The sequence below is a fragment of the Sipha flava genome, unplaced genomic scaffold, assembly GCF_003268045.1.
Source record: "Sipha flava isolate LNK unplaced genomic scaffold, YSA_version1 132_pilon_pilon, whole genome shotgun sequence".
Taxonomy (NCBI): domain Eukaryota; kingdom Metazoa; phylum Arthropoda; class Insecta; order Hemiptera; family Aphididae; genus Sipha; species Sipha flava.
The window spans coordinates 1469700-1541788 of NW_020271758.1; the positions used below are offsets into that span (position 1 = coordinate 1469700).

Below are 72089 nucleotides of genomic sequence, written 5' to 3' on the forward strand. Positions count from 1 at the left end.
CAATCGACAACAAATTTACTTTCTAGTCTTACTATCTCGGAAGTATATGTTTGTATTGGCTTTGTTCAAATCGAAACGTGTATTAATGCGTGTTACATTATTTTATAGTACCATATTGGGCATCCAAGAGCAATGGTTGCATGACAAGTATGATGGAAGGTATGACTGTGACATTTTTGCCGGAGAGTCCTGCCATTCAACTCACCAAAGAATGCAGTCCGGGAGTTTCCAAAAATGTGACTTGCAGAGGAAATATGGTTTGTTGTTGTAATATTTAATTTGAATAATGTAAAAAAAATACACACAGCCGTTTGTTTTAAAATCAAAACGGGCGCGAAAAAGTTTCTATGCATAAGAATTACGAGTATATGTTAAAACGATACAATTATTTAAATATTTATTACTAGTTCGACAAATTCTTTTCTCTGGCCGTTTTTTCTAAAATCTCAATCTAAACACATTATATTATTTTCGATTTATTTGTTATTTAAATTATTATTATTATTTATTTGTCACTGTTCATTAAATACTGTTTACGATAATTTCTAACAGCAAATTTACGTCGAATTTTTCCACAAACACTTTAAATACAATAATACATTTTTAGAGTAGTTTTTATAAAGGTAAGTAGTTCGTTGTACCTTTTTTGAAAAACGATGGTGACTCGTCACTTGAAGTAATATTTCCTGGTGTTTCCAAGTGGCGGATCTATTGCTGATTTAAAAAAGAAAATAGCAACAAAAAAAGTAATATATATTCACAAGTTATAATGAAAGCTTCATTTCAACATTATGGACAATGTATTTGATATCGATATAATTGTGATTTATTATTGTTAAACTAAACTGGGTTAGGTTAGGTTAATTTTAGGATTTTCATACTACATATTTAAACAATATCGAATTATTCATGTGGTACAAAATAATCAACCCATTCATAAACATACAATATATATATATATATACAAATTCGAGCGTGTGCATTTTAGTATTTATGTTATATATGTATAATATACATTGTATTACACATCCATTGTTATAGTTATAATCGAGTTAATTAATTTACTGTTTAAAACAATTCAATGATATATATCATATATTTACCTAATTATATCTTTGAAAGTGGAGCTTTGTAGTTAACACATGCCTAGTGTAATATGACATCCAGTAAATAATTTGATAATTCTATAAATTAATTTAAATCATAGACGTGCACAAACTTTTTTCGCAGGGTAATGGCTAATAAAATATGCCTCTACCTTGCAAAGATATAAATGCCCCTAAAATTAATGTACCTATTCTAGCCATAAGTTTTTTCTCTTATATAAATGTGTATATTTAATAAATAAAATAAAACAAATATAAAAATCTGATTTTATTTATTCTTTATTAACTAAGTAACTAAAAAAAAACCTTAATACTATTCAAAATGTCCACCATTTGCATTTATACACTTCTTCAAACGATCTGGCCACTTGTCTATGATAGCACGCACCACTTCCATCGGTATTGAGGTAGCTGATTTCACCAGATCGGCTTTGAAGGACTCGATATTTCTATGAGGCTTAGAGCAGGCCTTCTCCACTAAAATACTAAACAGTCTGTAATCCAAAGGATTGAGATCTAGACTTCCTGAGGGCCAATCTTGAGTGGCGATAAATTCTGGTGAATTGACCTCCAATCAGCGTTGTCATTTTTGCTTGATGTACAAGCGTTGAATCCTGATGAAAGGTCCAGTTTTTTCCTGCAAACAATGTATCATTTAAAGGCTTTACTACCTTTTTTAAAATATCACTTTGGTAGTTAACAGCACGTGTTTTGATTCCCTGCTCACAGAAATGCAGTTGAGTAACGCCCTCATATGATACTCCTCACCAAACTATAACTGAGGCTGGATGATGTCCTCCTTCTACTCTTTGAATTTTTTCAGTAGCTTCCCGAAAGTTGTGAGCATAAGCTCTATCATTTTGACGGTTAAATTTTTCTTCTACGGTAAAAATGTTTTCATCTGTAAACAGTATCTGTATGTGAGCATTTTTCGCGTACTGCTGAAGTAACTTCTTCGCTCGTGTCGCTCTAATTTTATGTAAAGCGTCAACCACTGACCGGTACATCTTTGATAAGCACCAAGGCCAAGGTCTTCTTTAATTATGCGTGACATGGTTCTTGGTGGAATTTTCATTTCTCTAGCCATGATTTTTTGTTTGCGGAGCGGATTTTTGCGAATTCTCTATACAACAGCTTTGATTGCTGCATTCGTTCTTGCTTCGCGTGGACGTCCACTTCTCGGCTTGTCATCTATAGTGTTCAACTCGTTAAACCGTTTAATGGTCCGGTAAACAAATTTTTTCGTTATTTTTAACAGTTTTAATAAGTTAAAAATCTCTGTTGGTGTTTTATTACACTTAAATAACGCAATGATAGCAATACGATTTTCTTTAATACCTCATTCCATGTTTAATTCATGACGTGAACTATTGTACTAACCAGAAATAGTAAATATGACACTTAATGAAAATTATATTCGTAAAGAAAGTCATTAGTGTTATTGTAAAATATTTATAGAATAACTGATAAAGAGGGACAGAACTTATGGTACGACTAGGTTAGGTATATTACATTAATGCATTAAAATCTTATGGTTATTTCTTATTAGAAAATAATAGGATATTCATTTTTTTTTTTTCACTGTTAAGTGAAAGCATTATTTAAAAAATATATAACTAATATATATATATATATATGCATTTATAAAAAATAATTTACAATAATATAATATATTTAATACAATTGCAAATGCAGTTGCAAAGTGCGATCGTCAATACCATGAACGGCCTATGGTTTGATTAGTTTTATCCACGCGACCGTGACCCTGAATTTCACATTTAACTAAACATTTCAATTTATAATAGCTTAAATTAAATAACAAAAACAAATTTATACTTAAAAGTTTTAACTGTAATACCATTAGAATTATTGAATTTATTATGTAATAGACCAGGGATGGCCAACCCGCGGCCGCGAGCCGCATGTAACCCACTTTGTAATGTTTGCGGGCCGCGAGGTTATCAAACGTTTACAAAAAAAAAACTATTTTTGTTCTAATAAAATATTCTGGAATGCCCGCACAACGCGCAAGCCGTATTATTAACAACATAATCGCAACAAATTGTTTAATTCATCAACAAAATCTTTGTTCCCAAGTATTATCGATGAACCATATTATTCTATTAGTCATAAAAACAGTGAATTACATTCGATCTTCTGCATCGACAGTTTAAAGGGCGAGTCCGTTTTCGCCAAAACCATACCCTTCCCTTTTCGACCAAATTTAAAATAGGCCGATTCACTTTCGACCAAAACAAAAATGTATATAATACATTAAGAATAATAAAATAATGATATACAATGTTTGATTATGATGAAAACTATTATAATAAATAATTGACGATTCAGGGTTTTACTCGCGCAGCGAGGTTTTAGGTTCACATACAGAACATAATCCCATTTGCAACAGTATCAAGATTTGTAAAAAACCTAGGTTAGCATTAAACTATAATTCCCCTTGGGGCTAAGCCCAACCCCCCCCCCCAAATAGTGTAACACAGTGGCACTCGAGTTTGTGAGTGGAACCGTCAGGCGTAACAAGCGAAGTCCTAAAATTTTTTAAATTAAAATTCCGATTTTCGAATTTTTGAATTTTCGAAAAAAAAAATGAAACAATTTTCATTACGATAAGAGATCAAAACTAAATACAAAATATCGTTCTCTTTTATATTAATATTTTAATAATTATTAACAACAATGTTCATCATTGTTTTAAATTTGTTATATAAATTTTTGTTTTGGTCGAAAAGTGAATTGGCTGAAAAGGAAAGGGTACGTTTTTGGTCATGCCCAATTTAAAGAGTTCTTAAAAGAATTAGATTCAAAATACGGTTATAAAAACAATAATAATTCATTCTGTTATTTCAAATAATTAATACACCAAAACTTATTTTATAATAATAATTAATCCTATGATATTTAAAATTTTTACTCCAATTTTTTCTTGTTTTGGAGCAAAACAAAAATACAATTTTATGTAGCCCTCGAGTTCGTAATGTATTTCCAAAGTGGCCCGCAATATCATTTGGGTTGGCCACCCCTGTTATAGACTATAGTTTATTAAGACCATTTTAGGTTATATAAATTCTTTAAATTTTTGAACATTATATATACAAGGCGTATACCTAAATGTTGATTTTTTTTAGAATCAATCTGAAATAATTGAACAGTTAAGTTGTCCAAATTCAAATAAATTATTGAAGACAATAATCAAACCAATTAAGCCAATTCTAACAGACGTCAAATTAAGAACAACAACCTCCAGCTCTGAATCAGGTAATGTACTACTTTGTTATAATACAAAAAATGTCGATATTTAAACTAACAAAATATTTTTTAGAACATTCTATGATAAGGTTACAATTAATAATACATTATTAATCACTTAAGTACATACTTTTTTAAGTAGTATAATGTTATCTTAATAACTTAGTTTTCGAGATACAATTATTTATCTATTTCGTAAATCGTAAATTCTCATTTTACATTTTGTAAAATATTTTTAATTTATTTTATGTGCAGGAATCTTTTTAACTTACATTATAGTAGCACTTAGTTAATACAATATAAAACTAATCCAGATTCCAATGGGTCAAGTACAGTAATAATATACATCCTACTTGTTGCATGATTTATGAACTATTCATAAGTGAGGTCACATAAAGTTGTAAATTGCAATAAAGAATTTTATTGCTCAACTTTTAGCTGACTTTAAATTAAGTTTAGTTTATTTTCTGCAATTTATGAAATAATATTTTAAGAACAATACTTTTGGTCAGTTTTATTAAATGACTGTTCGAATAAAACAAATAATTATGTTTATGTACATGCATATAAAAATGACCCATATTATTGTGTATACTAAAAGTATTTCATATAATGTAAAATAACAGCTTTCATTCATCGAAATGGATAAAATATGTGCTCAATTGCATGGACTTAAAAATGTGTCAATAGCAAATTATAGACAAATATACAATTACGTAAAAATCGATTAAATTTGACTAATTTACTCGTCAAAATGATAAAATGTTTATAATTAATAACTTTAGTAACTCTAATAAATTATACTATTATGATATTTATTTACTTATTATTCAAATATACAACTATAATTCATAAATTTTGTTTACTTTCAAGTATGCCAATAATTGAATGTTTAATTTTTCCATTATAATGTGCTGTTGTACAAATATGGTAAATGTATAAGTCATCTGAAAGCTTTTAAATATGCACATAAGTATAGTATAGATCTGTTCCAAATCGACGCTAATTGAAGGACAGCAAGTAAATATTTTAAAAATATACCGTAGTCAAGTGTGTTGTGATTTAATCGAAATGAAAATCAAACTTAGTAAAGATAATTTAAAAATAAAATGTTCTATACAAAACGCATAATACCTACCATTGTCAATTTCCAGAGACACAGAATATGTGATAATTAGTTTTGGCTGTTCAGTTTTAGTTATAGTTAATATAGTTATGCATTCACAAGTGAGAAGGAAACTCTTAATTTGTGTTTTGCCTATTTTATAACTAACAAAGTACTTTATAGTTATCACTCGTGTAACCTAACATGTTACAAATAACCCGAATAGTTCATAAATATTGCTCATAGATCTACGAATTTTAAGACTAATTTTTTTCACTCTATTTTTTTATGAAATGTCTTGACAGAATATGAAATTAATATGCACATACTTCTTATAGTATTCTCAAAAAGAACCGATGATTGGAAAAATGTTTAGAATCGTTTAAATAAATGATACCTACGGTTCTACGGGATATGATTAAGAACAAAAATAATGTATCTATTAACGACAGGCAGAGCCGGACGTAGGGAAGGGTTTTGGGGGTTCAAACCCCCTCCGAAATTAATGAAAGATTAATTTCAAACGTAGTTATCCTACCTTATGTACTTTAAAAAAAATGGATTGTTCAAAATACGGTTAAAATATGCTAGAAAAAAAATATTTTGTTAAGAAAAGTAAATTTGTAATAATTAGTAATTTTCCAAACGTTCTAAAAGGTATTGGTACTTAAAACTCAAATTTTTGAAATTCCATGATGGTAATACTTTGTAAAAATAATACGTGTTTGTAAGTTGCTTATTATCAGTAAATAAAAATAAATAAATATACGTAATCGATATATTATTTACAATATATTAAAATATATTATATACAAATATATTAAACATAACTACATTTTGTTTTACAATTGAAGGCCAATTAATTAGTATATTGATTCCTGCACTACTTTATTTAAATTCAGTTTTGAATTATTCATTCATTATTTTCGTTTGGGCTGTTGTTTTCATTTCAATAACGATTTCTGTTTTATGAAATTTAAAACAAATAATTTATTCACAAATATTCACATATGTATTTAAAAATATGATGCAAAAGATACAAAACAGAATTCTATATAATCAATAAAAAGGACCAATCAAATTTCGGGGAAATTTAAGGGTGGGGTACAGTCCATCCTTGGTGCTACCACTAGATGCCTTAAATATTTAAATCGTATTTTTTATTTGTGTGAGGTGACCAAATAGGCATAACATTAATAGTAATCATTTGATTTCAGACGTCGAAGATTACGCTATAGAGATGGCCACAATCGCTCAGTATAACGACGAAACGATCCAGTCGATATCGAAAGTGATGGGACGCGGTATCGACGGCCTGGTCAACTTGCCGCAAGAGATGTCCATAGCTCAGGAGCCGATAAAAGTTTCCGGCCGCGGCCTTTTCGACACCAACGGCATCGACTCCGCATTCATCGGTGGCACGGCTGAAATCACTGCCAGCACGACCACTCACCACGCTCCAGCCGTCACCACCACCACCACCACCACAACCACAACCACTACCACCACCAGTGTTCCAAGCACCACCACCACCGGTATCCCTAGCACCACCACCACTGGTATCCCCAGCACCACCACTACCACCGTTATCCCCAGTACCACCAGAAATCTCCCCAGTACCACTACTAACAAACCGAGCACCACCACCAACGTCCCCAGCACCATCACTACCAGCATCCCCAGAACTACCATCACCAGTATTTCCAGCAATACCACCGGCTATACCACTATTGGAAGCGTCACTACCGCAAGCACCACTACTGGTAGAACCACCACCGACTCAACGACCATCAGTACAGCCACTAGAACTGAGTCCAAGCAAACGGAATTAGACGTGGACGCCATCGATTCGGCGACAACCGCAAACCGAGTAGTGCCGCAGACTGTGGCCAACAACGTGAAGACGGCTGCTTCTACTAGCGCGACCATAACGAACACCGGAAAACTCACCACCGTCCACGCGACTACCGTAAGCCCTCCGACCACCTCGTCATCCACGGTCATCAGGATGTCGACCTCGACGGACCAACCGTCAGCGACGATCGCGCTGAACAGTCCTATCGCCACGGTCACAGTCAACACCAGCGCCACCACTACGACTGTCAGCAGTGGCGGCCACCATCATCATCACCACCATCATTCGAGCACCACGGCCAGGAGTCCGGTCACCACAAGACCTAACTTGACCACCGAGAAAGCGATACTCAGTACTACCGCGAGAAATCCGACCACCACGTCAACGGTAGCCGCGGTGACTCGGCGACCGGTCACGTCCACCGTCAAGATCCCTTACACGATGGCCGCCAAGGCGACGACTCAGGTGCCGCAGGTAATACGCGTGTACAAGAAGACCGAACTGCCACCGATGGCCACCGACAGCAGCCGCAGCAGCGACTTTGACGATTTCCCGTACAAGCCTGTCAACTACACGAACGCCGCCCGAAAGCCATTTGAGACAGCCACCAGCACTCCCATGACCCGATCCGTAATCATCACCAACACCCCGTCAACCGGTTCGGTCAAGACATCCACGACGGCTCGTGCAACCACGGTCGGTTCGACTTCCACATCCGCGGAACCGGCCGCGCCCAGCAACGACACTTCGGCCACGGCCACCGGCGCTTCTGGCACGTACGACGATAACAACTGGGACCCGACACCATCGTCGTCGCCACCTACCGTGGCCGCGGACACCACAACCGCCATCGTCAATCCGTACCCGCCGTCTCCGTCACCATCGATCGCCGCACCGCAGTCATCCACGTCCTCGAGCACCGCCAATCACCGGAAGGCCAACGGCTACGACGCGTACACCGACCACCCGAACCGCAGCCGTCACATCATTCGCCCCAAACAGCATCACCACTCGTACCCGTACATCTTGTACAGACTTCTGGGGTGAATCGGCCGACCCCAATAATCGCGGTTCGCTGTCGTCTTCACCGTTTCCGTTTCGTCCCTCTACTGTCGTGGTCGCGTCGTTTTCCCCGTCACCATCCACCCGTTCATACCGTGAGATAAAATATCTATAGTTTATCAAAGCCATCAAAAACCTTCTCGCACCACATCTCCAAATCCATCCGTCCCGACCGTCTCACCCGTTCGTCCGCACCTACAGCGCCTTCAACGTAAACGTTTTCTCTCGATATCTATAACAACCGTTAATACCTAACCGTTTCGCTTGAAAATCCTTTTATACGTTCATCGTACGCATTTAGTAGGCAAGTACACTCCGACGGCACATGCCACTCGCATTTTAAACGCAATCCGTCTGTAGCTGAAACGTCTGCAATTAACAATGTTAATGCGAGCCCACCTTTAAGACCGTCTTAATGCATTATCGATTCACACCCACAACGTGACAAACTCAACACGATAGCGTACGCCGATCGTACAACGATTTTTTATTCCCGTTTGATTTCACAACTGCAGCTCTAACGTCTTAACCACTCCAATGTTGTTTCATTCGTGTTTATTCTTTTTTTTTCGATTTTATTTCCAATCCCATACCTTAGATATTTAAATGAGTATTAAAATTGTATCCAATATTATCCATATAAACTAGTAACGAAATGTGTTGGACAATTCAATTGCTGAAACAAAACATCATCGTGTGCGGTAAAGAATATTATTGTATCGTAAAATAATTTCAAATGCATCGGTTTAAGTACGCTTTTCTAGTGATTTTCCTTTAAATTATTATACATAAATTAATATGGCTTCGATTTCAAAAATAAAAAATAAATGTAGGTACAAAAGTTTTTTCGTTTAGTTTGATTTCAATCATATCAAAATACGATAGCATACTTGTGTTTCCATAACATCAACAATATTTTAGTTCTCCACAAGTATCGATAAATTATATAATATAAAATATTATTGTTTTATTAGTATCAATAATAACACAAATGGCCCATGTTTTTTTCAAAAATATTACAAACATTATAAAACATTGGAAAAATTTTCATTTAATAGCTTGATTAACTAATATTTGTCTAACATACATAAAATGGTAACATTATTATTATTATTACTATCCATATAACTGTTCTAAATAATATAAAAATAATTATTTTAAATATATTTCTTTCCTAATAAATATTCTATTAATATATTTAAATTTTTCAGAGCTCTACACTTAAAATATAGGCAAAATCACTAATGAAATAATTATGTATGCAATTATTCTTTACCATTCAATCGTGAGCATTAACTATGATTTTTATAAATTCGATGACTTATTCCACAAACCTATTATACCTATTATGATGTGTTTCAAAACGCGCATGGCTCGCTTTTAATAAAATGTTCAATAAAATATATTAAATAATAAAAAAAAAATTAAATAATGGACGAATCGTGACCACTGATGCTACAATGTATCCCACAATACAACCACATTATTATAGATAAGTACTTGTACACATTTTAAAATTTTCCGACTAGAATCAAGTATTATTTACATAATTTTATTGTAAGCACATTCATTATTTAGTTCAGGTTTTAAACATTGTAAGTTTTTACAATGTGAACTTCCGAAGAAGTTTTAACTGTGAACAATTTTGTAGCGTTTGGTTATATTCATAACATTTACAATTTTATATTATTAAAATATAACATATTTAAATACACTTTTTTTTTTTTTTTATCTAGAAAATATAAAATTGTAATATTATAATCTTTATCTTTTAGATGTCTCACGAATTTGTTTATTCTAGAGTAATGAATCAATTTTGAACGATATGCTACAATTATGTAAAAGGAATTTTAAAATGGTCAGCGGATTTTACACGTAGTAACCGAAAATGTTTGCTTTTTATTTATGTAACTATTATATTATGATAATAATGAAAACAAATAATCGAATAATTACTATAAAGCTATTGAGGATTTTAGACCACGTGACTTAGGCGTTTAATTATAGTAAACCATTGTAGTTAGGAATTAAAATATACCTATTTAGTAGTTGGTGACTTATCGAAGGTATTGTTTTTAACATTTTATATAGTCATTTGTAGTATTTTGAAATATAATTATCTTTACTGTCTAATCATGTGTTTTATTTACCTACCAGTGTTCCATGTTCATATTTCGACTAATTCTAAATCTAATACTTATGTGCAAGTGATCTACCATCGGTATGTATCATGAAAAAATGGTTAATACCAATACTAAATTTGTAGGATAACGGATAATATTAATTAATGTTCACTGTTATCATTGTTATTTGCGGGATTACTAAGATCCTAGTTGAAACTTTAAAATAATTACCAAGTTTATAACGATTTATTTAGAAAAAAAAGTAATTATATAGGTAATAATAACTCAGTATTTTTCCAAAGTCCCAATATGTAAAATATTGTTAGCAAAAATCTACCGATTGAAAAAAAAATTACTAACTCTATATTATATCTTATCCGACATGTTTTATGATACTGAAGTACAGTATTTTTAATGATAAAATAATAGCTGTAAGTGCCAACGAGCTGCATCTAAATTCCTACTACGAAACTAGTGAGTGCTATTATATTTGGCTCTCAAAACTTTGTAAACCCGAGAGCCCTCCCTAGAACAAGGAGGAAGGTAATCAACTCACAATACAATATTCTTCCTCCCCCTTTATAAATCTTTTATTTTTACATTTGTATTTTTGGGTTATTACAAAAAGAAACTTATAGTGAAGAAACTCAAGAAATAGATGACTATAATACAATAATTGACACCGTAATTAACGTACTTACATCATATTTCAGTAATGAAATAAATTAAAATTTGAAATTTTCAAGTTGTAGTGACACTGAATCGATTATTTCATCTAGTCCATCAACGTTGCCTTCTAACCAAAACGAAATTATAAAAGTCCCTTTAGAGGGTTGTTCAGTAACAAATTTTACCGAATATTTTATGTAAAAAAAAAAATTAACTGTCACCTGTGCTGAAATAATTTTTTAACTATAAAAAATTTAAATGAAAAAAAATCAAATTATTTTAATAAATAAAGTTCTTTTGAAAATGATAATATCTGACTTAAAACACCCTCTTTTTATTTTAATAAAATAAGTAATCATATTTTAAATATTTTTGAAAAATACTGTATTGCTATAAAAAAAAAAAGTGGATGTTTTAATTAACCAGTGGTTTAATGATTATGATTGTAAAGAACATAAATTAATCATAATTGAAAAATTATTAAACTGAAAAATATTTAAAAACAACTTCCACTACATCACAACAAGCTTAAGTGTCAAAATTTAAAATTTTAAATCATATTTAATTTCATGATTCATTGCCTTCTTATATTTATTATTATCTAATGTTTGTACTATCAAAATTACATTTATTAATAATTTATTTGAATTAATAATATTGTTATTAAGATTGTGTTTTAGGATTTATTTATTTATTTGAATATTGTTCTTATATTTTTCCAATATTCTGGTAGGTGTTATATAAATAATTTTAACTAATGCGACTTGTTTTATTCAGAAATCTATTTTGGTATAAACGCCGATTACGAACACGACAGTCGGTTGTTGGTTGTTTGATAAAATTCGTAATACACCGACCGCTATACGTTGGGTTTCATTTGTATTTGTTCATTGATACAACGCTACCTATCAGCAGTCGGTATAACCATATTGTTAGTCCTCGAAAACCCCTATATAATGAGCCATCTGACTGGTTATATGTAAACTGAGGCAAAATTATTCTCTTTCTAAAATTCGATATTTAAACTGCAGCAAGAAAATACTTAACATAATACCATGAAGAATAAAGATAAAAGAGCTCACATTCGCTGATAAAATCAGACCAGTTTTCGTTCGTATAATAAAAGTTGCACGGAATCACTACGGGTTGCACGTCGTTCGATGGTTATACTAGAAATATTTGAACAATATGACAAATTGACAAATGCATTCAGACTACAGACCATGAGGCATGAAAAATAAAGTTTTTTATTCTCATTTACAGATAAATATTTATTTATAGGTATTATTGGGTGTAAAATATTTATTTATATGTCTATGTTTATTCTTCATGATATAGACATAGAGTAATTTTGGAAGTATTTGGCATTTATTTCCAAAATAAAGAATGCGATATAAATGATATAATATTGTAGATATAAAATAATTATTAACTGTAAACTGGTGTTTGATAATTATTAGTAGTAATATACATATTTTGTACAATAGGTAATAAACACAATTATCAATAAAATATTAATGATGTAATTTTTCTGACCTTTATACTTAATTGAAATATCTAGGTGTACAAAATAAGGACTTATTACATAAGAAATAAATTAATAAAATAGTAATAATAATAATAATATTATTAACATTTTCCAACGTTCTAATGTTTTGAGGTCTTCCTGAGTGCTCGTGTTTTATCTTTTGCATTGTTGTCAATAACATTATTTGATCTTTTACAAACCATATGCATCCTTGTTACAATATAAAAATGAAGTATTCATTGAGTAAATTCTCAACAATATTTAATGCAACTAATAAGTGGCAAGTTTTCAACATTTTCTAATATACTGGCATCATCAAAAAATGTATCTACATTAAATTTAATAATTTCAATTGTTTTAACAATAACTGATTCTAATATTGAAATTAAATCATAAAACCCATTACTAAAACCTCAAAAATAATCCTCCTCTGCTACGCACTTCTAACACTTCATTTCTGTTATGTTTTTCAAAGTTGTTTAACTTCAATCTATTTTGACAGTTCTGACAGATAGAAAAACGTATTGCTTTGCGTCTAATATATTCAGATATGTATGTTATTATAAAATAATTTGGATTATTAGGAGTTCTTTCAATTATTTCTGTAAGATCGTCGCATGTATCCCTTGGTCCAATATACGATCCATGCTATCCTCCCAAGAAATTTTACTTTTTTTGAAACATTTTCAGTAACACTTCTAAGGTCATCAGGGTTTCCAACATTTCACCTCCAGAAACATTGCTACCCTTTGGTGGCTTAACTAATGAATATATGGAAATTAGACAAAACATTTATATATAAAGAACTGAGTCTGGGTGAACATTTGACCCACAATCAGACCTCATCATTCCAAAAAACCTCTAAAAATACATATAAAATATAATTTAACTCATTTTTAGACAATTGTTAATTTTTATTTTACTTCAAGTGCATCTTGATTCAATCTAGATGTCATCACATAATAACTTTATGCATAATATATAGTGCCGGATTACCTATTAGGCGGAGTAGGCACCCGCCTTAGGGCCTCACTCATTAAAGGGGCCCTGTGAAAACGGAAAACTATATTTTTTTTATTTACGAATTTACAGGACAAAATTAATTATCAAATATAATATATATTTAGTTTTAGGTGTTATATGCAGTAATAATAATACAATTATTTTGATAAAAATAGAATAATGTAATAATTAATTAATTTTTCGTGCGAATAAAAAAATGTAATAAACACGATTTTATACATCGATAATAGTTGGTTATTATCAAAACTGTTTATTTTAATTATTGGACGGTAATGTTAAAGATGTATGTAAAAAAATAATTTGGTAGGGCCCAAAATTGTAATTGCCTAGGGACCCACAAATGTTTAATCCAGCACTGATTATACAATCTGCGACAAATCCAATAAGATACATTATACAAGTTGCAGCAATTAATTTTAAATACCTACGATATTATATACTAGGTACATAGTATGTAATGTGTACCTATGTATATACAGCCGTTCTGAGGGGGGGGAGTATTGGGGGGGAGTCTCATCCCCCCCCAACAAAAATACCAGTCAGCAATCGGACTTGTTTCATTATAGCCTAGAAGGATCTAATTTTACTTACGGAAAACAAACATTACATATTTCGTAATACAGTGTATACACGAATAAAATTTATATAACTTCTTATTATGCAATATAAAATATTATTATACACATACATGTATATAATATTACATATATATATATATATATATATATATATATATAAATTATGTATATATGTATAAATTGTCATAAAATAAGTATAATACAAGGACTATATTCCTTTTTTCATGGTAGTAAACAAATCAGTTACCTCATCTATTTGAATGTCTCTGTTCCTATGAATATTTAGTAAATTTTAATATGATTAATGGATTTTACACGGAGTACCCGGAAATGTTTGCTTTTTATATATGTAACTATTATATTATGATAATAATGAAAACAAATAATCGAATAATTGCTATGAAGCTATTGAGGATTTTACACCACGTGACTTAGGCTTTTAATTATAGTAAACCATTGTAGTTAGGAATTAAAATATACCTATTTAGCAGTTAGTGACTGCAGCAAACAAACCAGTCACCTCATATATTTGAATGTCCCTGTTCTATGAATATTAAGTAAAGTCAATCCAATTAATAATTAAAACTTCTGCAAAAGAGTAAAAAAATAAATCTTGAAGGGGCAAATGCTCCTATTGCTCCAACTCAAATGCACCTCTGTGTTGAATAACTAATAGGTACTTTACATTTATTTTACATTTGTTATATTTTAGAAATACGGGTATATTATTTTGATACCCTAACAGTAACTAAGAAAACCAATAAATCTTTATAAATCAAAATCTAAAAATTAAAAATACGTATTTTAATATTACAAAAAGTAATTTTCAATAGGTATAATTATATCGTAATAATATTATGTTGAATCTTCATATGACATATTTATTAATATTAATAAAATATTTCACAAAAAAAAATAAGGTCTTAAAAACCAAATTGCACAATTTAATATTACACGAAGAGTACAGGGCTAAACCACATGCGTGTGGTCACAGCACAGTGTATTAGTGTGTATGGTTCACATTTGGGACAGTGCTGTACAACTATGAGCTGATTTTTGGAAAAGCAATTTAAAGCTGGCTGCGTATGACGGACACTAAGTCGTCCGCCGCCCGGTCATGCTCTTAACGTGCGCCGAGTATTGGTATCTTATTGATTAACTAAATTGTTCGCATGTGACATGTCGGTAGACAACCGATCGAAGAAAAAAATGTACTAAGAGGACTTAAAGCCGCGTCCAGACCAAGAAACATTTGTCGCCGACTTTGTCTCCAATGTCGGTGACAAAATGTTTCTTGAAATGTCACCGATAAAATTTAAAAACAAGCGCGTCCGCATCAAAGCAACATATTTGATAAACATTTAATCTTGGACAAAATGTGGAACGAGAATGACGTGGTGATTGCCGCATATGCTTGTGTAATTTTTAGTTTATAAGCAAGAAAGGCTTCCGAAAAGAGATTGGGTTCGTCCTAGCTAGACATAGCAGAAATATAGTGGTAATGATTTAATGACTAATCTTAAACGTGGTGACATTGGTCTATCTGGAGAATTTAATATAATATAATATATAAGAGTAAAAATAATAATAAAATAAAATAAAAATATGCACTACGTATAGGCGGATGAGGCAAAACTGAACAAAAACCAAATAAATAAATAAAATATGATGCATTTACTAAATGTTTATCAACAGAATTTGACCGGTCTGGACGAGTCAATTCATTGTCAGAGAAAATGTTTATAAACTTTGTCAAATTTTTCCCACTTCGGATGGAACACAAAAATTTGTCGATAACAATATCGCCGACACAATTGTCAGAGACAAATTTTAGAAACAATTCTGATTTTTGTCGAAACATTGTCGATAACACATGTTTGCGACAAATGTTTCTTGGTCTGGACGCGGCTTTATACATCTAGTAATACGTTATCTACAAACTACCTCTCATATCTCGTTATAATTTTTGTGTAAGCATAAATAATACTATAAACCCGTATCGACCGTATAATCCGTTGGATATCGACCGGATGTCGATAAAAATAATAGTCGATATAGAATAATAGATTATTTGTTTAGTGTCCAGTTCAGTCGATTATTATCTGTCGTTTTTACGTCTCGCAACCACACTAAAATGAACCATACGTAAAACGTCGTACTTGTACATTTTGTAACATTGTGTAATGTCGAAAGTACAACAGTCTACGAGTAGCCGACTACAAAATTTTATTTCGGAGTTTAAAGATACATTTACATCCGATGGACACGTTTTATTTTGCGTACTATGTGGTCTTTTTTTATTAATGCATATAAATGCATGTTCTCATGCATATTTTAATGATTTTAGAAGCATATTTGCATGCATATTTGTGTATTTTTTTGAACTATAAGTCCCTTATTCCTTATCCCTTATCCCTAGTTATAAGAAATAACATTTTTCGGAGTTCTTTGAAGGAATAAAAAATGAAAAAAAATTTATTAAACGCTGCGAAAAACACTGCTAAATTACTTTATTTTATTATTTTTATATTATGTAATATTAAATAAAAATTTAAGGAAAATTATAACCACATTTTTTTTTTTTTTTTGTACTCTTGGGCCGATATTTTCAAAATTAAAACTCTAATCCCTATGCACAACACCTGCTGTTAATACGTGGTAAACTATCGATACTAGTGCTTTTGGTATCGATACCATTGTTTGATACTTTATTCATGTCTACGTAAAAGTACTATAAAATAGATTATCAAATTGATTTTTACCAATTATAATTATAATACCGGTTTAACTTCAAACGTACTCCTCCGTACGATACCTAGTGATATCAATACATTTGTTCCGAAACTGCACTGATATCAATTTTCGTATTCGATATGACACGTTTGTACGAATTGACGTTTCGATGAACTGACGCGTCGCCGCCGACTCCCTTCCCACCGCCGACCGAGAACTTTGAAAATGGCCGTTGCGCATGTACTACGGGTGCGCACGTGATACGAGTGTTCGCGCATGCCCGACAATCGACGTTCGCGTTTCATTTCTTCCGCGCCCCGTCCTGTCTTTTGATCTTGCGCTTCGTCGACGTCCGTCCGTCCGTTGCTGCAGCTCTTCTACAACAACCGTCCTCAAACATGTCACTGCCCATCGATGACGGCCAAGATGACCTGAACGTTGGCGGCAGCAACATGGATATACTACGCGAGTAAGTAACGGCCCGCCCGCGCTATCGTGTGCCGGACGAACGTAAAGTGTCGGTGTCGTACGAATTTCACTTTCCGTCCAGTTTCCCCGCGCACACTTGAATGCTTCCTTGCTTTTTTGCCACTACACTGTTGACGAATCACGATCGTATTTCTATTATTACCTTGTGATATACTCGTCGTGGTGTTAGAAAACGTCTTTACGATTGGACAGAAAAAAAACAAATTTTTAACTTTGTTAAATAAATAATATTGCATGTTGTTCAAAAGTTGTGTTTTAACTATGGTCATAATCAAAAGCCTTACATTATTTTTTGATTGTTATATACTTTCAATGTCTAGTGGATGATTCTGGTCGTTAAATGTACACACCTATCTCGAATTTAGAGAAATATGTCTAAAACATGGCCTGAACATCATTATTGGGATCTCTTCCAAACTTTATTTGATAACTTTCGATGTTAAATGATTTTATGAATAAACAATCATTTAATGTGGTTTTTACGGCTTGGCTTTGATTTAATTTTAATTTGTAATATAGCAGCTTGAGCTAGTTAAACTTGTTCACTTTTATGTTGGTTCCAACTAATTTTTCAACAATTTTGTTTCATTATTTTGAATAATGCTTGTGGCAATAAATTACAAAAGTTCAGCCAAATTTATAGTTTAGATAAAATACCTAATTCATAACTGTCATGATTGTATGGTTTTAAAGATCTATATTGTTACTTGTTAATAGAAAAACAATATTATTAATATACCTATAGTACTACATTATGTTTGGTGTCAAGCAAATATAATTTCAACATTACCGAACATTACTGACATTGAAGAAAAAAAATGCCTTTGTATTAAGTACTGTTTGTACATTTGTTCATGAATGCATATTATAACCATGTTACTATTTATGTCTCAACATTAATGTAATTTTATACTTAGTATCAATAAAAAATAATTAATAAGTTGCATTCTAAATAATGCCAAGTTAAACTAAATTAATAATCATTCAATATATTTTATATACAAACTTGGATTGTTGGTCATAGTTTGGTAAATTGTCTTCTATATTTCTGTAATATGATAACTGGCATTAATCAATTGCAATTAGCCTTATCTATTGACATTTAAGTACTAAGTACAATTGATAAAAAATTCAATTAATCAACTAAAGTTTTGTAAGACAATTTTTTCTGTAGACTATTAGTCCTTTTTATAAATTAAAAAGTATAGAAATATTTTCATTTACCTATACCTAGAAGATATATATATAATATACAGTTAAAATATAAAAAATATATAAAATAATATTATAATAATAATATTTATAATATATAAAATATATCTAAAATTTTTCTTTTTAATGTTTCCCGAACATGTCACAGGAATAAAAACTTTGTTTACTATATTTTTATTATCAATTATATATACCTGTGTCTTTCTTTACCACATTTTAATTAACAACAAAATAGTAAATATAATATATATATATAATATAATAATAAATATATCATTAGAGTTTTTGAGTGTAGATCTTTATGATAATGTCATTTATTTATGATAATCAATATATTGTTTATTATTTGTCATCTCTGATGTATATTAACAATTTAATTATATTTGTATAATAAATACTATTTATTTTATTATTTTATCTTAAATATTCCTTATTAGATCAATTCATAATTTATTGAAATAAGTTTATGATTAGAAGTTTGTTCAACTCTAATAGTATTTAAATAATAATAATTATAACTAATAAAAAAATAATTGAGATTTGAGAATTCTTTGTTCACGACCTATTTAATTTATCTATAAGAATACAGTAAAGTTATTATAATAATAACAATATTTATTTTATACCCAAAAACTAAAGCACAGCAAATTATATTATAATAATAATCTTAATAATTCCTTACTAATAATACTCGTATAAATTATGTAAAAATAAAACAATATTATAATTAGAGATTCTTCTCAGCTTACCAGTCCATTAAGGACCATTGCTGCTTTCAAGAGGTCTCGCCATCTATCTCTGTTGTATGTCAGCTCAAAAGTTACATTTTGACCTATCTCTTTCAGGTCTCTGGTTATCACATCTATCCACCGGATTTTTGGTCTTCCTAGGGCCCTTGTTTTGTTAATTTTTTCAACAAGTAATTTTTTTACAAATAGTCCATCTGCTCTCCAAGTGTGTCCAAATCACTCTACGTTTGTTTCTAATAAACGCTAAGATATTTAGTCTGTTGTACAGTTTTTGCAATTCATTGTTTTTTCTTCTTTGGTAGGTATTGGTTTCTTGGTTGAAACGTGGTCCATAGATGTTCCGGAGTCTTTTCTCTCAAATATTATTAATTTCCTTTCGTCGCCTTTTGTTAAGGACCATGTCTCGCAAGCATATTATACTTTTCTCTAGTTGATTTTTTCACCATATTCCATTTTGTAGAGAGCCTAAGATTAAACTATGCAAATAATAAGTAATGGTCTGAGTCAGCATCCGCTCCTCTAAAACTTCTTACCTTTCTGATACAACTGGTGTGTCTTTTATTTATCATTATATGATCTATTTGATTGTGAGCTCAACCATTTGAAGAGACCCAAGTGTATTTGTGAATATATTTTCTTGGAAAGTATGTGCTACTAATTATTAATCCTTGTGATTTAGCAAAGTGAATTAGTCTTGTACCATTGTCATCACTTATTTCATGCAGGCTATCTGGTCCTATTATGGGTCTGTATATGTTTTCTCTACTTATTTTAGCATTAAAATCACCCACTATCATTTTCAAACAGTGAGTAGGTAAGCTATTTATCACTGTCTCTAGTTCATCATAAAACTTTTCCTTTATATCATCGACTTTGTTCTCTGTAGGAGTGTAGCAGTTAATTAGAATTAGATCAAAATGTCGTCCAGATATTTTTTTTGTAGCAAATGATGTTATTTACAGATGTGAAACTCTTTAAGTTATAAAGAATTTTCTTATTAATCATGAAACCTACTCCATTTTGCCTTCCATTTTTAGTTTTGCTGTAAAATAGTTTTGTATTACCTGTTCTAATGTTTCCACTATCTGGCCATCGTACTTCTTGTAGTGCTAGGATGTCTAATTTATATGAGTCTTTAGCATCTAAGACATATTTAAATGCTCCCAGTTTGTTAAGTGTTCTAATATTCCAAGTTCCCAAATGAAGTCCAGTTTCTAAATCCAGTCGTTTACCATGATCAATATAATTCCAAGGCCCATTTGAAGGTTTCTTAATAGGTGCTTTTTCTGAGGTCAGATTGTTAACTCGACGCTCAACCCCCAACCTGGAGGACCAGTCCACACCAACTACTTAAAGTTAGTGTGGAGGCTATTGCAATATACTTTGTAGTATATTGGGCTGTGGGATCGCCACTTTCCTGACACCATACATAATTAGAGATTATAATCATACAGATATCTAAATATTTTTTTCTTAGTATTAAAGTCTATGCATAATTTGGAATTAAGTGAATTATTAAGAAGAAAAAAAATTGACTCTATAACTGTACCAGAGTTATAAATCCATGAGATGATAATGATTAATCTATAATTGTTTTCTAACATGACATTCATTTGTTGTTTTTACCTTAGAATAGACAAATTTCTTGAAGGTTATTCATCCGATGGCGAAGAGTTACCATTAGAGGATAAAAATAATGAATTGGATAAATGCGAACCACCAGTGGATCATAAAAAAAATGAATTAGGTGTCGGTAAAACATTAATGGGGATTAATAAATCTGATTTGGTAAGTACATGAATATCCATATTCATTATTATAGAATATAACTATTACCTATAAATTATAAATCGGTTTGAAGTACGTGAAGTGTCTAAACGGTTTAAAGTGTCGGTTGCAACGCGCACCATCACCGGTTTGGGTGGTACTTCTCTCTGAGTAGATAAACAGCTGTTTAGAGAGAGAGGCTGCTGTCCCCCAATTGGTTATGGCAGAAACCTACGGATGCCCATTCGAAACTCTGCCAATATGCAAACACTCACGTGTTAAAATCTATTCCAAAACGCTATAAAAAAAACCCCACAATAACCCTACTAACAGCTAATGGCCATAGTTGCTGGGATTAAGGATCAATTAAAAAATATATATAAATCAGTTTTTTCTTAAAATATTAAATACTTATTTATTTAACTTATATACTTATCTAAAAGTGTTTAGAAATTAATTAAAATTAAATTAAATTGAGATCATTGATTACCTTTATTGGTATTAACTTTTTTCAACAAAAAAAATGTTGATAATCAAGATGGTTACTAATTATCAAGTATACTTTTCATCAGATAGCCTAATAGTAAAGTAAGATATATTAAGTCCCTAACTCATAATTATATTTTTGAAAAATTATGATTTATAAGTAAAAAAATTAATTTAATTAGTATTAAATAATCAAGTTTCATACTTATTTTTTATGTGATTCTTAAGGTCAATGAGATCAGTACAAAATCAAACGATATTGAATATATTGGGTAATTATTTTTATATATTTTTACTGCATTTATTTATTATTTATTTTAACTCATTAAAAAAATTGACTCATTTTAGTAAAAATCCAGCCATTTTTGAACTTCTTGAAGACGATGAACATTATGCTGTGTATGATCATAATCCAAATGAAGCTAATTGGAATGTTTTCTATAAAACACTTCCTCCTGTAAGTGATTTTTCTTTTTTTCTTTATTATTTAAACAAATATAATCAATAAAGTATGGCTAAAAATAAGTTTTTTCATATAAAGATTTATTTAAATAATTATTCATTTATACCATAATTATTTTAATAGTTTTAATGTGCAAGAGTGTTATGGTTATGGTTATACCTATCAATGGTATCGAAAGCTGTTTTTATGTTTTTAAAGAGAATTTACTTATTTTAACACTTAATTACTTTCTTTCTTAGGAATCATTGTGTAATTTTTTTTTTAACTGGAATTTTAAATTTTAAAAATAAGTTATTTTATTTTAATTTTTTTTTGTTAGTTTTATTTTTAATAGTTATATGTTATGATGGAAATATAAAATATATTGATGTCCATGATATAATTAAGAATTTGGTCTTTGGGAAAGGGGTACTAATATTTAAACCTTTTGTGACTAGCATATATAATCTGAACACCACTACTCATGCTTAGATAAATTGACTCATGAAGTATATTTTATCACAAAAGTAATAATTTAGGAAAAATAAATGTATAATGATACATAATTAATAATAATAATAAATAAATTTACCTGGAATTTAAAAAAATATATATTTTAATTAATATAAATAATTATAATTGTTATGATTTATGTGTTATTTACTATAAAATATAATAAACTTTCTTTCCTTTATATTTACTCTCTCTCTCTTTCTCTCTACCTATATTTTCATTCGTATCAACACCAACCACAATATCTTAATTTTCTGATATTCCTTATATCATCTCATCCATCTCTTGCCAAAACTCTTCCTTATCTTTTCACATTCTATTTATAGCGCATATGCACTTATTATGTTTAATACTTTTTTATCAAATACCAATTTTACCATGATAATTCTCATTTTTTCTTCTTACATATGCCACGTTAGTTTTCATCTCATCATCCAATGTTATTCCAACTCCATTCCTAGTACTAGTCTTACCTGAATATATTATTTTATTGCCCTCCTAATGTTTTTTATTTTCCCTCCTTTCCACTTACTTTCCTGAACACAACAAATATTAACTTTAATCCTCCTCAATACTTTCACTAATTATCTACTTCTCCCTATTAAATTTCAACATTCCATTTATCTCTCATACCTAGACAAAGATTTAATCCGAGGCACAACGGTGATGTTTTTACACTATTAACATGATTCGTGTTGGGTAGATGTGAACACATAATTTTTAAACCGGCTACCACACTGGCTGTCTAGCTGGTATCACATACTTCATTATCTAAGCCGCCTCTATCTCTAACTTTGTCATTCCCACGCACATCTGATTTGGGACAAACCACCTAGGTTTTGTTTCGAACTCCTCATCTCTTTGACAAAATGTTTACACCTGCTGTTAATCTGATGCAACCTCATTTAATCGCCTTTTACAATTGACTAAGAAACCGTGGAAATATTCTGATCCCCTTTCAGAAAGAGGAACAATAATATTATTTTTATAAATGTAATTTATAAAGTAATTTTAAAAAACATTTTTGAATTTAGTTTAGAGGTCTTTGATTTATTCTCTTAAGTTTAATCTAAATATTTTATTATTATTATACCAATCTACATAAATATTTATATTTTTGAAAATGCTTCCAACAAAACATTGTAAATGTCACCTTGCTAACACAAAAAAAAAAAAGATTTAAAAACACTATTTATCATTATTGAATACCTCGTACCATTAGAAATACGAAAGCAATATTTTGCATCAAAAATTCTAGGTTTATCCTCTTAAATGAGGATAAATCATCTCTTGCAAAACATATTTCAAATTAATTTACAAGATTAATTGAGTATGGGATTGGATTTAATGAACAAATACTTAGAAAGATTATTTTGGGAATTGAACTTGGTTGGATTTTCAGCAAAATAAAATTACATTTAAAGAAATCTGTGTTGTTGTCTAGTTCTGGTAATATTCTGCTATTTCTTAAATGTTGTGCTATACACCTGTTTAAACAACTACTCATCAAAAATAATGTTTCTGTTAAAACTTTCTTTCTGATAAATACCATGGTATCATAATAAATATGTATACACTATTAGAAAGCTGAAAAACAACATAGATTAAATCACACTTGGATTACCATATTAATTTTTAGATTGTGTTATGTTTTGGTTTTTTTAAGTTAGTTAACTGTAAAAAAAAAAAAGAGGAGGGAGTATTAAAAATTTCCTTTTGACCCAGATTTAAGACTTAAATTTGTGTATTTTTTGATAATATAATGTTTAAATCATTGATCAAGTTACATATAATGAAGAAAAATGATACTATTGTATTGTGTATTCCTTCATTTGAAATCTTTATAATAACCATTTCAAATTCATAATGATTCTGACAAAAAAAAAAAAAATTTGTACATTTTCTACTTTAGTTCCATTTATTATACAAAATAAAATTAATTTATGCACATATATTAATTTGAATAAAGCTATACCTTTTCAAGATAAAATAATATTTTCTAATCTTAACATTTTCATACTTATTTTTAGGGAGAACAACAACTTAGTATTAAGCAAGAACCAGGAACCGATGATGTTAATGGTAATTTAAAATGTCATTCTTTACTAGTATTTATACCTCTATGGTTTCAATCCCGTAGTTTGGTTTGAAGCCATCTTCCATTGTTCTCTATAATCCACTTTATTTTACACATGAGTCATATCTTAGTCCTTAATTGTTGAATATATTCTAATCATGATCTTCTCTTATGATTTTGTCCATCCATGTTTCCTTTTATAATCAATTTTAATAATCCTTCATGTTGCATTATATGGCCTGTCCATTAGTTTTGTGTTCTAACTATTTTATCCATATTAACTTTCCTTCTGATATTCATTACAGTTCTTTATTGGCTATTCTGTTCATTCAACATTTCCTTAATATTCTCCTATATCACTACATTTCAAACACTTGTTTTTCAACAAGTCTCTTTCATCCTTCCATTGTTTCTGCCCATTTAGAGTTGAACTCCATACATATGTTTTCAATAGATTTTTTTTGTTCTAAACTTATGTTCCTTGATGTAAGTAAAGTTTTCTTATTATTTATTATTGATTTATTTATTAAGGCTATTTTGGCTTTGCCATATGCTTTATTATTTCACTCTTATTTCTCCCATTATTCTTGAATGCACCTAAGGTATATTAAATCATCTAATTATTTTATTATTTAGTTTCCTATGTTTATATGTTATGTAGTTTTATATGTACTTTGGTTTAATTTTCCCTCCACATATGAGTACTTTTGTTTTTTCCACATTTATTTTCGTGTTCAAATTTCTATTAAATGTTTAATCCATAGATTTAATAAGTAATAAGTTTTAAACAAGAAAAAAAATATTTTGACTATATTATTTTTAATATTATGACTCATTGTAAATTATAACTTTTAGTTTTTAAGGATTTTTATTAATTTTTAAGTAAATAGATTTTTATTAAATAAATAAATATCAGTTGTATTAATAAGGTATACTTATTATTACAAGGATATTACATGTACACAAAATAAAATATTTTTAATTTCATATATTTCATTTATACTACATTCAATTTTAATTTATTGTTGTTTTCAAGACATATTGAAATATTTTAGTGCTATTGAAAAAAAGTTGCCCCAAAATCTGTCTGATAGTATTCTTTACAAATATATTAGTTTATATTTGTTTATACTAAAATACTAGTGTTTATGCTTTTGTATTTTAGATCCTTAATTAATATAAGTATATATATATTTTTAGGCAGTTTCAACACTTCTGATCTAATTTCAGAATCCAACACACAGAATGAATTGGAAACATTTTCCTTTTGCAGTGAGAACTTATGGGTATGAAATTTTTTTTATTTTCAATATTTAAATTTAACTTAATAAATTAATAATAGTTATATTTAGAATATATTTATAATATTTATATTAGTTATATTTATATCCATAAATTATTATAAAACTATCAATTTCATAAAATCGTTATTTATTTCCACCATTTTAATAGACTTAATTGATATTCTTATCATTTATTATTTTAGATTGAGTATAAAAATATTTGATTTAAATTTTCTTTTATTTCTTTTATTATTTATTAATTATGATGTAAATACAAGTATAAAAATATGTATATTAATTAATCACAGTTTCACCATGAAGAAATTAAATTTTAAATTTGTTAACTCCTAGTTACTATTTTTTTGGTTTCATCACAGGTTTATGGGTAAGTTTCAGTTAATTTGAAGTTAATTTACGAAGGCTTATTAATTATATTTATTTTTTCACTAATAACATTGATAAGCCCGATAAAGTTGATTGCTTTTAAAGCTGAATAATTAATAAAGGAAGTAATGTTGATAATTCTTACATGAAATACATAAAATATCTAAATGGTTGTAAGATTTTAAGTTAAATTTTATTTTATTTTTTTGTTAAATGAAATAATGATAATTATTGAGGATTTAGAACCACTTGTTATTACAAACAAGTATTTATTTTTGAATTTAGCTTCATGAATAAATATCGAAAAATAAACACTAATTGCATTCTATGTTTGTGTACTGTGACATCGTCGAATAGGCCTGTATGCATCACGATTTTTGTTAATATGTATCTAATATTTTAAAAGTCTTAATAAACATACACCACCTATTGTTTTATAATAAATATTTTTACGTATTATCAATTAACAATACAAATAACGCTGTTCAGACCATCATTTATCTAAATAATTGGTTTCATTATCCCTTATATTCATGGACAAATTTAAAAACAAGTTGTACAAAAAATCTTCATTATCGTCTTTAAATAGTATATAATAACAATATGTAAGAGTAAAGCAATAAATTAAACAAATTAATAAAAAAAAAATATCTAATATCAAGTAAAAACATAATATATTAATATATTTTTTCATTATTGATACTATATTAAATTTTACTACAAGAAAACTTATCAATTTTTCTTAAAAATATTTTCAGAACAGAAAAAATCAACCGTTCAATATTAAAGGCGAGCCATTTGATAATGAAGCAAATATAACAAATAAGGTAAATTATTCTTTTATTTTTATCAATTTTATACCAGAAAATAGATTTTTAACAAATTTTTTTACAGCACATGAGATTTCTCTATATTTCACTATCATTCACATATTTTGTTTTTAAGAAACTTTCTCTCTATATTTTAAACTATTTATATTGATATTCGTTATCGTTTGTAAATCTAAGATTTTCGGCGAAAATTAAAAGTGAAAAAAAAATGTAATTAAAGTTAAATTGTGCATTAATAAATTATTAAATTTATTTATCGCATTCTGTATACGGTGCTACCCAGTGGCGTATCCAGGATTCATTTAACAGGGGTGTTTTAAAATGTAATCAACTCATGGTCTGCACCCACCCCCCACCCCTGTGTTATGTTAATAAATACCATGTATTTATATAAATAATTAAATTAAGACAGTGTATGTAAAATCTACAAGTTTTTTTTTTTTTTTTAACTTTGTGGCTACAAAGTTAGTTTCAACAATTACAATTAAAAATACAATTACAAATTACAAAATACAATTACAGTTACAAATACCATAGAAACAGTACAATATAAAATTAGATTAAAAAGCCTGAATGGTTAAAGATAATATATTTATTATGATGTTTTTTTGTTGGTTTGAAAGTATACTTATAAAGTCGAAAGGGATGTTGGAGGTATTCAAAATAGATAATAGGTGGTCACGATGTGTTGATAAGCTGGGACAGATGAAGAGTAGATGTTTAATATCACAGACCATTGGGTCATTGTGTAGTGTGCAGCGAGGAGAATGGTTCAGTGACAGTTTAAGGAAATGAGAAGGAAGTCGTGTATGACCAAACCGGAGGCGGGAGAACGATGTTATGCATTTTCGAGAAAGATCGAGGTTATGAAACCATGGTAATGTTGGTATGGTTGGAGATATTTTTGTATATCAGGTGGCGAAGTAAGGAGGGAGTGAACCCCAGTGTCTAAGCCAAAGAATAGATGTACAGGTTAGGATTACAGGATGGGAATAAAATCAGACCATGGAATTTTCGTACTTGGAGGGCATTTGAGGGAAGCAGAGAATTTAGCTAGCTTGTCAACAAATTCATTTCCCGCAGTTCCAGTGTGGCCTGGTACCAGTATGAATTGAATGTCCTAGCCAGATTTCGTAAGAGAAAATAAAATATGTCTGATAGTGATTATGAGAGGAGAGAGATGTGATTTGAAAACGTTAAAGAAGAGGGCTTGAAGACAGGACAGGGAGTCAGTGGCGATGAGATATTTATTTGGAGATAAGGATGAGATTGTGTTGAGTGCTTCAATTTTAGCGAAGCATTCAGCTGTGAAAGGAGATGCCGTGGGAGGTAGATTGTTAGAGAAGGAAATGTGAAACTTCGCGATATAAAAAAAATATCCAGCTGATAGGGAAGAGACGGAGCCGTCCGTGAAAATTAGGATGAAGAGCGGGAAGGTGTTTTGAATGAAATCGAGAAAGATATTGTTCACATAATTGGGTGGTGCGGAAATTAGAATGGTTCGCGAGTGATTTTTGAAAGATATTATTTAGGTGAGTGATAGGGGAAAAAAGTAAGGATTGGAAATTAGTTTCATATAGTGGAAGTTTGTTAGTTTGGATAGTATAATTGCATGTGGCTACAAGAGAATGCGCTATTAAGGCGAGAACTGGTGGTGTCTTTTGGACATATCGCCAAGAGTAATAAACCTCAAGGAAGGTACTGAAGATATAGGGTTTTTTGTTTGCTAACTGCTTGAGTAAGAATTTATCGGCAAGCCATTTGGTTCTTATATGGAGTGTTTGGCAAGATGTTTCGACTTCAATAGCGGGAGAAGGATCTTAAGGCACCAATAATGGATCTAAGACAAGAGATTTGTAATCTATTAAGTTTATTAAAGTGAGCGGGGGCAGAAGAGCTAGAAAAGAAACAACTATAATCAACCTTGGAGCGTATGACAGATTGGTAAATAAGTATTATGGTAGAGGGGTGGGAACCCCACCATGTATTGGCCACGGATCTGAGAAACTTAGACCAGCGGGTGGCAAAAATAGTTAAGCCGTGAAGGTGAGGAGACCATCGAAACTTAGGGTACATATTTATGTACCTAAGTATGTATGGTTTGGAACGTAAAGGATTGTGTAACCATCTATTGTTGTGGCATCACGCTACGTCGTCTGGAGAAAATTAAGGACTTGCATTTTTCGGGAAGATCTACAAGTTGTATACAATATTTATTCAAATTATACTGTAAGTAAGTTTGCCATTTGGTGAAACCTAACCTAACCTAACCATAAAATACGGTCGATGGGGGTGTTCTAATACCCTCATCACCTCTCCCCTAAATACGCCCCTGGTGCTACTGACATTCGACAGTCCCGGGCTGATTATTTTTACTCACCTTGCATCGTCGTGTTTAGTCTGGCCGGTAGTCGATTCCGCGCCCGAGCGTAAAGGCGGAGATTTAAAATAGAAAACAGCTTGAACATAGCTCTTTGACGCTTACTCGTTAAAGCTGTGTCTGCTTCTATTCTAGTCGCTTTAAGATTTTTAGCAAAACATTTTAAAATTTTAAAATCATGTTTGCACCGGTATGTATTCGAACTGGACATATCAAATTTTTACGACGTAATCCTCAAAACAATTTAATTTCGTCCACATTAAATTTATTGAATATGTACATAAAACCCTGCACGATAATCACATTTTTATTTCTTTTTGATTTTACTTTTGACTTAATGTAAATTTACCTTTCCTGAATAATAAAAAAAACACGTGATGATGGTTGTACACAAAAAACTTGATTATACACGACAATTAATATTGCTACATACTTCACTTTCGGCTGAGTGACTAAAAATGATAAAATCTGATTTTAACGTGTAGTAATAATAATAATAATTTATAGTAATATAAATATTTGTATACCACTTGCCACTGTAATATTGTAGTAGACATTGCCATATCGGTGGAAAGTGCACTGTCGTATCGCAGAAACGGTCATGTGCCGAAACGTTCATTTTATCGTTTCGTATCTGGTTTTTCCTTATTTATTATTTTCTTTGTTGTGTAAATGATGGATTACTTCGTGTATTGCTATTTATATTCTATATTTTTGAAATCATCTGTCCTCAGCTATCTTTTTTTATAAAGATTTTCTTAACATTTTTTTTTCTAACAACTTTTTTATTTTTAATCACTTTAATTGACTTGTATTCTATTTATGTTCTTTATTATTTGGTTTTTTAACTTCTTGAACTTCAGTACGGGCTTAGTTTTTATCATGTTGCGATCGCTGTTTATATGGGCCCCTAGATAAAACATACTTCGTTTGATCTGATTTTTGTATTTTTTCTTCGTTAAGAGATGTTCTAATAGGAAAATTTTAATATCTCCTTGCATTATATATATACTAGCTGAACCCTTGCACTTCGTAGCCCGTTAAAAATTCTACCTTTTCTGTGTCTCCAACTGTGGGTTAAATTCGCTACCTGTGATTATGCTAGCATTATATTTTTATACATATAGATATATAAAGATTAAATATACTACGTAATAATCTTACAACGATATTCAATTTAGCTTATCATTATGTAATTTTATTCATTTTATCGAGAAAAGTCTGAAAATTCAAGTATTCAATTGAATGATATTTATTGAAATGCATTTGGATACACAACATTTTTTGTTCTTCCTTCTGGTGCGTACACAAACAAATCAGAAGATTTTCTAACGCCGTGTGCATGTCCATGTGAGAAGCTTGGATTTTCTAAATTCTGTCCACACACTTGTAGTGATTGGCCTTGTGCTTTTTTGATGGTTATTGCAAAGACGAGTCGCTCCGGAAACTGCAAAGTTTGAATTCGAAAGGTATATCTGTTGGAATCATTGGGATGCGAGGCAACAGTACATCTTCGCCTTTAAACTTTCCGTTTAGAATTGTAGCTTCGATAATGTATTCATCAACTTTTTTACCGACAGCCTAATACCACAGCATACAAGAAAATTAAATTAATGATTTATTAAAAAATAATGCATTTTTTTTTTTTTTTATTTATTGCATTTTAATCCCATTGACTCACGTACAAATAATGAAAATGCCTATTAAATATGTCATTAGTTTTGTTGTTTTTAACTGACATTAAAATATACTCACTTAACCTGACCACACTCAAAATAATAAATTAACCACTAAATTAGCATGTAATACAGTTACCTAGACTTAATACTGAGAATAATTTATTATACTTTATATTTACATTGTTTGAATAACATGTTTCAATACCTTTTAATTTAATTGTTCCGTTTAGAGTAATTCGCCATTACATTTTTGTGAAGTTTTGAATTCCGAAGAAGACACACTTTCAAAAGAAGAATCCAGAAAAAATGTTTCAAATGGTGAAATTTTATTTATTTTCTATATGCTATAATAATAAGACTATTATTTAATTATATTATTAACTGTTATTATAATTAATATACCCTAGGTTCTCTTCCAAGTTCTGATACATGTACAAACAATATATTGGACAACTTTTCCTTCTTGTCTAACTTTGAAAATGAAGTAATAATATATATATATATATTTACACTTAATTTTAGATATGCAATATAAATAAATTGTTATAAGTTAAATTTTAAGTATAATTTATTCATAATAGTGGATTCTTTGATCTTTATAAATATTGTTACAGGAATCCAATGATTTTGAACTTAACAATCCTCATTTACCTATGGAAATAGGTATTCAAGATCAGGCAAGTTATAAAATATTTTCTAATATTTTATATTATAATATGATTGATGAATATATTTCTGTATAATTACTTTGTATAAATTTCTTTGAGAATCATTCATATTAGTTAAAATAGATGAGAATTATTATGTAAAACATCATTAAAATTGTATTATAAACTATTTAAAAAAAAGGTGTTGTATAACAAATTTTATTTAACTTTTTCGACCAATTCTTAGAGTAAACCTTTTATATATGATTAAATAGCTTTTTTTAACTTCATATATATTTTATATTGAATTTTATTATTTAATAATAAGTGTATGTCATGATTATGACCTAGAAGTTCATGTACTTAAAGCTATCAAAATATGCCATGAATATAAAAAAAAAATTTATCAAATTTTTGTTAATATACATAAAAAATATTTTAATTAATTAACATAAAATATCACGTAATTTTTTATTTATCTTAAGAATTACAATTTGTAACTAGGAATTTGACAGGTTTTCAAATTTAAACAAACATTGGTTATCAAACAATATATTTTTATAACTAAAAAGTCTCCGGTTTTCATTTTTTGATGTAATTGGCGAGAGTACTTAAAATGTACCAAATCGTTAGTTTGAATATTTTCTGGAAGGCCTTCTATTTTTCCTTCAGATGTATTTTCTCATATACTCAATGTAGACCATGGTCAAGATATGTTATATAAATAATTTTATAATAATGAGTCTAAATAGATTTAACAGCTTTTTACCATAAATGGGGTGCTGCATTACCTACAAACAAAATATCATTGTATTGTATTAATTTCGACTATAATGAAAATAACTTTTCAAAAATCAAAGAACGTTGATTATTATATACTCGTAATAACAATATAAATAATTAATTTATGAAGTCGTTATACATTTGTACTTAAGAACATTCTTATAACGTTTACATGGTTACACTTACACTGTCAAAGTATACGTTTTAGTGATGAATAGTGCTCGGAAGTTCATGCATTTTGCATTATTTTTTTTTTTTTCTGAACTTTTTAGACAATGCTTCCCTAGCCACAAATGTGTTTCATTAGCATTTGAATCCGAATAACTAATTTTTATTTTGCATTTTTTGGTATTTATTACTTTTTAAGTCATTTTTGATATTTTTATTCATTTTTACTGATTTCACACTAGTTCACTAGTTATAATTTCTAGTCGACCATTATGCCGATAATTTAAGACTTATCCAATTTTTTTTCGCCGATTATATTTTTAGTTGTCGTATTTCAGTGAATATTATTATACCTACAATTTATTATTTTTTCCTAATCGATTAGTATCCGATTTTATCTCGTCGATTACAGTCGTTGCCTCGTTGTCATGTTATAATGAATAATACCTATAATCTTCTTCTTTATCAGCTTAGTGGTCCATTCAGGACCATCGCTGTCATCAAAATCTCTCTTTATTTGTCTTTCTGATAAACTGTTTCTAAAGTTGCGTTCTGATCTATCATTACTATATCTTTGACAACTTCGTTAATCCATCGGTTTTGGGTCGTCCTAGAGATCTCGTTTTATTTATTTTATTGATAATTACATTTTTAATTAACCGTCCATCTGCTCCCCATGCATGTCCGAACCATTCTAATCGTTTTCTCCCAATAAAAGAGAATATGTTTAGCTTATTATAAAGAATCTCTACATTTTCGTTACTTCTTCTTTCGTATATCTTTTTTTCTGGATTAAAAATTGGTCCAAATATGGTTCTTAACACTTTCCTTTCGAACCTGATAACCTGATCTTCTGCTATCACTTTTAGTCAACGACTAGGTTTCACAGGCGTATGATTTCATAAGTCGTGGGTATGATATAGTAATATCTTTGATTCTCTAGATAACAACTTAATCTCAGAAGTTTAATAATATTGAAATAACATATATTTTCACTAGTGATCCGTTCGTTAATTTCTATATGCATATCATTTTTGTTGTTGAAGTTCACACCCAAGTACTTAAAATTAACAACTTCTATGGAATCTATATTTGGCGGTCTTTTCGATACGGCCATGTACTTAATTTTCCCCTCGTTAACATGTAATCTTATTCCTTTACTTTTATTTATGAGCTTAGATGTTGAGTTTATGACTCCCTCTTTGGTTTCACCCATTCACCCATCTGTATAAGCTAACATAACTTTTTAATTGCTTATCTCCATCTTTCTGTCGTCTATTGTGTCTCTTATTAATTTTTCGAGGACTAATTTGAATAATGCAGGTGACAAAGCGTCTCCTTATTTTACGCCAGATTTAACTTCAAAAGGATTTGAGATGCCTTGCAAATAATGCACTCTGCATAATGTTTTTCCGTAGCATGCTTATTAGGTTATTAGGTTTATTATTAGGTTCACATAATTTTTGGATATTCCTAAAATTACCAGTGCTTTCCTAAGCTCTTCTGTGTCTACACTATCATATGCCTGCTTATAATCCACAAAAACTAAATGCAGGTTCTTTTCAAATTTGTAATATTTTGACATTATCTGTCTTAATGTAAAGACATGGTCTGTTGTGGATTTTCCTCTCCTAAATCCGTATTGGTAATTCCCAACTATTTCTTCGACACACGGGTTTATTCTTTCTAATATCAAAATTTTATAACGTGTCCAGTGATGAGATTCCTCTATAGTTCTCAATTTTAGTGGGATTTCCCTTTTAAATATTGGACTTACAATGGCGGTTTTACATTCTTCTGGAATAGTCTCAGTTTTCTGTCTTATTAACTTCTATGATTTTGCTCACCAATATTGTATCACCTTTTTAAGTAATTCCGCCACTATGCTGTTCTCTCTTGGGGCTTTGTTGTTTTTAAGCCTATGTAGTGAGCCGGGTTGCTAGAGACTGACTCAATACGATTTAACGACGAAGTCCACCTTTGTTGCAAACAATTTCTTCAATCACTTGATAGATTTGTAGTCAAAATAAAATAAAACATTTTGTTATGATTAAAAGATTAATTTATTTTAACTAAAACACGAGTACTGGTAGTCCGAAAAGTCAATATAGTATAATCGACTCTACCGGTCTGTACAACAGTAAAGTTATATCATGTCTAAAAATGTATACATAGACAATTAGTTAAGGGCACCAAAAAGTGATTCGTGGATAAAGAAAAACATCAAGGTTTTCCGTCGTTCACAATAACAAATTTTAGCATTTAACGACATTTGACAATCCGGCTAAAAATTAATATGTATAATAAAAATACTAATATTTAATAGTTTTACAATAGTTATAAAATTCCAAGGTTATAAACAACATAAGGATATGTGAAGGATAAATAACAAGTATCTTCCGGATTACTACACCTCTTAATTAAATTCTCAATTTCTTCGTATTTGGGTCTGTCTATATCTATTTCTACTATTTGGCAGTCCCTATTTAGATATAAGTCATGCCCTACTGTGGGTCAATTCAGGAGGTCTTCGAAATGCTCCTTGGTTTATGACTAGTTTTTCTTCTGTGATCATAGTTCCTGTATCCTCAACTATAATCCATGTTTGTAGCTTAAAACCAACTTTTATTTCCCCAGTAATTTTGAAAAACTTTTTTGCGTTGTATCTATTAATTTCTATTCTTCTATTTTCTTCTTATTTCTAAATTATATCTAAATTTTATTATTTTTTTCATAATATTTTCGATAATAACAAAAATTAAAACGTCGGTTAGTGTTCGTCGTGTCTCCAATCACTTAAGTGGACGTGGAGAGAAGTTTTTTCAAATATAAATATTTATAAACAGATAATCGTCGTTCTTTTACTTTTGATAACATAAAATACGCTCTAATTGTGCAATGCAATTATTTTGATATTTGAGTAATTTGTTAGTTTTATATATAATATATATATATATATAAGTATATAATTGTAAAAATCCTCAAAATATGCAAAAAAATTTCATTTTTGAACTCATCAAAAACAATTTGAAGAGTTATTAAGACTAAAATAATTTTAATTAGTAATTATTCATAATTGAATAAATAATTTATTATATTTTTAACATACAGGATACAGTTATTTTGGAAGAAAATTCTTCTAAAAACATTTCAACAAGTGAGAGTAAATTTTACGAATTTAAACCATAATTAATAATATTAATTCTAAGCAGAAAAAAATTTTTCAGGTTTTGCTGCTCAGGAAGATATCTTAAAGTCAAAGATTGAAATGGAAAATTTTTCATTTTCACTTGATAATATTAACAAGTCCCAGGTTAAGAATGATGCAAATTTTTGCATTTTAATTACTATTTTATTATTAATATTATTTATTATTACTAAGAAAAATAATCAGCTCAAATAATTTCTTCTGTTACTGCTGTTTAAATATTAAAAAAATAATATTAAAAAACGTTCTTAAATATAAATAAATGTTTTATTTTATATTTTTTAATTTAAATCAAATCTAATGATTGAATGCTTATTATATTGTTTAGTTTCTTTTTTCTGTCTTGAAACAATAGTTTAAGTTTTTGTGTTTAATTAAATATTCAAATTTTCTGAGAAAATCTCCAATTATAATTAAAATTTTAAGAACTTAAATTATTTTGAACATATTTTTGTGTCATAAGATAAACTGAGCTTACAACAAAATTATTTTTCCAATCAACAATTATTTATTTATTATCATCATCATATAGCTTTGACTCAATAAGAGTTTTCGCTGACACTGTCAATGCTCTCTAACTTCGTCGTGACCCAGGACCAATTCTTTCCAATTTCCAATCTTCTAGGTCTTATAATGCCATCTAACTATCATTTTTTTTTTTTTTTTTAGTCTCTTAGGTTGCCATTCCATAATTGCTCTAAGCTTTGTTAATTACTTTTCTCTCTTTTATATATTTAAGCCTTTCTCTTTTCACATAATTTGTTGATACAGATTTTATTATCATTCCTTTGACTATTTATTTTTCTTATACCTATTAATTTTAATATCATTAACGGGTTCACATATTATTTTCAATACTTTGCTTTTAAAGGTTTGTAATATTATACATTTTATTCAACTCGTATTGTTATGGGCTGTACTTTATATCCATATGTAATTGTAGGTCTTACTATTGTCGTTTAGAGGTGTATTTTTGTGCTTCTAAAAAATATCTTTGATTTTAAGTATTTTATTAGAGCGAAGTAGTATACCCTTTCACCTTTATTGATTCAATTACACATTTCAATACTCCAATCATTATTTTCAGTGATTTTTGCATCAAACACAGGTACTTAAAATTTCAGATTTTCACAACCACTTAGTTTTCAATATCAAAATATTCATCTTTGCTAGTCGCTGTTTCTTTTCTTCATTTATCAATAGACCAATTTTTTTTTTTTTTTGCTTCATTTATGATTGTTCTAATAATATAAATATAATATTTGTAACTAGTTCAGGTTAATTGATATACTTATGTAGCTGTTTACCTATTTTTGAATTTATTTATTGTAATGTAAAAAATTATGAAATAATTTATATTTATAAATAATTGATTATTTATTTAATTAAATATTTTTTGCTTTAGAGTTCTGCTGCTACTAAACCATTTATCAAAAACAGTACTCATGAATTATTTGCATTTAACCAGCCATTCAATCAAATTTACAATAACATCAGTTCAACGTCTTCAGATCGTATGTTTATATTAAAACAAATAATTTAAACATTTTAACGCATAGATACTATTTTTCAGAATCAAATACTGAATTCACAAATACCTGTAAAATTTCAAAAAAAATGTTTAATAACGGCAAATTCATAGAAAATAAAGAGGTTTGTATCAATATTAATTAAATAGTTATATAAATAAAATATATTAATATGAATAATATAGATTAAATATTAATTTATAGAAAGTACTCCAAACAAATAAAGTTTTGTTTTCCCCCGAAAATCACAACAACACCAACCCATTTAACTTTGATAAAACGCAACAAATTTTTAGTGATGTAAGTGTATAATCAGTTTTCTATTATATTCTTGTTTATATTGTCTTTTATATATTTTAAATTATTTTTACCATATTTACCATACATACTATACAGGTTGATTTTTATCATGAACCAGTCAATATTTTGGTTAGTATTAGGAATTAACTGAAGTAAAATGATTTTTGCGTTCATAGTAATTAATTTAAGTTTGTGATTTATTAATGCTTACATATTTGTGAAATTTACTGCTACAAGGCAATTTATCAAACATTTATCATTTATCAAACCCTACAGTAAAAACCAGAAATCAAAATAAAATTTTATCTTAGTTAAATTATATCTAATAATGTACATAACCATTAATAATGTGTAATTCCTGTAACAAACAAAATAAAGTTTCATTAATTTCTGTTCAAATTGAGCTATTTAGTCATCTAGTTAATTATTATTTTGATTAATTATACCAACTGTACTAATTGTTACTGAAATAATATTAAAATGTTTTAACCATGATTATTATTCATATGTAATATGTATAATTTAATTTAAAAAAAAAATCCATTTTAGCTTAAATTTACCAATAAATTATACAATGTTCAGTATCAATCAGCAAAATATCTAATCTAATTTCCATACATAATAATGCTGATTGAATAGTATACGTTTACAAGTGCATATGTATATTTTCAATTGAATTGTTAACCAAAATACAACATAAAAAATTTATCAAAAAATATGATTTAAAATAATTGGTTTAACTTTATGTTTTAAATAATATATTTAATTTAGTATTTACTTAAAATGTATTCTGTGGTTAAACATTTAATTAATAATAACTAACAAATTTAAAATTTGTTTATAGATGTTTATAGATTTTCGTTGTTACAATTAGTTGCAAACCTGATAGTATTTTATTAAATAAGGGAGACAGTTAAAGTGATTAAAATCATAACGGTGTAAAACAATAAAACTTAAAAATCTTATAATGAATTATTTTAAAATTCCTAATACTTCCATAGATTTTGACTGGTTTATGATAAAAAAAATCATCCTGTATAATTTGTAATTACAATAAGTTACCAAATTTTATATTAATGTACAAAATAAATTTGGTAATTTAATATCTCCAATTTTTTATTATACTGAAATATATAACAATAATTACACAACAATTTTGAATAATACCAAATCATCATTCTAGCTAACTATCACTCATTTTTTTATTATTAGTACTTTCTACCAATTAAATGATATAAATGATTTAATATTTTGGTTTTCAAAGTCCAATTAATGGTATGTCAAAAAAATTAAAATTAAAACAACAAAATGAGGTTAGTGGTGATTCATATTAATAAGTTGAAAGTGTGTTAAGTATAGTCTTTTAATATGAAACACAGCACTTGAACATTGAATTGGTTTTAAATTGTAAAAACAATTCAATTTAAAGAACTAACAGAAAATATTTAGATTACAATTTTTTTTTTGTTACCAAATCGTTGAATCGTATTAATGAATAATAACTCAAATGTTAAAATTTATGTTAATAGAAATTGTAATAAGCATGGCCCGGAAGTTCTGGCAAATACATATTTTTCTTGATTCATCTTAGAACACCCAAAGTAAAATACAAATATGTTTCTCACTATTTGGATATCATACACAAAAGTTATTTTTGCTATTTTTTGCATATTTACAGGTTTTATTGTTATTTTGCTAATTTAGGGTTTACATTGCTATTTTAGAATATATTTTCACATAGTGCAGGAGATAATCAAATTTTGTTGATAATAATTGTATTGGTTATGTTTTTAATAAATATTTTAATTATTGGAAATAATTAGACTTTCTCAAATATTATTTTATGTTTTCATTGACAATTTGATGTATTAATAGTTAGTGACGTCATTGTTATTCCCTTATTGTATCTTTGCATTAGATTATCAAACATTTTAATAATCTAGGATAATTTCCAAGGTAAATATATAAAATAATTTAATAATAAGTACATTTTATAAATATATTTAAGTAATTTAACATTTCTGTTAACATTTTATGATTCAATCAGTCCAGACTGCGTCTAATGAGTCTAATAATTTGTAAAATTACATTTTTTTCAAGTTAAATGGATATTTTTTGATTTTTAGTGCTACAACTTCCGAGCCCTGGTAATGAGCATATAACATAATATTTGTGTGCGAGAAACCAATGGGATTTATTTATAGTCCCACTGATTGTAATATGATACTTATGATTATTATTCAGCCTCATAATGTGCATAGTTATTGTACATAAATTCTTAATATGCAACATTTTTTTTTAGAATACTATGAAGAATAAAAATCATAAAACTTGGGCTCCATTCAAACGAAATAATTATTCAGATTCTAGAGATCAACATCAAAAATTGTCCTTCAACTTTCAGGTTCAATATTTTCTGTTAAATTTCAAGAAGTAGTTAATTAACCTTTAAAATTAATATTTGTATCACTTAAAAATAAATTAACCAATCATAAATTATTAGGATAATCGGAAGAATAAAAAAAACTGGTTTGTTGAACCGCCACAATTTAAGAAGCATTTCAATAAACCTCAATCAGATAAATCAAGATGGTATAAGCAATCACATAATGAGGACTTTAACAAAGACTTCAGGCAACCAGTAAATGCAGTATGGCGAGGTATGTGAGAAATATGTATGGGATGTTTTTAATAATTATTTTAAAGTAATATCATTAAAGGGAATATTATAGTAGAATAAAACAATGTCTTAGTGCATTGATATTTTATTTAATATAATTATACTTATTATATTTAATGGCTACTTCATTATCTTTTAGATTACTTTGGTTATGCTTTTAATTTATATGTTTCATTACTTTAACTCTATTAAAATAACTATAACTAAGCATGAGTTTAAATTTTTTCAGGAAAAAATTATTTTCCACAAAGCTATTATAAACAAATAAAACCATATTGGAAAAAATCAAGAAACCGTGAACCGAAATCTCCAGAAATAAAATCACCACAACCGATTATTAATTTTCAACTGCCATTTGTACCAATAAATAAAACTTGTAAATCTAATTGTTCTTGGAATTTACCTGTATTATCTACTAGACATAATTCTGATGAAATAACGGTATGAAAAATATAATTTTTTTGTTCACTCAATCATTTAATATAATTATTAATTAATAAATTAATTTGTTTAAGACTCAAAGTGTTGACGAGAAGAATTTAAAGAATTTACATAATGTATCTTTAAATATTCCAAATGGATATCATACTTATAAACATGTGAGTTTATAATTTACCCAACATTTTAATGAATTTAAATAATTATATATTATATCATATTTGTATACTTAAAATTGTGTCAATTTAAATATTATAGATTTTTATTTATTTATTTTATTTTTTTTTTTTTTAGAATATATTTAAATAACTTTCTGTAAATTTAAATATTAACAAGGAAAAACATTTTAACATTTGAAATTATTATTATTCAAACATTTTTGTTATTTCTATTTATTTTGATATTTAAATTTATTAAATTAATGAGTATATTGTTTGTTTTATAAAAAATGTCTATTATGTATATTTTTCTAGATTTTAAATAAACTATTTTAAAATAATAAATATAATGTTTATAATATTAAATGATGGAAATTATTACGTTTATAAATATACGTTCAGGTAAATTATTAACAGATTATTTCTGATAAAGCTGTTTACTTGTTTCTAAATTTATTTATTATGTTATAATTTATATTAATGAATAACTTATTATTTATTTAATTTAATATTTTGGCTTTAGAATTCTGCTGCTGTTAAGCCAATTGTCGAAAACGGTATTCCTAAATTATTTACATCTAGCCAGCCATCATTTGATCAAATTTACAATAGCACCAGTTTAAATTGTTCAAACCGTATGTTTAAATTACACAAATTATTTAAACATTTTAACACAAATACTATTTTTCAGAATCAAATATTGAATTCACAAATACCTGTATAAACTCAAACAACAATTTTGATAGTGGCAAAATCATAGAAAATAAAGAGGTTTGTATTAATATTAATTGAACAGTTATATAAATAAAATATATTAAATATTCATTTATAGAAAGTTCTTCAAGCAAATAAAGTTTTGGTTTCCCCTGAAAATTACGACAACACCGAATCATTTGATTTCTATGAAACTCAACACATTATAAGTGATGTAAGTGTTCACTCAGTTTTCTATTTTATTCTTATTTGTATTATCATTTATATATTTTAAATTATTTTAACCATATATACATTTATGTATTTGTAAGTATAAAAACTTATGGAGTTTTATATTTATGTAAGAAGCAAAATTGGGTCTTTGATTTCCCTAATTAATATTTTTCATTTTTATATTGAAAATAATTTTCGTTATTTTTAAATCTTGATTTCTAGTGAAATAATAATATGAAGTTAGTTTTTGCACAGTTAGTATAGTTAGCATTTAGCACAGTTATTGTGGTATATTCTATCATCTACTATTCGCACTTCTAATATAAAATTTAATTAAATAACAAATCTTTATTTTAATGAATAATTTAGACACTTTCTTTTACATTTTAGTATTTATCTCCAGAATCATTAGTTGGTTGTACAGTTAAATTTACTTCAAGAAAATTGGCAAATACTATCACAAGAGATCAACTAATTGAAGCTTTAGCCTTGTATGGAGAAATTGAGGCAAGTAGATTTATAATACCTACAATATATTATGACTTCATTAACTACTGATTTTTTTTTATATGATTTTAATGGTATAATTATATTAAATATTGACTTAAATATTTATAAGATACATTTTAAATTAACAATTAGTGTACACACATCCTGCACCCATAATGTTTATTTCATTTGAATGCATTGTTCAAAATATAAAATTAATTTAATATATTGTATAACTATCTTTGGAATATGAATTGAAATACGGGAAAAAAAAAGTAACTCTCAAAGTAATACAATTATTTCCAAAATATTACTTAAAATAATTTTTCGTATTTTATTAAATGCTATTAGTCTGGGACCAAATCCTTGTTTAACAGCCTGATGGATTGTACTTTGCTAGAATATGTGTAATAACATTATATGTTTAAGGAGAAAAAACATACCAACATGGTTATAAAGTATTTATTAAAATTTACTATTTTTCAATTTTATTTAAAACACGAAGTTGTGACCTGTTTAATTTCCTATTTGTATACTAAAGTAATGAAGAACTAGTTAAGTACTTAACTTCTCATATCATAATTTTAATGTATATTTTAGAATTTCTATTAATATACAACTTATACTTATTATTAAACATTTATATTTATAAATATTTAATATTTCAGTATTCAAATGATTATCAAATTGCTTTGTATTAATCATTCTATTAATTATTATATATTATTATTTTTAATATAATATATTTTTAATATATTTTATTTATATCATTATTTTATTAATCATCCGACTTAGTCGATAGTTGGGTAATCAAAATATATTTATTTGAATCATTTATAATTTAAGCTGCTGTCAAATTCTTAATATCTAATCAAGTTCAATTTCTATAAAATAAATATGTTAACATTTCTAAATCAATAAGTTAATTAGCAATACAAGTTTATTCAGTATTGTGCTGTCTGAAAGCCGAAGATGCACTTTTTTTTTTTTTTACAGTAGATTTATTTATTTTATTTTATAAATTTAGACAATAGTTATCATAAACATAATAATTTTTACATTATATTATATTTACGTATTATATTTTATACAATTATTTAAAATAATCTGTCATCCTTGTTTGGACTTGTTTATTTTGCCAATATTTTTATTATAAGTTTTTTTTTTTCTATGAATTTGTCCCATGTTTTGGAATAACTTAGGATCATCTTCATTAAACAATAAGTATTTTTCTAATAATTTAGCTGTATCAAATGCTTGTTGAATACTTAGTATATTTTGAAATATATAGTTTATTGCTATAAGAAACATATTGTCGATTTTCACTGATTATTCGATTGCTTAAGAGTTTTGTAAAAAAAGAACATTTTTTCGTTGACATTTTCATTTTGGATTATTCTAAGAATTCTATTACGTTGTATCATGTATAGAGTAATTAAACAAAAATGTTTTGTGTTTACTATATCGGTGTGCAATTTTAAGAGTAGTTCAGTAGATCATATAGAGTGATTACGAAAAAAAAATAAAAAAAAATATTGTTTTTCAGTGAAGAATTTTTAAATCATAGCGTACCAAATAATCGATTGATAACTATTTTTTCCATGATTTTTCCAAGATATTTATGATGATTTATTAATCACCGTAGAAGTTTTGCAGTAATGCCGTCCTAATGAACGTGTGGTTTGTGCTTTAAAATATACGAGTACATTACCAATAGGTGGTGTTGCGATGTTCGTGATGCTTTTTATTGGAAGCTATTAAATAGGGAGCGCGATAAAGATTCATGTGGTGTGGTGTCTAATGTAAATAATTTATGTGAATATATTGGATATAGATATTAAAAATTTAATAAATAACATTATTATCTACATTGTCGATCAAATAAAAAAAAATGTATTTATTATGCTATTGTTTTGTATAATTGATTAACAATACCTATTTAATCGATGATTATGCAAATTTTATTTGTAGATTTTATACATTTATTCAATTATAATAATTATTTTTTTTTTTTTTAGAATTCATGGTGGACACCAGATGATTTTTTTTTTGCTACATATACTTCAAGGAAAATTGCTAAACATGTGTATGGTTTATATCCTAAAAACTATTCATGTTCATATTAGATTTAAAAGTATTTAAATATTTAACTTCTTAGAATGTTTTTATTTTTTAAGTTTTTTTTTTGTATTACCTATAAAAATATATGTACATTATTTTATATATTATACATAAGTTATAAACATCAAATATTAAAATAACCATCATCACAATATGTATACACATTTTAAGGAAAACAATAATTTTTGTTACAAATATCATATTTTGAGGTAACTTTTAAATTATTTTATCAAATAGTTGTATTTCTTGTATGCTTTATAAATAAGAAAATGTTTTTAATAAAACTTCTTTTTTCAAGTATATTTAAGCAAAATACCAAAAAAAAAAAAAATAATATTTATGGATAATAATTTTTGTGATATTGCATTCATAGTTTATAATAATAAACGGATTATGAAGTTATAATATTAAAAATTATTGAGTTTTAAAATTTTTTCAATTGTATGTCTATTATACATATATTATTTATATTTACATTTAGAATTTTTTTAAATATTTATAAGTCTGACTTTGTTTTAATGTATCAATAGATTTTTAATTTCTTTAATTACCAATACTTAATTTAAAAGATATCTTTTGATACCAGTAATAAGCAAAAGTATTTATTTAGTGTAACTAAAAACTATTCCAGTGTTTATTGAAGATTGAAAGAAAAAATGTTGTTATTAGATAAGTTATATTTTCAACATTCTCTATAGGGCCAAATAACAGTAAATTTTCACACATCACAATTATATTTTTAAATCATATATAAAATATATTTTAGGAAATACATTATGTTTTCCAAATCTTGTTAAATGATTATGGTATAATTTTTAAATATTTTGAAAACCTTTTTTGTCTTCTTATAAACATCATCAAAATAAAACTCAGATATTTTTTAAAAAATTGTACTAATATTTCTAAAATACACATGTGTATATTTATTTTTAAAATATTTATCTAATAAAAAGTTCTCGATGAAAGTAATAAAATAATAATTAATCATATAATAATTATTATTATATGAATGATAAAACAAAATTGCACATTTTCAATTTTTATAATCTATAGGTACCTGCACTTGTTGCTAGTCATTTACTCTTATAATTAGGGTTCGGGACTTCTTGCACTAAAAATTATCGAAATATGCTTTAAAATATGCATCTAATTTTTTATTTTATTTTTAAAAAACGCATAAGGTATATTATAAATTATTATTATAAAAATAAAAATCTAAAAAGTAGGTAGGTACTTAGTATAAAAAAAATAATAATTGTAAAAAAAAAAAAAATGGTACAGTTAATAAGAAATAATGTAAGCGTGATATGATTAACGAACGAACACGTACTGATTTCATTGTACAATTCATACCCGGCTAATAACTGATTACTTTGGAGAGTTTGAATTTATATTTGTTTCATGATAATATGAAGATAAGCCTGTAGGAGTATAAGATTCATTAGGTTATATCACAACTATACAATTGTCGATAATAAGGTTGATTATTAAGCGATAAAAAGACTATCATCGCAAACAGACGTTCGTGTTAGATATAACAGATTTTTCCCGACAATTTTACGTTTATAAAAATAAAAAAATGTGAAATATGCCCAAATATACTAAAAATTGCTCAAATATGTGCTTTTCTTAAAATATGACGAAATATGCAAAAGTATGCAAATTCAAACTTAGTATTTAATTTTGTTATTTCGTAAAACAAATTTATAGCTCACTTAGAATAGACTACGGCCACTACAAAAAAACATGCAAATGCAAGAAGTCCCGAACCCTACTTATAATATAAAAAAACCTATTAAAAACATATTTTCTCAAGTTATATGCATTATAAATGTGTAGTTAAATATTTGCAGAAATCGTATGAATTACATTACATATTCATTGAATACATGAAATATACATTTTCATTGTATGAACAACAGGAACTAAATGGACCAGTTTTTAAATGGAAAATTTCAATAATAATAATAACATAATTTACGTTATGCTTCCATTCTTTAAACAAAACAAATAACCCATTCAAATAGTACAAATTAATTTTTTGAATTTAGACTTCATTATTATTAATCTAATAATCTTTTCAAAATATTAAATTTATATGATTATAATAAATAAACTGAAATTTAAATATAAATTTTACAACAGCTTTGGCTGCTATTTTGAATCTGAGCCTATTTGTTGTTTTTTTTTTTTGTTCACAAAATTTAGCATTTACTAAAAACGTTTTTAATGGTCTAATAACTTCTAAATTGTTACAATATTTATGTTTAAAAATATTCCTTATAGTATCTGAAAAATATTAAAAGAAAGTATTTCATGCAGATACAAACTTAGTGAAATAAGAAATAAATATTTACTAAATATTAATGAACAAGAAAGAAGTACAAAAGAGTAAATTGTTATGAAAAAGTCTAACCATAATCTACCTATTATGTTGAATATCTTAGGTCATTCTAATCTAGAGAGATAACTGATCTGAAAAATGTATAAATGATAATAATAAGATTTTGTTGAATTTATAACACAATATAATATATTTCTTATAACAAATTATAACTGCTTCTTTTAAAAGGAAAATATATTAATTGTTCTACCTTTATTATTCAAGATGTCAGACTAGTGATATCAAATATTTTATATAATGTTACACAATTTGTATATGAGGCATTGGATAAGGGTAATAAATCAATTGGAGTTTTCTTAGATTTAGCAAAAGCGTTTGATACCATAAATCACACTACTCTTTCACGTATTTTACCAAAATTCGGAATAAATAACAAAAGTCTACTCTGGTTTATAAGTTACCTATAGGACAGAAAACAAGTAGTGAAATTAAATGATACAATAAGTAACGCTAATTCTATCAAATATGGTGTACCACAAGGGAGTGTCTTAGGGCCAATTTTGTTCTTATTATATATTAATGCAGTATGTGATGTAAATATTGAAGGGAAAGTAGTGACACACGCGGATGACACATGTTTGTTATTTTCGGACAGCTCATGGAATAACCTCATAATAAAAGCTACTAAAGGATTAAATTTAACTTTTGAGTGCCTAAAGGAGTTGGGTCTAACTCTGAACTACGATAAAACCATGTACTTAAGATTTTCAATAAATAAATGTTTTGACCCGGTCTACCCATTATGGATTCATAATAGATGTGATAAATTATTAGACGAAAATAATATTTGTAATTCACTATATTGTCAAAAGATTAAAGAAATATCGAAAACACGTTATTTAGGAATCATTATAGATAACAATTTAAGGTTTAATTTAATAACTTAGTTGCGAAGTTACGTTCTGTATTCTACAAATTTGTCAAGCTCAGAGATATGCTACCGCTACATACTATTAGAAATGTTTATTATGCGATTTATCAATCAATATTCCAATACGGTATTTTGGCGTGGGGAGGAGCAAGAAAAAATGCTTTCAAAAATCTAGAAATAAATCAAAATACCATTGTAAGGATAATCTTAAATAGAAAAACTTTAGAAGGTTCAACAAATAAAAATTATACATGTTTGGGTGTTCTACCGGCCAGTTTACTTTATAAAAAAACAGCTATAATGTTCTCGATAAAAGAGTTTCTAACAAATAACAATTAATGTAATTTTAATCATGTAAGAGAAGTTAGAGCATATGATATACCTGTCAAGTATACGAAAAAAACTTTTGGAAAATTGTTCGTTGATTACTTAGGTCCACACTATTTTAACCAAATGCCGATTGTTGATAAGAAAAATATTATATCTGTGAAATATAATAGAAAGAAAATAGTTTATAAGTGGCTTTATTCAGAATTAATTAATTATTTCAAAACTACATATACACTATACCTATAGGTGATACATTTTACATCTTATCAAATGACGTGCTTACATAACTGTGTTACGTGTAGCCTTTGTAAATTTGTTAAAATGAATTCTGTTTATTAATGATATTTTATATAAAATAATTATTGTTATTTATTTGTTTATATTTTAATTTTTTTTTGTTTTATTATTGTTGTATACAGTATGGAAAATAATTGATTATGTCGCAATTTGTATAAATTTGTATAATTAGTAAAATAAGAATGTAACTCTCTACTCCATCACAAGCTTGCTTACAGGAGTAGTATATTTAAATGCATGTATTATTGTTTTATATTACATTTAAACTAATAAAAATAAAAAAAATAAAAATAAATATATGTCGATGGCTTTAATACACTATAAACAGACAACATTTTATACAGATGCAAAAAGGTTGGTATTGCCAGATGATCATTAGCACCTCCTGCTTGCCGAACTGTACCAAAGAATCTCTGAAAATATATAGGTACAATTTAATAATTAATTATTGAAATATTTATTTTAATAGGTTTTTATTTTACCTCTAATGAATCTTGATTAATTTTCCCAGTAAGAATATAATGCATATTATATTTCTCCTTTAAATAACAGCAAATTTGCATTGATGATGTTAAAGTTATTCTCAATCCTTCAGCTGTGCTTTTTGAAAGAAAGTAATCAGGGCTTATAAGTTTGTTAAGAAATTGTTGTTCCCAATTGTCCAGCTACTTAAGAGTTCTTTATAAAACCTGAATATGAACATAATTATTTAAAATACTCTTAAGAAAGTAAATATAGGTTACAGACAAGCAGTTATTGTAATGTGTTATCAATTAATTAATCAATCTATTTAATTAATAATTAAATAGATAAAAAATCCAAGCTCTTAAATACTAATTTCACACACTCAACAATTTATGTTAAGTTGAATTAAAATTAATTTACATAATATAAATATATTTGCCTATATAAGCCTGTGTCAAGTGCCAATCAAGCATTCTATGTAGCAGCATATAAATAATATATAATAAACGGGCTATGCAAAATTAAGCTTTTAATTAATAAAATATACTAAAATTGAACCCCGTAAGTTTGGGTTAATGACTATAGAATACACAATCATTGGAAATTGGTATTACCGTAAAATAGTAGGAATTGGATTTAATATTGGGTAAAAAATTCAGTGTTAAATCTATAACTGTAATATAAAACTAGTATATTATGTATTTAAATCAAATAAAGTTGACCAAAAATATTTTAAGAACCATCATATACCATATAGTCTTTAGAATCAAAAGAAACTCCTTCGTTCACTAACTTCCAGTTTAAAGCATCAAATGTTTTATTCATTTTTAAACAAAATTCTTCTGTTGCAGAAGAATCTTTTAGCTGAGAGAAATATGGACGATAGAACTCCAAAGCAAGCTTTTGTAATTGAATTATTAAGAACCTATATTATAAATAATATTAATAATAATAAGTATAAACAATAGTATAGTCTTGAGCTCCCTAGTCATGAATATAAACAACAATGAGGATAGCTGTACAGCCAACCTAATTCTCATTTTGGCTGAACTATTCAGAGTCAAATGGGAAACTGAAATATTTGGACAAACTCTCAATTCTCCATTATTCAGCTTATCTTGATCATAAACAATTTGAAAATGGTTTCATTTAATTAATGGTTCATTGTGAGAAATCTAAAATATAGTAAGAAACATATGATTTATTATAATATAATGTACCTAACAATAATATATATTAGGGTGGTCCTTATTTTTGAACTCACGAATTTTTGATTTCTTACCCCTTAAGATAATAATACATTGTATATGAGTAGATAATATTTTATACCTTATAGTTGTATCGGAATCGGATAATATGTTACAGTTGAGATTATGAGATGGTAAACTTCTTTCCTCACTGTCCGGAAAAAAAATGATTGACCTCCTATAGGATTAACAATAGTATTATCATTTAAAGGCAAAGAGCAGCTGCTTGGTGTATCAGAACGTTTATCTGGCACTAGAAAAAAATCAAGCAATAGCAGTATATCAGGCTCTTGAAAATTGGGGTTTAACCGAAAACATACAAGCTTTACCCAGGGCCGGATTTAGAACAAGTGCCGCCCTAGGCCCTTTTAAATATGCCGCCCCTACCCCAAGAAAAAAAAAATCTTGTAATTATTTTTAATAAATTTATTTAATTTTAAAGAAATTAAGTCAATAGTCATTATAAACAAAACAAATAATTATCAATTCTAATTCGTCGTGTAGGATGTGGATACACAATATCTCTAGCCAACTTCTATATATATATTATATTATTATTGTAATTTTAGGAACAACTTACATTATGTACCTAAGTAGGTATCTTATCTTTATAGCTCACAGTACGAGAAAATTGATTTCTTGTTATTGACATTTTCAATGTTATGCGCCCGTACATTTTATACACAGATATCTGTACTATAATATTAAATATTATATAATATTAATTTACGCAGTTATATAAATGCTTAAAATATATATATATATATATATATATATTATTTATTTTTATTTTTTACAAAATTTGTCGCCCTAGGCCCGGGCCTCACGGGCCTAGGCATAAATACGGCCCTGGCTTTACCTGTTGTGATACAACCGCATCCATCGTGGGTCGACTAAAAGGCACTTGTATATTATTAGAGCAATGGCTAGAACGTGATATAATATATTTACCATGTAGATATCATATGCTTGAAGTTATATTGTGCTTCAGCTACTGCTCTGGGACCAAACATGGACTTACAATTTATTAAAGTGCTAATATTGTACGTGGTCATTGATGTACAAATTTCAAAATAAACATTAAAAAAAAATGTGTAGTCATTTGTGATACTTAATACCAAAAGTAACATCATTAGCATTTTTTGGTAACAATGTATCACTGAAAACAAAGGCAAAAAATGGTTAAAGCAATGAAGATTTTTGATATCAAATCAAATTTTATATCAGTCCAATCTAGGAATTTTTTTAATATATTCGGTATGATGTTGGACTTTTATATTATATATAAAATTATATAATTTATATTATATTTATATCCGAAATTGTGAAACGAAAATGATCAATATGTAAAAAGAAAAGAATTAGTAAATAATTTAACCGTAGTAAATGATACTGCGAAGCGAGAAGTGAAATTAATTGAAGATTATAGCAAGTTAATAACTAAAAGCGAAGACCAGAAGCAATATTTACTGCAAGTAGTGAGCGAGTATCGTCGGTGATTCCCAGATTGTAAAAAACCACCTTGTCCAAGATCTTTAAAATAACTGAAAGAAATCAACTATGTAAAAAAAATTATAATAATAATTGCTATCATATAATTTTTCTTATGAAATAATAAATAATAATAATAAAAGATTTTTTAGACATTATATAACTATTATTATATTAAAACATGTATTATTAATGAAACTCTTGAATTAACATAATAACATTTTAGATAGGTACATTAAATTTTTTACGTTAACCTGACTGTTATAATAAAACAGTCAATCCAATGAAATTTATGCAAATTAACTTTTTTTTAGGAAATCAAATTCTTTATCAATTGTATATAAAATATTTTGTCGTATCATCGACCATTATTTTAATATATTTAAATAACTGTAAAAAATCGTTTTTTTTAAATAAATAAAATATTTAATATTTTATCATATTTCTTGGGAAATAATAGATTTATGAGAATTTGTATAAATATGTTTTTTATTAAAAATATATATATCTATAATATATGTTTTATACATTTTTAAGATAAATGCAATATTTTTTGAATATATGTAGTCAAAAAACGACAAAAACAACCTTATTCACTAAAATTCAACTCTCTTGGGGCACGTGAAAGGGGTGAGTAATTATGACCAAATTTAACCCTAATTACTTTCTTATAGTAATGAACAAAATGAGGAGGTAAGAAATCAAAAATATTAAAAAAAAAATTTCTTCATCTATAGCTAAGGACCACCCTAATATACATACATATTAACATACCTAATTATATATCGTTAAAGTATTTCAATAACCTGAAGTTATTTCTTATTATAAAGTCTATTCCTGATGTTCTTAAATAAATGAGGTGTATCTGAGAAAATAAAAAAATTTCGGTTGGTATCAATGGGGTATTCAAACCAATTTTTCACATCATTATATTTTCTACTTATGACCGTTTTAGTACAAAATTTCCGGTTTGGTGCAGCTCCATCACATACTATTCCATGTATGAAAGCTCCAGCATTCTCAAGCAGAGTTATTGCTTTTAGTATCAATTGAGTGATGACCAAACATTTTGTTGGACCTTTTTATGCAAATACCGCAACTGGTTGTACATAATTATCAGTCAGGGGCACAAACATAAACACAAGCCCATGATTAGCGTTGTCGTTAAATGATTTTTCACTATCGCCATCATCACTAAAATCAATGAGTCCTACAAAATTTTAAAATAGGAACGTCAAAACCAAAAACATATAAATACTTAATATAAAAACTATAAATTTTCATTTACCAATATAGGTAAGGTTTTTATAATTTACAGATACGCTTTCGCGGGTAGACATTTCATCAAAAATTAGAATTCCGTGACACTTCAAAGTATCTTTCTGAGCAAGGTGAAGTGCAAATTGTTCCAAAAACTTAGGAACAAAACCACATTTAGTGTCAATACTATCTTATAATCGACTGCGTACACTGTAAATTATATAAATATGGATTTTCCAAACAACTTTTAACACAATTTAAGTAGGTATGAACAATGAATATGGACGTACAGTCGATATGGTACAGTGGTGACTAGTGTGTTGACGAAGTAAACTTTAATATGGCGTAGAAATTTCTAATATTTTTGAATCTCGGTAAGGAAAACGATGTTTTAATATTGATAGTTATAAATTTAGTGAATACCGTGTATTAATGAATGGATGTTCAAATTTTAGAAGCACTAATAAAAAATGTACTGCGAGTATTATTGATAATAAATCAAACAAAATAATAAAATTAATTAACTCTCATAATCATGAGGTGTATAATAATCAACGATAATTAGCAAACGAGTTCTGACACTAGGGATTTTCGTCACAAGTAGCCAAAATATATGTGCACAATCGAGTTGTGCATTTTTGCGCAAACGAGTTATAGCCCATCTGTCAGCAGGTTTGATCTGTATCGCATTGCATTAATTGTATATCATTGTTACTTATTGTTACTTATTCATTATGTCATTGTTACATTATTATTCTTGTTATCGTCCGGTGATCGATATCGGTTATCGGCGTGTTTATATTATTGTTATGCTTGAATTAGTTAGGTATATACAATACACGTTAAATTTGTGACTAACAATCATAGTAATAATTGATTATTATTTCGTTCCTTTTTCTTTCATATTTCAATTTTATTAGTTTTGCATACACTCCGTGAGTCGGCGCAGGTAATCGCTCGTGTTCGAGGTTCACGGCCCTGTCTGGCAAACAAAGACCATAGAAAAGAGAAAAACAAAATCATGGAAATCAGTATCACCGGCAAAAAAATTGAACCAATGAAAGTATGTTTTATAAAAACTTTAATGAAATATGTTTTTAATCCATTTTCATTTATAGTTGAAATCGTATATAGATAAAATTTAAAAATTCATTGAAAATGAAGATACGAGTGAACCTACTTGATGAAAGTGTGAATTCAATGACAGTTAAACAGGATGGATATAATTTCATGTTTAAATGTCCGGTAAATAATGGGAAGGACTATTGGGTATACAGCATTACAAAATTAAAGACATTAAAGATATACCGGTTAATGATAGGTAAGAAATATACAGTGAAATCAAAAACAAATTAATTTTGTGACCCAATATGTAGATTACAAATGATTTATTTATAAATTATTTGTAATCATTTCATTATCACATTCTTAATTTAAACTTCTATTATAAATTTTGATTAAACAATATCAATTATAAAATAATATTTTGTATTATTAGGTGGAAACATTCAAACTGTTCAATGAAAGTAATTACATCAAATGATAATACTAGAGATATGAATATTTCAAATGAATTTACTAATTTGATTGAAATAATAGCAGGAAGATTATTTCTGACCCGGATAAAAAAGTTACCAAGCGAAAAAATGATAAAGCATGATTATTCTAAATATTTTTAACAAATTGTTTGAAAAATAAAAAAAGTACAGTAACAATTTTTTTTATTTTATTTTTATTTTATTATATTGATAACATACCTATAATAATACACATACTTAAAATAATAATAAATAATAATATAAATATTATTTTTAAAATCGAAAATACAATATAGAAAAAAAGTTTTTGAATTATTGTAATTCAAAAATAAAATATTAATTTGTATAACGTAAATCATAACTAAGGTTGATATAAAAAATTTGAACAATGAATTCAACAATTATTCATATCTTTAACGTTTAATTGATAAAAGTTAAACGTCTTATTTGGATAATGAAAAACTGAATCGAAACCAACATATTAGTTGTACATTTCTTTTAGTACCATATCTGTTATTTTTTTATAGTGGAACTGTTGTAACTCAAGAATAAAATATTTATCTTCACAACGTACATTACTGAAGTTTAATTCATAATTTTGAATGTATGCATTTATTAATTCTTTCTTTTGACATACTATTGGTAAATCGACAATATCTTGTTTGATTAATGATAAAATTAAATTGAAACATGTTTGATACAAATGTAACTGTTTTTGTTTTGTAAGAATACATGCATTAACACAATGTTGTCATTGTTTCAAACGTAATAAATTGAAGCGAGATAATAGTTATACAGTTTTTATCAACTCTTAATGTTATAGTTTCATTATTTGCATTAATTGAATAAAAAATATCATCGGTTAATACATTTCATTTGGAATGAGTATAAAGTCCACTAAGAATTGTGTTAAAATTAGATTCAGACATTATGTAATTCAATTTTTCTTCGTATAATTTCAAAGTCTGTTTTGTTAATTCATATTCAAATAGAATAACAGTTTTAATCTGATAATCAATTAAAAATCCAATTGAAATTCTTTTTTTGTTATTAAAAGCTTGAATAATAAAAACTAATTTACATACTACTGTTGAAGTCATGATATTTTAATAATATGATGTAGAATATAATTAAAAAATATTAATAACCAAATTCATTGTGAAAACGTTTTGGTGGTTTTGAAATCCATGAAGATTTTCTTATAGTTTCAGTTTCGTTCTCTAAATTATATTTTAGCAACATAATTTTTTTCACATTTAAATGTTTAAAATCGACACCAATAACAATATTCAAAGGAAACATAGCTTGAAAAAAACATATGTAATTATTTGCTGACTATTATCAGCATACTAAATATACCTACTTATTCTAGAAATAAAAATTAATAAATATATTTTAAAAAGTTATATTATTTATTAACGACATTTAGTTAATTAAAAAATAATTTAACTGTAATAGAAAAATATCAACTAAAAAAAATTGCTGAAAATTTATTATTTTAACATTAATTACAAAACTGTATGAAGTATAATACAGGTAACTATTGATTGAAGAAAAAAAAAATGCTGCTAATAATATGGTTTAAGAATAAAGTAAATTTCATAAACTTACAGTGGTAAAACTACCTCGGAAATAAATAAGAGAAGCCAAAATCATGATTTAAGAAGAAGTCAAATATAGTAAATTTACCGTAGCAAAACTACCTCGAAAAATAAAAATTGAAAAACCATGGTCAGAAGCCCTATAATACTATAAATGTAATGAATAACATTTTACCATTGAATAAAATAGTATGGAGTATGAACATTCAGCCAATACGTATGGTTCTTAAATTTGCATCATGCAATTTATAACGCGCTATAAAAGTATATTTTGTGATGTTATATTTTAGTCTTAATAGAATTTATAAACATGTAATTATAAAGGATTAATAACATTTTTTCGAACGTATCAAGAGAAAAAATTGTCGAGCAAAGCAAGAAAATTTATTTTTGGATTAATATCCATATTTTTTTAGTGTGTATATATACACAAATATATTTACCGATACACCACTGGTTAATATAGTACAGTCGGTAACAAATAGATTGGCACCGCGACGGTAGGCAGTAAAGAAAACCCCATATTTTGATATTATTACCGAATACAACTAAATATTTACTAATTTATTATTCTAACTATAAGAAGATTTACGGTAACCATTTAGTTAATAATTTTAAATTCGATAATATATATTGAATATTATGATATACTTTTTGTCATTAAATGGTGATGTATAATTGTGTATTATATAAATGATAAAATCTTTATCTTGAAACTAATATTTATAATTCATTATTTAATAATGACATTTTTTCAGATCATTCAACAGTTATAATAATATAAATGTAATGAATTAAAAAAAAAAAAATTCACATTTGATTCTTATTTTCTAATAAATTGATGTGTCTTAATGGTTAATGAATATTGTTAAAATGTGATTACACAATGTGGACCCTTGATATAAATATGTATATAAGTATAATAATAAAAACTAAAGATAAATTACAAACAATCCGGTTCTATATATATTATTGGTCAAACTATTTAAAAAAATTGTTTTTAAATAAATAAATTACTTTTTAAAATTTGTTTATCCTATAAATATGTGAATTATTAATTCGTTTTGAAGATGATTTTAGATTCCACGAATTAATTACACACATAATATATTTAAAAGTTATTTACAATTGAAAATTGAGTGGGCATAATTATTTGGTCATTGCAGTTTTGAAATAATCAATCATAAATATTTTTTAATTACACCAAAATTGAATGGAAGTACATTATTTCTAAAGTTAATAAGTTTATTAATACTTAGCTGAATTATAAATTGAAATAAAAGAAACTTAGTTAAATTTCATTTTTTATAAATAACATCTGTAAATATTTATAAAGAATTATTAAATTAAGTAATTAAACTACATTCATTTATAAATAACCAAATCATTATTATTTCCATTATTAAAATAGGTCTCAAATATGAATTATTGAAGTATAATATAATTCAATATTATTATTATATAGTATAAGAGCTGCATTACATATATCAATTTTATGAGGCTAAAGCTACAGTTCATATAATATCAGTAATTAATATTTCTAATTTTATTCCACAAATTAAGTATACCAGTGCATTATTATTGTGAATCTAACAATAATTGGCAAGTACAGATTTAATTTGACTTATTTCTCTAATTTATATCCAAAATGTTTTACAAGCGAAAAAGAAATATATATATATATATATATATAATTGAATGAACAATTAAAGTAGACCATTTAGGATTCACAAAAATAATTTAATTTTAAATACAAAATATATTTCTGGTTCAACACAATTATTTATGAAGTAAAAAAAAAAAAATTTAAAAAATATAGTCGCACACAATTCTATTAATATTGAATAAATAATTTTTCATTAAATAAGTATATTATTTAATTGTTTATAATAGAATAAAAATTAATAATTTCAAAACTTGTTCTCTTACACTACATCATACATGTGAAATATTAAGATTTTAATAAATTACATAATTTAAAAACTAATTTTCAAATTCTTGAATGAGATTCTCTTCCAATTGAAAAACATTAACTTTTGAAATAAGTTGCAGTGATTTTTTATCGTTCATGGGAAACTTGCTGAATGCATTGATCGGTTTAAATGTAGCCAACACAGAGATTAGTTCCATGTAACCATCATTGTCTATATCGATCAAATTTACTAGAACAAATAATAGATTGATTAAGCTTAAGCATTTTAAAATAATTATTTAGAGTCCTCAAGAAAAATTACAAAAAAAAAAAAACATAAAACAAAAATTTAAATTTTTATGATGCCTGGAAAAATGTTGATTAGTTTCACTAAAAATGTCAATATGACCAATTTTTTACCAGCAAATATTGTACCACTATATCAAACTAACGAACATTTAATATTCCTGTAAAGTAATAATAAAATAATTTGGTACATTGACAACTAATTCATAATGCTATTGAGAGAATACAATAATATTATATTTGTATCAAAAGATATTGTAAATAAAGCTTATCTTACTAAAGTGGTAAAGTTGTTTGAAAACTTTTAGTGTACATAATATATTTATAGAGCACCATAAATCTTCGATATTTTTTTGTAAATATAAAACTTTAATAAAATGCTTGGTTAAATAATAATTAAAAACACAACAGTTTTATTATTAGCTTTTTGTTTTAATATTTTTTGGTTAATTATAGCTAAATATTAATATTATAGGATGTACCATTGATTATAAATAGTATTTATAATCAATGGATATACTATTGTTTCACAACATATGCGAAATGTGGAAAAGTAATAGTTTTATATAAATGTATGAAGACATAAAAGAAATAAAAATTATATAAATTAATATAACTGTAGATATTATTACAAATAATATATATATTATTAGCAAATCATATTGATTTCAAGTTTATACAAGTACAGTAATATAATTTACCCATCCCTGTATTTCACCTGATCTAGGAGTTTCGCGCTTTTTAAATATATTTTTTATACTATTTTTATAATTTAATATTTTAGCATAATATGTGCTGTTTATAAAAATATTGTTGGTTAGCTATTTTGTTATTTAAACAACTTAATTTATATATATTTATACTTAAACTAATCTTTGGACACATTTTTTTAATGCATTTTTAATCTATAAGCTTACATAAATAATAATAAGATATACATATAATCTATACGCTTACATGAATGTTTTTGGTACTCCAACTTTGGTTGGCACCTAGTTTCATTTTCACATACTTGTAAAATTGTATTTGAACTTATAATTTTTACATGGAAATCTTCTGCTCTGGATGAATTATACATTATCGCTAATACTTGTTCTTGAATATGTCCAATCCTATTGATGTTGGGAAATGTAATTTTATTCTGAAAAAAAAAATTAATATATTAATAGTTCTGTTTTTGCATTAATGTAAATTAAATAAAGTTTCCATGAGATTTTAATGAGTCAAGAAATATTTATAAATTATTAATACAAATTAAATTATATAGTATATAATATTAATAAAAATTATAATTTGTACACTAATCACATAAATGATAGTTAAACAAATTCCCAATATTTAAACATAATATATGATCAATATTCTAAGTAATTATTTTTAACTCTTGAGTTTATTTTTCAATCAGTAAACTAAAAAATGTACATAACAAAGTAAAAATGAGTAACAACTCTTAGGGTTACCGCACACTAGATCGGAACGGAACGGATGGGAACACGACCGAATTGTTTGTTGACAATATTTTGACGGATTCCGAAGCATTCCGATCGCTAATGCAAGCGCACTGACACTTTGCGTCAGCGCAAAATATATACGTGCTAAACTTTGGTCATCATCGTTTTGTACTTAGAATTTATATGTTCTAACAATTGGCAAATTATTTCGTAACTCATCCGGAAATATTGAAAAAAAATGTATTGTCCTGTTTTAAATGCGGGAATAGTGTATGGAATTCTCTTTCTTTTTCCTTGCTCTATGTACGCTATGAACCCACTGTCTTTTTGTTGTATATATTTTATTTTTCTTCAGCTTCTAACAAAAGAGCTAATGTGAATATCATCTCTTCTTCGTCACTATTTGTATCACTTATTATAATATTATATTTTATAAACACTCAAAAATATTAAAAAATAAATAATGTAGCAATAAGCTTTAGTTCGACCTTCGAGCTTGAGCGATAAGATTAAAATGACCAAGTATATATGGCCGCGGAATTCCGACTGGTTCCGATACAGTGTGCGGATAAAATTCGTTTCCGCTCCGATCTAGTGTGTGGCAACCTTTATAATTTATAGTTTAATACTAGATATATTTTCACTCTTACCACACTTGTTTCATTATCCCAGGACCAAATTTTAATTAAAAATCCAGAGATATTTTTACGTAGTTCAAATGTAACTGGCTTCATAACATAAGAACGATCAATATTTTTTGACCATACTGTTCCTCCAGAACTGTTTGTAACATTCATAACAACTTTACACTTGGTTGGACAGTTATAATGATTATTAAAAATATTAAGATGATAATATCCAAGTTCAAGAGAATATTGATTTTCTTCAATTTGATCATGTTCTCGTTTTGTTTGGTGAACGGAATTTGGTATCCAATTTTCAGAACAATTTAGCATAGATTTGATTGGAACAGTTTCTAGAGGATCTATAAGCATAAATATATATAATTATGTATTAGATGAATATTTATAAATTAAACCTTACAATTTTATATACCTGTGCCAGAAGTTTTACGACAACTATATACTAAAGACATATCATAGTTCAAAAATAGATCAGTCATTTTAGTACAATTATTGTTAACAAAACTGTTAATCATTGATTTGCCACTTTTTCCAGATACAATATCAAGTGTTGACTTATTATTTTTATGTTGTACTATGGCCATTTCATTTATACTATCTGAGTCACAATCTGGTATTATAACAGGAAACTCCATGTAGACTAAATCATTTTTGTACAATTTAGTAGTGTTTGATTCAAGTCGATTTTTAGTTTGTTTCCAAATAATTTCTCCTATTCAAAAAAATAATATAATTAAATAATTAAAACAATAAAGTACCTTAATATAAATAATTATAAGTGATTGAACTAATAATATTAATTTAAAAACATTTATGCTTTTTTTATGTGTCATAGTAGTATTATAGTATTAATAGAATTAACACAATGTTAGGCAGTGGCGGTGCAATGTGAGTTTTATTGAAGAAGCTGCTTCATGACTAAAATGAGGTGGGTGGGTTGATAGTGTTGTGCAATAAAGAAGTTTCATATATAACTTATAAATTTGACATACAATTTTATAATACAATACTTTGTTTGGACACGTTTATTTTATTATTTATGTACCAACAAATACGATTGAACTCTGGATCTAAAACTTCAATTTGGAGTGAATACTCAATACACGTAACTGCTTCACTAGAAAATAAACTCCACGCCGCCACTGATGTTAGTTAAATATTAATTCATTTTATAAAATATATTATTTAAGTTTAAATTAACCAATCATTTTAATGAAAAAACTAATATTAATAATTTCAATTTTAAAATATTTAAATCTCAAAAATTACCTTTATTTATACTGCTAGACACTACTCCTAATAAATTGCCATTGGATGCGCCAACTATACAATATACTTCATCGTTTTCTTTCAGCTGATTATTGAGTAACGTACAATCAATTTTGTCTGGAAGTGGACTTACATGTTTACACCACATTTTTTTTCCAGTCATATCTATTTGTAATAAACCACCACCAAACAATGGAAACTGTTCTGTTCGAGGTGCTACATTCACACTATTAAGAATCGGTCCTCTTACAATGAACACCAGACGTTTATGGTTCAACTCAATCACACTCGGCTTGCCTTTTAATTCTGTTAACATAAAAACAATAAAGTGAACTATAACAAGCTAATAATTATAAAATTTAATAAAAAATACCCATGTCAGTGAAAATGTATTCAGTCTGTAGGAATTTATCTTTGAATTTGAAACTTCTTGACGAAATACAGTTAGACCATTCACATGGTATTATGAATAACACAACAATAATGACAGCAAAACATAATAAAATTGAGATCACAAACAAAATTAATCTGAACCGTGACATATTGTGAATATTCTTCATAAATTCTTCAAATGTTGTAGTTTTACTGTTCATTAATACTGATTTAGGACTATTAGTAGGTGTTGTAACCAACTGAACAGATTCTGTAAAAAAATATAATAACAACAAAATTACATTAAGTATCAATTATAAAACCATTAATTGTCCATACCATAAAAATAGTATAAACAATTATATGTTATACGAAACTGTTATTTTAAAATAAAAACTAATTTCATAACAATCAGTCTGAGCCTACTGCTATTATTTGGTAAGAACCATAACAACTTGTAAGAAGTTCAATATTTAAAGAATACCACTTATGGAATTAGGAAGTATTTTATAATAATTTAAAAAAATATAAATAAAAATATAATTGCAATAAATTGTATGTAAGAAGATAAATAGAAATTTTAAAATAAGATATAAAGAACACATTTCTGAGATTAAATTAAAAACCATAGTCTCTAAAATTTAAATTTTGCTTTAAGTGTTTTATAAAATAATCATAATAATAATTTTGATATAAATACAGACATAGAAATATTAAACACTCAAAATAATATTTCCATTAATTCAACTGCAAAAAAGTTATATATGTTTATAATGAAATAAAGAAAAATAATTTTAATAATATTTTAAATGTACAAACAATTTTAAAAATAATATCTTATTTCAAAACATTTTAAATAATAATAAATAATAATAACCAAAGTATTTATATTTTTAATATATCTATGTCTTGTAGGAAATAATTATAAATAATTCTTCCTAAATTATCTCTATATAAAATGACCAATTTTTCTTATTGTATACTTTCCTTTATTTTTCATATTTAGTGATTTTATTGACTCTGCGAATCACCTGACTATGATTTTTTATTTGAAAAGTCATATATTATGATTTAATACAATAATATTTTAGGCAAAATATTTTTTTTCTTCTACACTCGTCTCGATTTTCTGCATTACCTACGCATACACCAACAGCCCTTAAATCATTCTCAATCGTATCCTACTATCTATTTTTTGGTCTTTCTCTTAGTCTTCAAAGTTTAAATGTTTGTTTATTTATATATAGCAATTAATGTATATTAATCATTTACTAATTTTATTTTTTATTATTTTATTGAACAGATGCAAGTAATTTATAAACAGACTTGGTGAATACGAATAAATATTTTTGAAAATATATTATAAGTAGGTGTCCCATTAGATGATGGACAAATTTAGTGCCAGTGATTTGTTTGGAACAATAAGCATTTAGTCGCCCATCTGTCGACTCATTAAAAATCCACGAAAACCACCATACGCAATAGAATCAGTACAATGATCACAACATGCATCAAATATGTTGTGCTGTAAACGCAACAGTTATATTAATCAGTAAGGGAAAGAACAACATTATCCAAGAATAAGGATGCAAGGAAATGTGGAGGGTTGATCGGGACTACAGGCATGAATGCTGTCAATCATTACCTTTGATCGGCTGATATAAGGTCATGGTCGGTGCTTGTAAGAGTTACTTGTGGACGGACTAAGAGGACGCACGTGGCATTCGCGATCAACAACGGTCGCCCGGAAGACGTTGCCTTCGCGGTACGGTGGAAACGACGACTACGCGGTGCCAATCCGCGGCAAGTGACACAACGATCTGGCCAAGCGTCTGCGACACCGGTCGGCGGGTGCACGTCATGTCCACTGCGTTTGTGCGTTCCAACAACACTGTACCATATAACACGCAGACTACATCCGCGAACCTGGGCGGGCAGCGTTACTTGTCCCGTACGTCTCGCGGCGTTATGACTGTATCAGCGCGATAAATACAATTAATCTCTTTTCTATGGATAAATGCTATCCGGCGTCCACTATCATTCGCGTTATCAGTGCTCGTCGCGTCACGGCGAAAAGTTGATAAGAGTCCTGTGGAAACACGGCGAGACTAGGCACATTTTTCCGTGGCTTTGTAACCAGTGCTGTGTTAAGCTGTAATGCCGCCGGGGCCACACACATTTTACCACCTCATAACCCTCCTCCCTCACCACCACCACAGTAACATCAATACCAATCATTAAAAAAAAAAAAGGTATAATATAGTGATCAAATGAATATGATACAGATGATACTTCATCGCATCACGCCATCACTCCTTGGACAAAATATAGGTGTTGGGCGTAGTATTAATTATAGTATATAATATATATAATAATTATAGTATACATATAGTAGTATTAATTAACATTAATACCTATCTATATAATCAATTATGTAAATACGATGTTATTAAATCAATCATATAAAAATTAATTCATTTTTTGTTTTGTTGTACTGGAAACTAATAAAAACGACTTGAACTGCAAAAAATACAATACTGAATTATGTCAATATGTAAATTGATTATCATGTGTAGAAAACAATTTATTATTTTGAAAAATGTCTCATAGTAATAGGTATATTAAAAATTAAAATTGATACAGCACTATGAAGAATTCAACATGAAAACAAAAAACACCAAATTATTAAAATTTATTATGAAAAATAATAAAAAATAAAAACTTATACATATAATATAATATAGCCTTTCAGGAATCAAACTTTTTTCAAATAACTTTTTTTCTCATAACTTTTTTTGTTGCAAAGTTATGAATAATACCATCCCATTCCATCTCTTCCAAAATATTATTTTCAATACACAATATAGATAATGTGGATAATTTTTCATTTGCTAATGAAAATCTTAAATAATATTTTACCCTCTTCAATACAGAAAATGAACGTTCTCCTGTGGCATTTGAACATGGAAATCTGCAGAAAATTCTCAATGTATCTCTATGTTTGGAAATGTATTATGTAATTGAGTGCTAATTAAGGATTTTAAAATATTTAATAAAGATGATTTCTTTTCATTGTTGAAATTATATATTATACCTTTAAACTGAATAATTTCTTCAACTAAATGATATTTAGTTTGATAATAAATATTATGATGGTATAATTTAATCAGATTCTCCATACATTGTGTAATGGTTTTACTATCTTCTTTTTCCAAATTAAGAAAGAATCCAAAATTTTGATTTAATGTTGAATATGACATTTTTCTAACATTTAAATCACTAATTAATGTTATAATGGTATTATATAGAATGTATTGATATAAGATATTGTTTTTAAAATGGTTTGAACATTTAAAATATTATTAAATTGAAATTATTCACATCGTATCGTCTTTCATGTACAGACAACAAATAATAATATGCAGGGATGTGTAGTTCATGAACTAGTCGACTCAGTGAGTCGACTCTTAAAAATGAACTGGACGAGTCGAATCAGTATTACAAGAGTTGGCGACTCAGTGAATCACTGACTCAGTTAAACTCGCAACTGTACTACTGTAAATCTCGACTCTCGATCACGAATCTCAACTCTCGATTCTCTTGATAACGGTTTGCGAATCCAAACGGAAAATATGATACCAACTTAAACAATAGTTCCTCTCGGATTTGGTTATAAATATGTCCATTGTTTCTTAAAACAAGATTTCTGACTTTCTGAGAAAAATTCGTAATGTTGTACGCTTATAGTCATAATTAGTTTCATATGCGATAAGCTATTCATGAATATGGACTGTGAACTTGTGAGTCGAATCAAGAGTCGATACTTGAAGAGTTGATTAGAGTGGTGGTGATCTGATTCAAACAGAGTTGGGAGTCGACTCTTTAATTCAACTCATTACACTAAACTGAGTTGAAAGATTCAGTTCAGCTGAATGAGTTGGAATTTCTATCCCTAATAATATGTACTGTTAAGGGGGACTACATTTTTCATGCCAATAAACCGGAGAAAAATTCACATAGTTTTTTTGCACGTATTCGAGTTGGGTCCCAGATTATATTTATGATAAAGATAAACAACTTAATTGGATCCGATTATAAAAACAATAACATAAGGCAGACGGCATACCGAAGAAACTAGTTTTGAGAAACCAATTTCATGAAACTTAAGTTTCATGAAACCATTCAATTAAAAAACAAAGAAATGCGCACACTGAAATTCAAAAATTTCTCATCGTTGTGCAACTGCGGTTTCGTGAAACTTATGATTTTGGTTTCAATAACATAGTTTCATCAGTTATGACAGTTTTTAATTAATAGTTTAAAAACATGTTAAAAAGTTTTGTATATACGGGTACATTATTTAGGTTATATTTGTATGTTACCAAATTTAAATATAATAATTAATATATTGTATTATATTATACAGCATTTAGTTAACATTCAAAGCAATAGTATTAATATAAATAATATTTATACTTGAGAAGTTTGAATCGTATTAATTGAATAGTGTTAAATACTGATAGTAATACTACACTAAACGGTAAAAAGCAACTTGAGAAACTTATAGAAACCTATAAGAACCTTATACCTAAGAAACTTTGGAATTTATCCTCATTGGCGGTCAATTCCTTTGAATCTACATAGCTACTATGCTCTCTATCTTTTAAAAGTGGATGAATCCAGTATCTACGTTTCCTTTTTTTGTTACGAAGCCACCAATATAACATAAACACATCTTCATCATCAGACGGCATTGTTGAAATCATAGGTAAATTTAGTTTCATCGGTGTACGGCTTATTTAGCAATATATTATACCAATATATGCGCCTCGTATTGGCGCAGTCGGAAAATGAGTAAGGTAAGTGCTAATTTTAATAAAAAATAATTTTACGTAAATTAAAATAAATTAGCATATATCGGGTTAAAAGAACCTATTATACTATAATACCATAACATAGGTACTAGTTCAGTTCAATCACTCCGACAATAAAAATTATTTTCATGGTCTATAAAAGTTGTTGCAATAGTCATAAATTACATTGTATTTATTTTAAATTCGTATTTTTAGTTAGCTTATCTTATCGCAATATCGTTCATGAACAACACTTTACCACGGGAAAACAAAAATTGGGAATCTATTATTAATAATAATTTTAAATAGTCGATTAGGACAAAAGTTACAAGTTTTTCTGAAAACAATTTTATCAATAAATATTATTTCGTGTACATGTACAATCTACCAAAATAATTACGTTTGTGTTTATTTACTGCTTATACCGAACTGAGTTCACATGCAAGAAAGTGTTTTATTTTATTTTTCTTATTATTTTTTATATTACAATATATTTCATACATTTATTATTACATATGATAAATACATTTTAAAAACTTTTTTTAAATTTCATATGGTTTTAAATTTTTAAATAACAATGGACGAATTTATGATTGGAATTACGAAAGTAAGTCAATGAAATACCTATAATATTATATTTTAAAATTTTTAAAATTAAAAATTAAGTTAGTACTTATATTTTTTATTATTTTTTTTTTTTACAAATAAGAATTAAGAAACATTCATAGAAATGTATTTATAACAGATGATATGGTTTTAGGTAAGTTTGCCAATTGTGCATGAGCCACACGTTTAGAAGTTATTATTTAGTAACTAATACATTACATGATAAATGTTATTTTATAATACATTAAATACTTAAATTTTTTTTTATTTTACTGTATGACTATGTTTATACATTTTCATTCAGCCCCTCTCTAAATAAAATTATGGATACGCGTCTGATTGATACACTTGATAATGTTAAAAAATTAATATATTTGAATTTGTAAAAACCCTCATTTAAATGTTTACCAATTGTATACATTTTTTAATTTTTTAACTTCTTACGTTTGACAATCTATTATTTTACCTAACACTTACTATTAGTAATCAATTTATATCCGTATAGAAAATGCTAAAATAATTGCTACGCACACTTTTTGTTTTTCGTTCATTATAATAAAATAACTTTTTTTTAAAATAAAATTAAAATTAAATATAAATAAATAATAAATATAAATAATATTAATAACACAGTCGAGTCGCGATAACTCGAAAAACTTAACAACTCGAACTTTGTTTTATTCCTCTAGAAAATTCTTCCCTTATAAATTAGTTAGATATCTTGAATAATACATATATCGAAGTGAATTTTTATCCCCCTTCAACTTCGAGTTATTACGAATCGACTGTAATAATAAATTCTTTATTTAATAAAGATACGTTAGGGCTGCAATTCATCAAAGTTTGTATCAGTCGAATGCCAAATGAACTGAGTATATGAGACAATAATCCATACCGACCATATAAAGAGTACACATCAGTAATGTAAATACTGTCAGTGTTACTGATTGTGTGAGGGCCACTTAAAATATAGATAAAATAAACATTACAGAGTTGTCGATAAAATTCTTAGTTTCTAATTTTCAAAAGCATTTGATTATAATTTTAATAAAATTTGACCAAAATAACAAAAATATGTATAATTTTTGTAGTGAAAAATTTATAAATTTTTCAATTTTAGTTTTTAATTCTAGAAAAGTGTATATAACACCCTTTATAAGTTTTCTTCATTCCGCTATTGTAATCAATAAAAAAAAAAAACTATCCAAAAAGTGATAAAACATTTTTATAAGCATTGAAAAATTACATATTGATATTATGATATTGCCAAACCAGATTTTTTAAGTTGTACAAGTGTACTGACAATAATCCGATCTAAACACTTTTAATAAGAAACTCACTGATAATTAGGTGAATGATAGTGATCCAGGAAATAGTTTTGCTTAAGCCAAAAGCAGGATTTAAAATAAAATACACAAATAATTATTTTTGAACAAAATCATAGACAAAAATTATTTTTACAAGATCTGTAAGCGATTTAGGCTAAGATGGTATGTTGAAAATTAATTAATTAACCTATTATGTATTGTAAATAATAACTATAATATATTGAATATAAAATTAACATTTTATTCTTGGCATTTAATTGATTTAAGCTCATTTTTACAATCTTCCCAAAAATTGAATAACCGTCCATCTTTATTACTACAAAATGATCTAAAATCTGCTAACAATTTATTTTGATATTCTTCATCACCAGTTGCTGGATTAGACCATTTCCAACGACGACTAACCATATGATTCCATGCCCAAAGAAATCCAACCTAAATAAATAATTTTATGATTTTAACATTAATATATCTGTGTATTCATTTTTGCCAAAATTCTAAATTTGGTGCAATATTTTTAAATGACTATATTTTATCATTTACAACAATAATTTTATTATATATATTATATTATAATAATTATTTTTTATATTCTAAATTCCAAGCCTTGAATAAGAACATGTATTTTTTAATTAGATGTTTATTAGTTTTGCACAATAACTTATTTTCAACAAAATACACACAATTATTAAGATAACTGTTGTCAGGTAAAGTGTTGATATTACGTTATTTTATATAATGAATTTATAAATAAATATTTACTAACCCTTTTTTCTCTTTTTGGATCATTTTTTTTAGAATTATGATACACATGACGTGATATGTACTCCATGTGAGGACTAAATGGTAATTCTTCTTGATTATTACTAGTTTCTAATTCATTTAAACCTTGATCTGAATATTGATTTTTTTCTTTTATTTCATCAATTAAATCCGATAATATTAACACAAACACATTTCCTGCAAATAATATGAAATGGTTAAACCTTCAAAATATTAAATATTAAAGGAATATTTATTCACTCGAATATACTTACCAGTTAGATGAATATACTGATTATGATATGATTCAGTTCTATTATTTATTGAGTTACATATTATAAAACCAAATCGATAAAGTATAACTTCTTGGAATAGTAATAATCTTCGAAGCCATGTATCTTCAGAATATTCTTTATAAATATATTTATATATATTAGCATAAACTAATACTTACTATATATTACTGTATACTTATAAATTGTAAATATTACCATGAAATAAGCATTTTTTTCCATCTGTAAGAAGACATTCCAAATTAAGAGGTACAAATACTGGGCCACGTAGAGGATCAGATTTCAATGTATACGGTAGAGCAAATGGATCAGCTGGTAACGGTATCAATTGAAATCCACCTGATTGTGCTTTTCGTGCCCAATTGTATATCTAGTGATAAACAATATGTTATGTTACTAATAAGAAAATTGATTAATATGTAATTTATACCAAATCAGCTACAACTGAACCAGAGGCTGCAACCCATTGAGCAATAATTTCATAAGCTTGATCACATCGATAAACGGATTGATAACGGGCATGACCCCATTCTACTCGATCACTTTTACTATTAACATCCATCTCTAAATGAGCTTCTTTATACCATGGAACTAATGAAAAAAAAAAAAAAAGAAAAAACACATCATAATTGTGAGAAATTTATAAAATTATGTTTATTTAATATAAAATTACAAAACCAACCGTTTCTATTAGTATCATGTTTTAGAGATTCTGGTAATGTTAAATGTTCCATTAAAAATTCTATACTTCTTGTATATTCAATAGGCTGTTTGACTTCTACTTCTACCCATTCATTCTCAAAAGCTTGAAAATCATGTGGAGGAAATGTAGCTGAAAAAAATATAATTGATTACTAATTATGAATTTACCATATATTTAATTTATTTACATTGATCAGTAGGCGATTCACACATTGGAAAATAATACAAATAAAATCCATCAATAAAAGGATGAGAAAAGTCTCCAGATGCATGACAAATTAATCCTTCGCATAGAATTTCCTAGTAATTATTTCAATTAGTACCAGTTTATTTAAATTAAGTTATTAGAAAAGGTTTTAATAGTGACCTGTAAACGTTCAACAGCTTCATTCCTACTATTAAATGTATTCACATTGTTCATAAGCCATGTAATTGCATCATAACTGACAAATGTATTTTGTGGTAAACCCATATGTCTGTTTACAAAACCTACACCAACTTGCATACTGCACATATGTTCCACTAAGTCAGCGTTAGATAAATTTTCTTTGATTAATAATTCTGAGTTAATTAAATTCAGTGGTTTACTAATAAAAACATAAATTATTTTTAGAAGGTAATATAAGAGTATAAGTATGAATTAGGAATAATTAATACAATTTGTTCTTACCTATCAACATCGTCAATAGTTTCATCTTGAATAGGATTTTCAGAAAATAATGTTGCAATTGATTTATCGTAAACTTTAGAACCTGACCTAAACATTTAAATTTAAAAATATTAGATTATATAATAATATGGTGCTGGCAATATGGATAACTTATTACTATGCATAAACCTAAGTATTTTAAAAAATGCCTAAAATTATAATGCACATTTACATAGTTTTAAAATCGAGTAGGCAGTGTGGTATAAAAATTAATTATAGAATATACTTTATAAAAAAAAAAAAAATGGTTATATACACAAAATTTATGTTTAAAAAAAATAATTTTCTCTGTTTATAAACATTTAGCAAATCAATAAATTAACGCAAACAAAATTATAAGTTAATTTCATATAAAAATTGTAAACATTTAGCTAATAATATTATTTGTTTTAAAAATAATTTTATTTAAACAACTATTTTTATAGGAAATATGTATTGGTTTTAAGAGGGAAAAAACTCATAGTTTTCATAAAAAATGGAGAATTTAACTTAAATATTATAAATAAATTGATTTTATTTTGCTTTATACAAAAAGAATTATCTAAAATAAAGTTGGGTATAATGTATTTTATTCACATAGCTTATAACAA

At 27.2% G+C, this 72089-nt stretch overlaps 4 protein-coding genes and 1 long non-coding RNA gene across 7 annotated transcripts in view; 3 read left to right on the plus strand and 2 right to left on the minus strand.

Annotated features, from left to right (window-relative positions):
* LOC112679207 (mucin-17-like) overlaps positions 1–9341 on the plus strand; it is a 233209-nt gene extending 223868 nt beyond the window's left edge. The window contains exons 5-7 of the mRNA XM_025548912.1: positions 109–257; positions 4253–4382; positions 6696–9341. Of these exons, the coding sequence (XP_025404697.1) occupies positions 109–257; positions 4253–4382; positions 6696–8380 (1964 nt within the window). The 3' untranslated portion in view covers positions 8381–9341. The remainder of the gene's footprint in view (positions 1–108; positions 258–4252; positions 4383–6695) is intronic.
* Positions 9342–17291: 7950 nt separating this feature from the next.
* Positions 17292–44856, plus strand: LOC112679211 (putative uncharacterized protein DDB_G0282133). 3 transcript variants are annotated; one of them, XM_025548922.1, is made up of 24 exons: positions 17292–17518; positions 21131–21287; positions 21981–22024; positions 22101–22209; positions 24738–24789; positions 25985–26070; positions 27210–27278; positions 31571–31658; positions 31748–31824; positions 31955–32017; positions 36050–36101; positions 36166–36251; positions 37552–37660; positions 37720–37799; positions 37880–37975; positions 40278–40379; positions 40479–40635; positions 40885–41096; positions 41171–41254; positions 41775–41886; positions 41943–42022; positions 42084–42179; positions 42569–42685; positions 44686–44856. In XM_025548922.1, exons 1-24 carry the CDS (start codon positions 17448–17450, stop codon positions 44791–44793), a joined length of 2307 nt encoding a protein of 768 aa, XP_025404707.1. In that variant the 5' UTR covers positions 17292–17447; the 3' UTR covers positions 44794–44856. The 3 variants fall into 3 exon arrangements, with proteins under 3 accessions (XP_025404707.1, XP_025404706.1, XP_025404708.1); XM_025548921.1 differs by having other exon boundaries at positions 36050–36095; positions 36151–36251; XM_025548923.1 differs by having other exon boundaries at positions 36050–36095.
* Positions 44857–54097: 9241 nt separating this feature from the next.
* Positions 54098–54354, plus strand: LOC112694668. The gene is made up of 2 exons (XR_003149590.1): positions 54098–54216; positions 54272–54354. It is a non-coding gene; the product is annotated as an uncharacterized LOC112694668 (long non-coding RNA).
* Positions 54355–58186: 3832 nt separating this feature from the next.
* Positions 58187–64293, minus strand: LOC112679233. Its single transcript, XM_025548948.1, has 7 exons — positions 63892–64293; positions 62248–62517; positions 61875–62180; positions 61018–61317; positions 60612–60946; positions 59468–59651; positions 58187–58454 (listed from the first exon to the last, which is right to left on the minus strand). Exons 1-7 carry the CDS (start codon positions 63914–63916, stop codon positions 58276–58278), a joined length of 1599 nt encoding a protein of 532 aa, XP_025404733.1. The 5' UTR covers positions 63917–64293; the 3' UTR covers positions 58187–58275.
* A 4958-nt stretch (positions 64294–69251) lies between these two features.
* Positions 69252–72089, minus strand: part of LOC112694676 (GATOR complex protein DEPDC5) — a 22920-nt gene continuing 20082 nt past the window's right edge. The window contains exons 21-29 of the mRNA XM_025570223.1: positions 71461–71547; positions 71158–71377; positions 70979–71090; positions 70771–70920; positions 70519–70679; positions 70287–70458; positions 70071–70205; positions 69800–69993; positions 69252–69468 (exon numbers count right to left, since the gene is read on the minus strand). Of these exons, the coding sequence (XP_025426008.1) occupies positions 69274–69468; positions 69800–69993; positions 70071–70205; positions 70287–70458; positions 70519–70679; positions 70771–70920; positions 70979–71090; positions 71158–71377; positions 71461–71547 (1426 nt within the window). The 3' untranslated portion in view covers positions 69252–69273. The remainder of the gene's footprint in view (positions 69469–69799; positions 69994–70070; positions 70206–70286; positions 70459–70518; positions 70680–70770; positions 70921–70978; positions 71091–71157; positions 71378–71460; positions 71548–72089) is intronic.

Coding starts and splice junctions, on each gene's coding strand:
- LOC112679233 (XM_025548948.1), bottom strand. CDS start 63,916: ATGACCTTATATCAGCCGATCAAAG. Junction 62,518..63,891: donor CTTATATCAGCCGATCAAAG/GTAATGATTGAC, acceptor ATTTTTTTACAG/AATCTGTTCAGTTGGTTACA. Junction 62,181..62,247: donor ATACATTTTCACTGACATGG/GTATTTTTTATT, acceptor TTATGTTAACAG/AATTAAAAGGCAAGCCGAGT.
- LOC112679211 (XM_025548921.1), top strand. CDS start 17,448: ATGTCACTGCCCATCGATGACGGCCAAGATGACCTGAACGTTGGCGGC. Junction 31,659..31,747: donor CAGAAAAAATGTTTCAAATG/GTGAAATTTTAT, acceptor AATATACCCTAG/GTTCTCTTCCAAGTTCTGAT. Junction 40,380..40,478: donor AATTGTCCTTCAACTTTCAG/GTTCAATATTTT, acceptor ATAAATTATTAG/GATAATCGGAAGAATAAAAA.